A 71510-nucleotide genomic window follows, 5' to 3' on the forward strand; every position below is an offset into this window, starting at 1 on the left:
TGGCTAAAGTGAATGAATGTGATCTTTTCAAGTCTGAACTCAAGGAGCTCAGGCTTTCCATCTGCTATCAGCTTAATTATAAAGAGGAGACAGTTCATTATCTCCTGGAGTGCATGGTTCTCTTGACCTTCACTTCTGCTGAATTCCTGCTTTTCGGTGTGCAGCTGGGAGAGTTGAGAGGGCAAAGGTGGTCAGCGGTTTGAACCCAGAAGTGTTTGAATTTGAAGACCGTAGGAGAGGTGTTGTTCAATAAACGTTAAGCACAAGAATATGTACTTTAACACTTACTTGATTAATTCTTAGTCAAAAAGTCTCACCAAAATCTAACCTGTAAAGGGCCATTTGAGCCCCATGGTTCTTGGTGTACTTTGTATGTGCATGACTGGGTTAGGCTGCCGGAGGTCAGGGCCCCCAGGGTGGGTGGAAGGTGGCTTGAGAGTGGGAGACTTTAGTTGCCTGCTCAGAGAGTGGTGTCATTCGGGTCACTTTACCGTATTTATCCTATCCAACCCACCAGAGATGGTAGCAGTGGGTGGGAAAGCCATTAGGGTGAGCTGAGGTTGCTGTTAGTGTGGGTTGAAGTAAGGCATTTCTTTTGTGTAGGGACTGGATAGAAACACAAAAGGAGCAAATCAGATTGTTTTGTTTGTGACAGGGTCCACATAGATCTATCTACCTCCCTTGTGCTGTGATTAGAAGCCTTCAATATTGCGGGCTAGAGGGCCTACAAGTACCTCCTAGTCCATGTCTTAATGTAGTAAATGGGGTTCCCATCTTTGCTCACTTTTTCAAGTTTCAGAGAAAAAAAAAAAGATCCAACCCCAACCTTCCAGGAACAGGCAGGTCTTTCTTCAAACCAGTTCACCCAGTTCGTGTATTTTCTTTTAACCTGTAAGAACTGAGCAAGCTCTCTGGTTTTCCGCCAGGGCAGGATTGGGAAGCAAATCTTAAACTCCAAAGGTTCATTTCTTTGAACAAAGGACAGGAAGTGGCCCTGATTGCCATTGTTACTCAAGGCTTGTCAACCACAACCTTCCAGGAACTGGGGCTAGTCACTTCAGTGGGTGGTCGAGTCATCTGCCCCTGTCTAACCTGATTCTGAGCTTACAGCACCTAGCTTGGGTCCTGCCTGGAGGCGGGAACCCAGCTGTGAGTAGAGTATCAGATCTGTTCCTAGATCTGCGCAGTGTCGGGCTGGGTTAGGTCCCAGCTCCTGAGTGCTTAGGCGCTCTCACGTGTGAAGCGAACCGAAGTTGCCCTCTACCACCCCGTAGTTCTGGGTCCTACTGAAGTTCTGGGCGGGGCTCCGACGAGGCTCTTGGGGTGGGGGGAGTGGGGATGGGGAGGTGTTCCAAGGCAGGGGCTCCTAGCTCAAGCTCAACCTTCCAATTTGTAGCCTGCAGAGCGGACCCGAGTGGGCCGGTTTCTCGACTTCCTCCTGTATCTCCTTCCTCTTCCTCCGGTGGAGGCAGATCCCTCATTCCCTTCCTCTTCCCATGCTCCCTGCACCCCCGCGTCCCCTCCTCCAGGAAGTGCACTGCCCAGGGTCGCCCACCTCGAGCGGGCGCTGGCCGCCGCGCCCCCTCCCCGCCCGGCTACTGCAGCGGCCCCGCGGGCACACGCCTCCCCATACCTTACATGGACAAATGCGTGCAGGCAAAGTCAGGAATTCAGGCCCCTGACGTCAGCCTCCAGCGCTCAGGGCACCGCACGGGAGACCGCGGGAAGGGGGGTGGGGAGGAAGGAGGGGGAGAGCACCAACCAGCAGCCGCTCCCGGCCTGCCGAAGTTTCACTTTTTGTCTGTGGGTTCGCTCCCGGGCCCCGCTCCCAGCTTTCCCGGGATAAGTAGCGTTAGCGGCGGGAAGAGCCGGCCGCTGCAAGGTAAGGGCCAGCAGCGGGGACCGGGCACGGGGAGGGCGCGGGCCGGGCGGAGCGGGCCGCGGGCCGGGACAATGGGAGGGGGGAGTGCCCGGCACCTCCTCCTCCGCCCGAGCCTCCGCCTCCAGCCGTCGCGGCCGCCGCTGCCCCGTCCGCCTCCTCCCCCAGGTATAGTAGCGAAAGCTTCCTCCCGCAGCCTCGGCCGGCGGGCGCCGCTCGAACCCCCGATCCCCCCCTGGGGCGGGCCGCTGCGGTGGCGGGAGCGCGGGTCCGCCCTGCTCGCCGCGGAAGTGCGGGCTCCGGGGCCGGGAAGCGGGGCGCGCGGCGTGGGGGAGGGGAGGGGTTGCGCGCGTCCTCCGCGAGCGCCCCCGGCCCGGGCTTTTCTGGGTGCCCAGGGGGCGGGGCCGCGCCCGTCTGCTTCGAGCTTTCGCGGAATCCCAGTTGTGACAGCGGAAAGGGCCTAGGGACCCGGTGACTCGAGAGTCTTCCCATTTTACAGCCGGGGCTGGCGAGGCACCGAGAGGCGGGCTTTCCTGGAAGTCATTCCTGGAAGGTGGAGCCCTGGTTTAGACTCGTGGCTCAGGACCCCTGCCGCCTTTTTCTGTGAGCGCTTTTGGAGTTCCCCACTGTTTTCAAGCACTGTAGGTTACTCGAGGCCAGACTTTGCCCTCAGGGGGAGCTCACTGGGACGCAGGAGCCAAACCTGGCCCAAAGTAGGAAGGACCAAATACTGGGGGTGGGGGGGTGGGGGGGAGGACGCGAAGCTCAGTATTTTTTAGGGGGGGTTCTCGGAAAGGAGCTTCATATTTCGGTCTCCATGAAGGGATCAGCAATGGTCCTGGAGGGTGTGTTTGTGTTTGTGTGTGTGTGTGTGTCTGTGATTGACTGTTTTGAAGAATGGGGACTTTTCTCAAGTAAGAAAGGCAAGGCCTTCCTTGTCAGGGAGGCAACTGCAGACCAGAGAAAGCTAAATAAGGTTGGGGAGTGGACACTGTGTTGGTTCCTTGGGGTGGGAGTATGACGGGAGACAATACCAGGAGACTTGAGGCTTGGGTACTTGGACGGGACAGTGTAAAATGTCTCGGGCCTCTTTTCTGTTTAGGAAGGGGTCCACTGCTTCCCCTCCCCCACACGGAAGGCCTAGCAAGACCTCACCACGGATCCTTTCTGTGACTTTCTCAACAGACTCTTCATCGTTTTCTGTACTCCCTACCCATTTGCAAGCTTGCCTCTGTAATAAAACTTTCTCTCCAAGATGTTATTGACTTAATGGTTCACTGCTTCCCCCACAAGCAAGTTTTCAGAGAACCTTTAGAGGAAGAGAGGCAAAAGTGTGTAGGGCTGCTGCAGGATAAGTTAACCTCGCCCTGACCACTTTTCTCATTTTTACAAATAGGGAAACAAACCCACATCCACAGACATTGAGTGCCAGCCCTGTGGTCTCTGGTAGATAATGGTGGATTGAGGTGGTGGTGTACAGAAACCCAATAAGATTCTTACTATCCCAAGAGTCTCCTGGTGAGGCTCTTGCCAGCACCAAGGGGGCATTTAAAGAGGAAATTATGTATCTTGCATTTAATCTTTGGAAAGCAGCCTGTGGAGTCCAGAATGCTGTCTCATGAGGATTAGCTGTATGAAGGGTAGGGGGACATGCCAGGAGTCCTGAGGCCTGGACAGTGTCTTGTCTTGCTTCTCCTGACCCCCTCCCAATTCCATGTAAGTAGCTCTGGCCTGGAGTTTGGTTTAGGCAGTGGGAGGGGGAGCCTGGTTTTGAATTGATATTATGGCTGGGATTGAGGGACATTCTGACAAGGAGGACATTCCTCCGAGAGGGTAGACATTTCCAGATAGTGGTAGGTAGGAGGAGAGACTTGATTTCGAAAGACTTTAGGAATGCCAGGCCATATGACTTTTGAGGGTTTTAAGCAGGCAGGAACATGATTGAGAGATTGGCATTGAGAAGTCTTTTGCTGCCCAGTTTCAGGGAGAGAGGTGGTAATTTGGCTTAAGAAAATGATCATGGGTTGTTCCATTTGCTTGGCATGTGTTGCTGAACACTTTTATGCACCACTGTCAAATATGGAAATTGTATGGCAGGTTTTTATTTTTATTAAGCTCTCAACTATACCTTTTTATGTTTTTATACATAAAAATGTATTGTCTTTTAATCACAGATGTGCTCTAGTTGAACAGGATTTTATTCTAGAGTTGATAGTGATACACATCCTACAGTCACTGTTTTAAATTTGATAAACTTTGGTTGCCAAGTCCTTTATAAATATATATTACTTTTGTATTTCTTAAAAAATACTTCTCCATCAAATATTCTATGGGAATTTCTTGAGAAGTAAGCATGGCGACAGGCCCATCTCCATTTTAACCCGTTATCTGAGGTTCAGAGCTAATGAGAGGTGTACATAAAACTGTTAATTTCCGACTTGGGGTTCGTGGTGGGAACGTATAACATTACCCCCGCTGTGGAGTTAGTTAATTGGTGCTGGAGCAGAGGTAGGTTAGCTTTGATTTCAGAATATGTTTTATGCTGCTGGGGTGATGGGGCCAGGTAAACCAAGGACAGTATATAAACCTGTAAGGTCTGGAAATCAACTGCAGGCTAACTTGGTAAAGCAGAGGCAGGGGAAGCAGGAAGGAGACCCAGTGTGGAAAGCATGCTTGAGGCCCGTTCCCCATAGACCAGAGAGATACTGGATGGGCTGCTGGAGTCGAAGTTGAGGAGGCCATCCTTCCTGTGTTGGAGGAGCACCAGGTGTGTGTGACTGTGGGGAAGCATGGAGGGTGTGGTCGGTGTTTTTGCTGCTCAGGCTGGAAATGATCAGGACTGGGAAGTAAACCGCCATTGATGGGTACTGCATGAACTGAATGTCCAGGGCTGAGAAAGAGAAATGTAGGTTGGGGAAGGAAGGAGTGAGCCTGAGCTACTAGACAAAGGAGCCACTGTGCAGGTGCAGGGAACAGGGCGGTTTATTACGGCTGTGTTTTGAAGGGTCAGCATGTTTGTGTAGGTTAGAGAACAAGTTTGTGCAATCTGTTGGGTTCCAGAAACTCAAGCACCATGTTTGTACTGCAAGTGTCTTTGCCTACTGAGCCCTTGAAAGAGAGGACTGATTTTTTTTTTTTTTTTTTGTAAAGTATAGTTTATATTTGTCTTGCAGCTGTGGGGGCCATTAATCAATCCTATCGAGGGTTGTGATTCATAGGAGAACAAGGCTGGGCAGGGCCTCTGGAAGCTTCTGTGGGACTGAGTGTATGATGTTGAGGCAGAAGGCACAAGAACACTTTTCATAAGTGGATGAGTGAACTTGAGACTTTGACCCAGCACAGTAAGGAGGCCTCAGAGCTGGATGTGTGCATTGGTGGGTGGGGACGTTTCCTGGAATATGGCTTTGGAATGCGGTGCTTTCCCTAAACTCACTGGAGGCGAGGAAAGGGGGAGAGAAAGTGGTTGTTGCTGCTACAGTGTGAAGGTAGAACCTGGATAGAAATCTGTTGGCCTGAAAGTACATATGAAACATAGAACCTGAGGGTGAGCCGGTGAGGGGCAGCGGGAAGTTTGTTGTGGGAGTTTGCTGTAGCTGCCTCAAGGCTTGGAGTGTACCTGATAATAGGTCACAGGAGTGAGATTGGTCACTAGCTAAGGGCTAAAGGCAGTAAGGCTTAGACGACAGCCATAAAGCTGAGGCTAGAGAATGTTTATCTTCCTCTCCTTTCTAGGTAGCAATATAATTTAAAAGTTTTGAAAGCTTTTGATACACTCATGTAATTACCACATTGATTCCCTAAGATTTATGATTGCTGTGGCTTGGGTGTGGTTTGTCCCTCGAGGACTTGTGTGTTGAAGGCTTGGTTCCCAAGTATGTACAGCATTGTGGGACTTTTAGAGGTGAGGCCTATTGGGTTGTTCTTTGGATGATTAAGGGAGTGTCTCTCTTTGAAACCTAACACGAAGAAGTAGTTACGGAAAAGTGAGCCTGACTCCTGATTGGCTCTTTGTTTTCCTGTTGGGTGAAGTGAGTTTTCTCCCTTGGACACTCCCATTATTTTGGTGCCATCCTCCCGGCCATCGCCAGAGCAGAGGTGATACTGGTGATGTGCCTTCTAGGAACGCTGACTAGGTAAGCCTCCTTTCTTCCCGGTTTCAGGTTTTAGGTTATAGGGACTACCATTGGCCCAATGTGAAGACAGTCAGTCTCATTTTACAGATGAGGAAATGAGTGTGGCCAAATGAGGTTGCACAGTTGAGTGGCATGGTTAGTTCTAAGCACTTGCCCGGTCTGTGGCATCTTCACTGGATGGTATTGTCTGTGTTCACAATCAAGAAAGCTAGAGATCCATAGTGTTTTCAGTGCACTAGCACTGGGCCTTGGGTTTGTGCCCATGGATGAACCTGGACAAGTGGGCTTCTTGGTTCCTTCTCAGTCTGTTAGCACATTGCCATGCCTTGTAGCAGGCCAGATTGTGGGAAAATGGAGCCAGCAGGTTAATGCCCCTTTCAGTTAGCCTCCCCAACCCATGGCATCCTGGGTATACTCTGGTGGTACATTGTATCCTTTCTGTTGGTTCTTGGTCTTCCATAGGCTAAGATCCTTTAGAAGTAGTCCTGGTTCTTGACTGACAGGGATCAGCTATGCTGCCATCTGCAACCTTGCAGGTGCACAGTTTGTGTTTTATGACTCAGAGATAAAAAGTCCTATCTTGCTTAGATTTCCTGGAGCTGTGATAAAATATGCCATATGAGAGAAACGTAAGGAAGTGTTTGGTTGGGGATCACAGTTTGAGGATTAGGTCCATCACCGTGGTGAAGTCACCCAAAGTGACAGGAACTCGAGGCAGCTGTTTACATTGCATCCACATTCAATAAGCAGTAAGAGAGGTGAATGCCTTTGTTTGGCTGGCTTTCTCCAGTTTGTTCAGTCTTGGGTTCCGGCGCATTGAATGGTACCACCAATTTGGGTGGGTTAGTTTCCCATCTCACTTAACCTGATCAAGATAATCTCTCATAGGTGTGATCAGAGCCTCTCCTAGGTTTTCTAGAGCCTGCCAAATTGACAGTATTCCCCATCACAGTCTTATATAAGCTGTTTATTTTATGGAAACTGGCAGAATGAATAAACCTTTTTTTTTTTTCATTCTTGAGTCTTATCTTGATTCTCCCAAGTAACTGTTGAGTAAATAACCTGTTTATAATTTAATGATAGCCACTTCACACGTTATATTTACTTTTTCTACCTCCGCTCTACTTTGCCTATCTTTTTGAGACAGGGTCTCATCCCACCCAGGTTGGGATTGAACTCACTGTGTAGCTGAAGATGGTCTTGAACTCTTCTTTATCCTCCTGCGTCAACCTCTCAAGTGCTGGGATTACAGGTGTTTGCCGCTAGTCCTGCATCTTTCTTTCCCTTAGACTGTGTTCATGGCCCACTTCTGGTTCCATCCTCAGCAAAAAGGGAAGCTTCTCAAGATCTACAAGATTGTCTGCATTGTAAATGGCTGCATTCATAATGCCTGGCATGTGATGGCTGCTCTGGAAATACTTGCTGCCTGAAGAGGCGGGTGACACAAGATGCAGACTTGGGAAAGGATTAGTGTTTTGACTGTCTAGAGCCTGGGCCATGCAGAGACCTGGCATTGGATTGAGAATTGTACTTGCTACAGGCATTGCCAGTCAGATCACAGGGTGTGGACTAAGGGTTGGGAATGAGTGGGGCTTGCTGGGTGATCTATGATAAAGTATTATTGCAGGGGCATTTCTTCATAATTTTTTTCTCATGCATCTAGGTGGTCAGTTATTCAAAAGACTCAGTCTTTTGTAAATCTTATTCTCAAGATCAAAGATCAAAATTCACTTTGTGCCATGGAGACATTTCTAGATATTTTGTTGCTTACTCTGCCCTATCTACCCCAATATATGTATGACAGTTACTAGCTTATATCTTGTATTAAGTTATTAAGTTCAGTACATGTGTCCTGTATGTTTACCATGTGTTAAGCAGAAATGCTGCCTGCTGACTTATAGGTAAGATTAAGATAGTCTGTGCTTTCAAGAAGCATAGCAGGGCAGGCTAAGGCTCCAGTGAAGTGATGAGAAAGGAGTCAGAGGTAGGGCTAAGAAAGGCATGACCTGGAATCCTGGTGACTACTATGGCAGGGAAGAATGTTATGCCGGATTTTGAGGAATGAATAGGTGCTCTCATAATAGAGATGCAAAACTTGGCAGGCATGGGAATATTACATTTCTTATCATTATTATGTTTTCATTGGGGTGCATGTACACATGTGTGTGAGTGTACAGGGCAGAGGATAGAGGAACAATTTGGAGGAGCTGATTCTATGTGTCTGTCCACAAGGTTTGAACTCAGGTTTGGCAGTGGATGCTCTCACCAATTGAGCCATCTCACTGGCCCATAGGCAAAGGAATGTTGAAACATGTATCCAAGCCCTGAATGTAGGAGTGTTGGAGCAATACAAAAGTATGTTTTTATAGATCACTATGAGTGATGGAAGTGGCCAGGGAAGCTGGGCTGTTGAGTCTGTGGCAGAGGGAGTGGACGAAAGGGCTTCTGTTATAGGTGGTTGGATCTGCGCTCTACCAAACTTTGGTGGCTTAGTGGTAGTAGGTCAACACTAGACTTTGAGACCCAGTTTAGGAGGCTGCTGATATGTTCTAGGGAAGATGGGCCTTTAACTGACTAAAGAAAGAGGGAACAGCAAATTTTGCAAGCTGTTTGCTGATAGAGTACTGTCAAATCACTTAGCTCCTGCTCTTGTCTCTACTTATATGCCAGCTTCTTGTGACACTAAACCTCACAGGCAGTAGGAGAAGTCGAAGCTGGCCTTGAGGGCCTGCCTTCCAAGGAAGTGTGGGTAGGTCAGCTCTGCAGCCTCTGATGTCACAGGTGATAAAGCGTGATGTCATATGGATACAACAGGAAAGGTATAGCTTTGCTCAGTAGCAGTCTTTCCTCCAAGGTCTTTGAATACTCAGTTTGCTCGGTAGGGGTCCAGAATTTCCCTACCCCCCCCCCCCAGACTTGCAGATCATTGTGTCTCAGGTTTGAAACTTTTACTTTGTACTTGGAAACCAGTGTGATTAAGGTGGTGGTTCATTAGTCAGTGTGGCTTGGGATTTGTTTACTGCTTTTCATGCCTGGTACTGGCTGGCAAGAACCAGACTCCAGAATCTATGCTAGCTTTCACAATTCTTGAGACAGCCCTTGTCATCATCATTCCCATCATTCATCTTTATTTTATTTTATTTTAATTTTAGATAGGGTCTTATCATATAACCCTAGCTGTCCTGAAACTCCCTATGTGGACTGTCCCGGCCTCCAGCTTGCAGAGATCCTCCTGCCCTGTGTCTATCTAGTGCTGAGATTAGCGTTGTAGACCACCATTCTGGGGTACATGAACACTTTTCTTGTCTCTCTAAACTGTATACCACTACTCATCTTTCCCAGCCCATTAGTATTTCATTGCCTTCGATAGCACTTGTTACGAGGCAAATGCATTTTATAATCACTTTTATTACTTAGTTCCCAGTTGCAACTCAAGAGTTATATTGATAAGTTCTGTCTTGTCTGGCAGAGAGTGGGTAAGAAGTCATGGGGGAAGAAACCTTCCCACTGAGGCATAGGGCTTTGAGTGACAGGGTGAGAATTGGACTTATGCCCAAGACTTCTGTCTTGCTCTTTAAGTTCGTCTTGTGAACATGAGGTAATTGTTGTGAATGCCTTTGCTACAGATGCACAGGCAGGAAACTGTGACTTCACTGTGACAATGATTTCACGGCAGGCAGCATTAGCTGCTTGTGTGGGGCCTTGAAAAGTGAGGTGGAAGGTGACACTTGTGAGTGCTGGGCCCAAAGTTCTGGGATTTAGTGGGCTGTCATTTTGACAGTGCTGTCACCAGTGGCTTTTGTTAAAGGGAAAACAAGGTGTACCTTTGAGCCTCTCAAAGGTTCAGTGATCCTCAGTCAGTTCTGGAACATTCCTGAGCTTCAGTTACTTTCAAAGGGATCATGTGATATATCAGAATGCATTTGTAAAGATCATAGTGCGGGTAGTGTGTCTGTGTTGCTTACTTTGTGAGGACCTAGATCTCTCTCTGTATAGAGCCCACATAGTATGTAGGTGTGGCCACTTCAGGGTGCCCAGCACGGCTTCTGACACCTGTGGTGACTGTCTCTGATGTGAAGAGATGACAACATGACCAAGTCCTCCTAGTACCATTTAACCGGGGTGGGGGAGGGGAGAGGATGCAAGATTTTGGGACCTTCTGCTAGTAAGAGCATCACTGTTAGAAGGAACATGCTGTCTTCAAGCATTTCCAACTGTGCAGAATGTTTTGGGGACAGCTGTGCACTGTCTTTCCTTTCACCATGACTGTCCTGCTCTAGCTTGTGTTTTGTGTTTTGTTTGCATCTTTCTAGTCATAGGGTTTTCTTCTGTAGTCATTGTCTGTGATGTGGCCGCATGTCACTCCAGGATGACTACTCCATAGTTGAAATGGAAAGCTGTCATTGGAGGGTGGAACCAGGCTTTCCACAGAACCCTATTGACACATAAACTAGATGACCAGGCCAGGTCACTGAACTTTTGTGTCTCTGCACCCTTAGCAAGGACTCCTTCCTTTCTGCTGAAGCTGTTCCTTGTGTCTTTGTGGCTCAGATGGGAGGCTCCCAGTTCAGGCCATCCTGCAGAGAGCTTTGGGGCAGCGGTGGAAATGGGAGGTGCATATGAAGTGCTTCCTGAGTCGCTGATATTACAGCCTGGTGCCACCAGGCCTGGCTGAAACACTTTTTTTTTTTTTTTGTATATTAAAAGATTTGTGCCTCGATTTCCTTACATATAAAGACATCTGCAGCAAGCTGGTGAGATGAATATCACGTACAAGTACCTGCTCTGACCTCTGCATGTGTGCTGCAGCATGCCAATGTGTGTGTGTGTGTGTGTGTGTGTGTGTGTGTGCTCGTGCGCACGCGTGTACACAGCACAATTCATAAATGAGAAAATAAGTACATGTAATAGATTAAAAGCAGAGCTGCAGCAACACTGGTGGCCTCAGGGAGCAAGCAGCCATGGTTTCCGCTGTCCTGTTTCTTCTGCCTTTGCCTGTGTTCCTTTTCTTCTCAGTGGTGCTGTGATTTGGAGGATCACTTACAGGTCATCCTACCTCCACATGAAGATTGAAAGAGCCCTTTTAAGTGATGTGTGTGATGCCAGACCTAAACTAAGGACTCAGCAAGCATCTACTGTCTTGTCTGGAGTGAGGCTAGGCACCTATGGAACAAATGTGGGGTTGAATGATCTGCATTGGGAAAGGCTGAGTTTTGGAATGTTTGCAGGTGATGGATATCAAGATTGTAACCACTTAGTTCATTAATTACATGGCTAAAAGCAGCTTACCCAGACTAAGGGTAGGGCTGTGGGGGTGCAGAAGAGGCCTGTTGGGCTGGGGCGTGTGCAGGAGCCTTCTGGGAGTGCTGGAGGATAGGAAGATGCCACAGGCAGCCGAAATTGCTTTGGCTACTCAGAGTTAAGAAAGATTGATTCTCTCTTTGTGTGTTTTAGCCGGGTTCCTGGAACCGTTGTTTTCCATGCTGTGGCCCATCTTGATAATGATCTCTAACTGTAACTGTGCAAGCCCAGTGCTGTAATGAATAAAGTACCAGGAGGTCACACTGTTGTTACCCACACTTACTGTTTCTAATGAGTTTCCACTAGGTTCCGCTTTGTGTACCTTCCAGGAAGAAAACAATTTTGTTGGCACCTGGATCTTTGGTATGGAAAGGAATCACTTTCAGGGAGTATAGAGAGGCGTAGCCACCCAGAGGGCAGGGTGTTCTCTGTCTCATGGGAAAGGTAAACTCTGTGGTGACCAGGCAGGTAAGTGGCACCTTTTCTAAGACTGAGGTCAAAGGGAGGTCACCACCTAGTACTTTGTCATTTCTACCCCTAAACATTTTTTTTTTTTTTTTCCTTTCTTGTCTGGAGCTTAGCCAGTTTACTTGAAGGTATTAGTATTGGCAGTTGGACAGAACAGAACCCTAAACATTTGCCCATCAGTTTGACCCATTTGTATATTCATTCATTCAACGGCATGTGTCGACCTTACAGACAGATGACTATCTCAGTTGCTCTGTTTAGCAGGACTAAAAATAGCTTGGGGAGGAAAGGGTTTATTTGGCTTACACTTCAGATCACATTACTGAGGGAAGTCAGGGCAGGAACTTGAGGCAGGAACTGAGGCTGAAGCCACGAGGAATGGCACTTAATGGCTTGCTCAGCCTGTTTGCTTCTACAGCTCAGGACCATCTGCCAGGGTTGGCTTCCCTCCTCCCCCTTCCCGGGATGGGCCCAACAGCATCAATCACCAGTCAAGAAAATGTTCCATAGACTTGTCTACAAGCCAGTCTTACAGAGACATTTAATTTTTAAAATTAAGGTTCCTTCCCAGATATGCCTAGATTTGTGTTGGCTAAAACCAACAAGCACCTTGGGCCTGTGGCATGGCTTTGGGGATTGGAAGCCTGGGTGTTGAGTGGTCACCCACCTCTAGGTGATCTTATAAGTTTTCAAGACAGTATGTACATGGGAGGCTACAGAAGGAAGAGAGTATGAGTTCTGGGTCATCCTGGGCTGTAGCTAGAAAGACCATATCCTATTTTGAGGGAAAAAGTACAACTTTGTGCAGGTAACCTCTGCTGGCTGGGATTTGATGGTGGCTAACTCCAGGGACCTTTACATGGAGGCTATACAGCTGCAGGGATGGTTATTGGAGTGGCCACTGAGGTCAGAATGAGAATTTGATGAGCTGGGGAAGAAAGAGACTGTATAGGGGAAGTAACTTGGAAGAAAGAGGATGTATAGGGGAAGTAACTTGGAAGAGAGACTGTATAGAAGGAGGTAACTTGGAAGAGACAGAACTGTATGGAGGAAGTAACTTGGAAGAGAGAGAATGTAAAAGAGGAAGTACTTGGAAAAGAGACTTGTATAGGGGAAGTAACATGGAAGAGAGACTGTATGGGGAAGTACTTGGAAAAGAGAGAATGTATAGGGGAAGTAATTTGGAAGAGAGATTGTATAGGGGAGGTAACCTAGAAGAGAAGACTATAAGGTGGAGTAATTTGAACAGACATACTGTATAGGGGGAAATAATTTGGAAAACAAACTCTACGGGTGTAAATAACTTGGAAGAGTGAGAATATATAGGAGGAAGTAACTTAGAAAAGAGATGATAAGGGGTGGAGTAACTTGAAAGAGTGAGACTATAGGGAGAAGTAAGTTGGAAGAGAGACTTATAGGGGAAAGGAACTTGGAAGAGAGTGACTTACAGGAGGAAGTAATTTGGAAGAGATGGTGTATAGGGGGAGGTAACTTGGAAGAGAGAGAATGTATAGGGGAAGTAACTTTGGCAGAGATATTAGGTGAGTATTTGCATGACATCTTGGAAAATTGGATTTATGTGAGTGGACTCTGCAGCAGAGATGCCATGAGGATGGTGGGTGTCAGCACAGTTCTGAAGTGTCCTTGTCTTCCTCTACCTAGTGGCGTAGAATACTGTCTTAGTCACTGTTCTGTTTTGCAAGGAAACACTGTGACCCAGGAAATTTATAAAAGAAGTCATTTATTAGTGGCTTGCTTTTATTTACAGAGGGTGAGTTCAAGACCATCATGGTGGGGAGGATGGTGGCCACTGGGCAGGCCTGGAGCGGGAGCAGTAGCTCAGAATTCACATATGATCTACAGGTTTCAAAAAAAAAAAAAAAAAAAAAAAAAAAAAAGAGGGCGACACTGAGCACCCCCAGAAACACACCTCAGCCACACCTTGTAATCCTTCCCAGACAGTTCACTAACTGGGCACCAAGCATTCGAACATATATGCCATAGGGCCTTGATGGTGCACGCCTTTAATCTTGGCACTCAGGAGGCAGAGGGAGGTGGATTTGTATGAGTTCAAGGCCAGCCTGGTCTAGAGTGAGTTCCTTGACAGGCTCCAGAGAGAGAGAGAGAGAGAGAGAGAGAGAGAGAGAGAGAAAGAGAAAGAGAGAAAAGAAAAATCAAGCACATGGGGCAACGGGGACCATTCTCATCCATACCACAAATGGTGGCAAATATAAAGGTGTGGAGAGAATTATTCTGTTCTTAATTCTGTTCTTAAGGAAGATGTCAACCCTTTGCTATCCTATACAGGTTCCTGGAAACTTGTTCAGTTTGAGGACGATGAGCTCTTTGGGAGATAATGACTCTAATCACTGAAGATAATGGACCATTTAGACTGGAATATTACAGTGAAAATTCAGGCTGTTGTGTGAAGAATATTCTAGAATGTTTTTGAGTTCTCAACCCTGAGTTGTTTCTTTTCTTTTTGTTTTTAATTCTTGGGGAAATGTATTTTGAACAATCTTATTGGAGATACACTCTCCATTTATCTAAATACTGACAGAAGTCCGAAAGAGTTAAAAATGAATGTTGGGACTTTGGGAATGGTTGCTTTTGGTTCACATAGTATTGTGAATGAGCCATTTTGGTACCCGTAGATCCATAGGGATCATGGATCTCTTTGGGGCTTAGGCCAATTTGTATGGCCCTGATCAAATGGAACTCAGAAATACAATAATGATTTTTTTCTTCTCATCACCATTTTTTTTTTTTTTTTTCAACACAGGATTTTTCTGTGGCCTTGGCTGTTGTTGGAACTCATTCTATAGACACCAGGCTGGCCTTGAACTCACAGAGACCTGCATGCCTCTGCCTCCTGAGTGCTGGGATTAAAGGCATTCGCTAACATGCCTGGCTGACTGCCACATTTATCTCACATAAATAAAGCCAATAGTAAAACAGGACCAGAAAATAGACGGCCCATAATCCAAGTAGGTTGGATTAATTATGAACCCATTTGGGCATGTTTTTGGTAAATTGGAGGGACAGATGACATATTTTCCTATCAAATAAAATAGTCAATTTAGATTTAATAAGGCAGTTATCACCAGGTAATAAAAATTCAACTAACTTGCCATAACTATCTTGTTTAAAGTCAATTAAGAGCCTCATATTCCTCACTTGCTGGGTGAAATTTAATAGAACTTCAGTTAAGCATTTATTGCTTATTTAATTCAAAATTAAGTTAATCACCACAGTTAGTAACAACCACTGCGTATTTAATTAACATTCAGCAAACTATCTTATTAAGTCTAAATTAGATACAGGAAGGTCTTGTGTAGCCCTACCCATTCTCCTTGTGCCACTTCGCTCACCGCTATCCCCCAGCTGAGTTCCCATGCCTTTCCTTTTCTCATTTTCTTCTGGTTGACATTCCTTGAGTAAAGGAGGGGGTCTTTATGGGGACTTTTGGTAGACATACAGTGGAGAAAGTTCCTTTTGATACCTTCCCACTCTACTTTTCAAGGATTACTGAGTGCCTCCTGTGAGTGTTATTCTTTTAAACACTAAGGAAGAGACAGTGAAGGTCTTGACATTTCTGATTTTTCTCATCTAATTGAGGAGTTGCTTTGGTTCATTCATGAATGTAGGATTGACTGTAGTGAGAAGGGCCCCTTGGTTGGGTATGCAGGGGTATCAGACAGGGGTCCATCTTTAAGGAGCACACTCAGTCTGGAGTGGGAGATGCTGCATGGGAAGGTGACTTAGAATGCTGTAAATTTTGAAACCCTGTTTCCTTAAGTGCTAAGCTGCTCTCTGAATCCAATATGGGAAATGTCCAAGCTGAATCTTTATTACACTTGCAAGAAGATTATTTCCCAGTAAGTGCATTCTCCCCCACCCCCGCCCTTGGAATGTTTTGTAGTTTTGTAGGCTTGGTGATCTAGTTTGCTTTTGGTAAGGCTGCTTTGGATTATGGTTCCTGTCCTGATTCCCACCTCTTCTAGCCAAGGACGAGTGTGCATTCACTGCAGTTGCCAGGACGGAGAGTCACATGTGCTGCTGGGATGACCTCTGACCTCAGAAACAGTGCTGGTGCTGGTGTGAAGCTAGGTCAAATTGCCCTCATGGGGAAGGTGGGTTGTATAGATGAAGACTTTGTAGAAGTAGGGTAACTTGCTGGAGACCACATAGTCAATGAGCTGCCTGGGTGGAGATCCTAAGGCAGTGACATACCTTAGATTGGGTTTTATGGCAGCATGTATCCTGAGGGCAAGAGGCAGGAGACTGGTACCCAACTCTCTGCTTTGGGTTTTGTTGCAACTGAGCAATTGCCCTCTGCAGAAGTAATCACTGAGTCTTTGTAAGGAGGGCATTCTGATGTCTTCCTGGGGCAGAGCCTCACTCTTGAGAATCCCTGGCCTGTCTGGAAAGTCAGTTATGACTACTTGGTGGGCAGCTTCATCAACATAGGTCAGTTTTCACTTACCCTGTTATGTATCACACCTCCCATCTTTCCATCCTCAGCTTTTCTTATTCTTGTGAATCACCTATTCTTTTTCTTTCTTTGTTTTTTTTTTTTCTTCAGATTTCTATCTGCGTGATCATTTTCATTTAAGACCAACTATTCTTTCATATATCCTGTTGATACTTAAACACAAATAATTCTACAATATTCATTCTAGTAGAAACCAGCAGATGGGGAATGCTAGATGGTATGGAGATAATCTACACAGTGTGGTCCACCGGATCTCTGAAGATGTGGCCCCAGGCTGCATTCTTTCAGTCTCTGCAATACTCTCCTACTTTTCACACGTATGTGGAAACAGGTATAGGCAAAAGAGCTGGGAGACTTGTTTTTTTTTTTTTTTCCTCATTTTATTTTCTTTATCTGAGCCTGTTAACCCATCAATGAAATGTCAGTCTTAGGCTTGGTGCACTTAAGGCCCGTTTAAGTAGAAAGGGCCTATTTCAAGTAGAAACTGCTGCGTTTTAACATTTACTAAGTCAATAAGAGCTGTAGTAAACCTGCATTGTTGACCAGACAGCATTTTTGAGCGTGGCTCTATGAGGAAACTTGTAGAGTGAGCATAGCTACATGCCCGCATATAGTAGGCTGACATTCCATGAATTCCACACTGCAGTTAGGCCTCATGCCTTTCAGTCCCGCCTCCTGCCTGCCACCTGGCTTGACTTTCCTTTCTTCCTGCTCTCAGTCTGCTTCATTCATCAGCTTCTGCCCATGGAAGGTGTCTGCTTGGGAGCCTAATACAGTAAAGACCAATAGCTGCAGTTTTGGGGGAGACTGGGGCTTTAGGATCTGGCCAGGCACTAATCTTTCTGAGGCACTATCAGTTCTTGAGAACCATTATTTATTGAGCATCACTGTTCAGTGAGTGAGGTCAGGGTTGTCGCTTAAGTAGCCCACAGTGGAGATAAGATGAAAATTTCCCCTTTTCAGATTGGGCACGGTATCTTTAGGTGCTCCCATGACTCATGCGTGCCTCGTACAATCTAGTAATCCACAAAGCATGACTTCACCTTGCACACCCTGGAAGATCAAACAGAACCATGTTTGATTCCACCATCTTCTGGAACTGATACTTCAGGAGTGCAGTCCCATCATGTGGCAGGCCAGAGGCCTTACTGTAAACCGGGGCTCCAAGTTTCCTAGAACAATTTGCCTGAAAAGACAGGTTATAGGGCAAGCGCAGGGAATGTGCTTAGATGTGGAAAGGCCATTGATAATGCCGGTGAGGTTTGCTTCTACAGTAGAGATTTTCATAATTTGCAAATTTGCCTTAAGAAGCTTCTTGTCAGACGTGAACACTGTGTATCATTCTCATTTTGTTCTTTGTGATAGCCTTTTGTTAGATCTAGATAGATGAGCCACTTGAAAATTCTGGAAGTGTTTGGAAAGCATTGGTCTAAATATGTAGCATGAAAGAGCATGAGTTTCTGTGCTAACCTGCCTAGTTTGCATCTGGCTCTACACAAAAGTCTCAGCTTGTTACTGAGCCTCTTTAGGCCTCTGTTGCTTCATCCATGAAATGAGACTCTGAAAACTGTATCTCACATTGTTGGCAGCGTGAAGGAGCTCATACACGTTAGGAGCTGTTGTTATGTCTTATCCCTGTTGCTTCTCAGAACAGTGATTTGGAAAAGATGAGAGAGCACCTTGATGAGTTATTATTCTCTCAGCAAATAAATGTACAATTCTATGGCAAGAAAAGCTGTGAGCATCATGTAGTGAATTGTCACACAATTCGCCCTAGTGTTCACAGTGCTGACATGGAATGTTGCTGCTGGGTATTTGTCAGCACTAAGATGCTGACATAGATAAAATGTTATGAAGCACATTCGCTATTCACTGTGTTGATTTCACACGGGTCTCCATGGATTTCCTCTTCCCGCCAGGTGCAGTCCCAGGTACCATGTTACATGTAGTTCTCATCTCTCCCCAGTCAACAGTGGTTTTAATGCTTGCATTTTCTTTACCATTGAGAACATGTTTATGGGAGAGCCTGGTACAGCCCATGCTGTCTAATGAGTAAAGTACACTGGCTAAGGATGGAATGGAATAGGACCCATTTTTCCTCCTGCTCCTGCTTTTTCCCATGAAGAGACTCTGGGAAAGCAGTCCATGCTCTTGCTTTCAATGGGAGGAGATGCAGGCTCACAGTGTTAGGGGAAGTTGGAGCCTAGAGGAGGTGACAGAAAGGAAGGGGACATTCCTTGTGTTGAATGAAGGAATGAACACAACCCAAGAACTCCCAGAAATCTGTGTTTGGATTTAGGCTTTACCACCATCCTCATCCTTAACTTCAAAATAGGCTCTGTGACCTGCAGCGCCTTAAAAGATGGACCCTCACAGTACAACAGCTCAGAGCACAGTTGGTTCTCAAGACATGTTTGCAAAGGAAGCCCCCCAAAATAGGCACCACCCCTAGAATTTAATTCAAGAAGACTGGGAGGAAGTTGATGAAAAACCGGGAATAACTGGTCATTCATGAGGAAGTCTGTGCTGCATGGAGTGGAACCCGTGTTGGAGCTGCTGATAAGCAGGATGTACTGTCTGTTTTATTCCTGGAGGCTTTTATCATACAATACAACCTTATGTGGCAGCCTGATTTTCACACAAATTGGATCCCAAAACTCCTTACAGGAATTAAAAATACAAACTCGTGGGCTGTATGTGTTTTATAAATTACACAAAACAGAAGTGTAAAGACATGGCATAGTAAGAAGACTGGAGCCTGGGATGGGCACTAACTAGTGCCCACAGGAGTACTGCATGGATGCAGCAGCAGGGATGGAACAGGAGCCGGGAAACCTCAGTGGGCAGCAGGTGCACAGCTCTGTCCTCAGTGCCAGCGGAGTAAGAGGAAGGCCCTGGGGTGCTGAACTGCAGGGCAGTAACCCTCTGTGTGTCTTCCTTGTCTTGCTGTTGAATGGGGCCAGCTGACTTTGGGAACCTGCATACCATGCCTCTGTCATTCTCATCTGGCATGTCCTTAGTTTAAATTAGTCTTCCCTTTTCATCACCCCTTTGAACTCAAATTCATCTTCAGGGTTCAGCATGATGATACCATCTCCATAAAGGAAGCTGTGATTTCTGTACTTTTACCCTAAACAGGAAAGTTTTCTTATTTCCCACAACTATTTTTCAATTCTCCCTCTCTTCCTCCCTTCCTCCCTCCTTCCCTCCCTCCTTGCCTCCCTCCCTTTCTTCCTACCTCCCTCCCTTGCTCTCTTCCTCTCTTCCTTTCTTTCATCACCAGGCATTTTCTTTTATTGTAGTTGTTCTTTGGCCTGTCTCAGTTTTGGCTTTCAAGGTCTTTAGAATATTCATTTCTTCCTGGTGTTGGGCAGACATACAGTACACACTTGAAGGATGGCTGCATGTAGGCATGGGTAATATAAGGATTGATAGACATATGGGTAGATTTTATGTTTCTCATACTAAGATCATTTTTATAGCAATTTTTCTTCATATCTATACCTTCTAGTACCATAATAATATGTTTTTTCCTTCCCTCCCTCCCTCCCTCCCTTCCTCCCACCCTTCTATGGTAATTTTAGGTAGTAGGTCAAGAGTGGTTGGAATTAATAGTTCATAGTACTTTTGTATATTTTTATGCTTTTGAGTTTTGTCTGGGTTGTTTTATTCTTGCTTATTTTCAGATACTGTTGTGATGGCCAGGGTGGCCTTGAACTTGTTATGTAGCTAGTTGAGGGTAGCTGAATTCCTGATCTCCTGTGTCTCTCTCCCTAATGTGGGGTTTACAGGCATACACTGTTATGTCATGCTTGGATTATTTTTATTGTTTTGATATGTAGTGATCAACCAAGAAATGGTTTATTATGTCTACATATATCCCTGGTGTACAAAACAAATACTTTAATTCATCATGTGGGTTTGTATTAAAAGAGAACACTGTGTTTACAAAGACCCATTTCTTAAAATTGTAGAGTAATTCCTTATTGACTTACCCCAGGAATAAACCCCCTTATAGTTTTTGAAAAGATAGTGTCTGTGTTTAAAAGGCTGATCTTCCTTCCTCATGTTTTGATTTTTTTTTTTTTTTTTTTAATATCATGACAGACTATGTACCGCTGAGGTGGTAAATGGAATAAAGCTCCCTGGAGGAAACTGACTCTATGTCTTATGGTCCTCTGCATTAATCACAGGAGGAAGCTGTCAAACCCAATCACATGAACTGCCCAGCTGACTAAAGTTCATACCACATCAAAATCGGAGTGGAAGATTGTATGTATGTTGGTGGGGGGGTGTTAGTTGTTATGTGTGGTGCTGTTGGTGGTGGTTGTGTGTGTCTGTGTGCGCGGGGGGGGGGTGGGTTCATAATGCCAACTTTGGGCTCTCTTGAGCGATAGAGCTGGAAGGCTTGTGAGACCATGATTTGAGTCCAGTGATTCTCAGAGTAGGTGCATCAGCCACTGGTAGGTTTGCTGGGCTTTCCCATCCTCCCCTGGGGTCTCTGACATGGTAATTAGGTAGGGCTCATATATTTGGATTTCTAGCAAGCTCATGGGCACCTCCAATGCTGATGAGAACTGTTGATCTAATCCAGCTTTAGGTCCCCTCACCCTTTCTTATTAAAAATAAATAGGAGAAACTAGACCCTGAAGTTTTGTGGAAAGTATTGGCCTGTTTCTAGACCATGGCCTATGTTCACCACTGATCGTCACGGAGTGATATCAATCCTAGCTCTCTCTCAGAATCACAAATCTGTCTTATTAACATTAATTACTTAGTCAGGCTGTCTTTCTAGGGTCATCTCTTTGGTTCTCTCCAACCCAGCATTTAAATGGATTTAGCCTATATTTAATGGGCCCTGATGTGCATCTGGCTTTGGGCTTGGATTAAAAGTTATAAAGCACTAAGGTGGTCTAGCACAGGCTACAGATCAGACTGTCAGTATAAGTAGTTTCACTTATTTTTTTTTTAAATTTAAAAAAATTTTATTAATTAATTAATTTTATTTCACAACCACAACCCCCACTTCTCCCCCCCTTCCTACTTTTCTTTCTGCAATTTCTAACCTAACAGCAAGGGTAGGCTTTTGTTCCCATGGGTATAGGTGGAGGGAGGCCTATACTGGGCACCAGTCATCTCTGATATTTGGATCTACTGCCTTATGTACAGGGGATTCCTGGAAGGTACAGCAGGAGGACACAGCTAGGATACAGTGAAGTATGCTCTCAGAACTGAGAGCGCTGGGAGCAAGCTTCATTGAGAACTGAGAGCCTTGGGATCAAGCTTAGGTTTGGTCCTGGACAAGTATCCCTCTGAACTATAATGTGAAGTGGGTGGACATAGTGACTAGACAGTAGTGCAGTATGGGAGAGGCAGGATGGGAAGTGGGAAGAGGTAGTGACCTTGACCTTAGCCTTTTAATGGTGGAGCTGTCTTTCCAGCCTAAGAGGCATTACTGGATACAGAGTATCTGACTGACATGGAAGTACTGTGATGGAGAAGGATCCTGGTAGGCCTGGGCACACAAAGCTTGGCATCTGAGGGGCTGCCAGAGGTAGAGGTGGCCCTTTGACAGGTGGGTAGGTAGTCTATCCCAGAAAGAGGCTTGCCCCAAATTCAAGTGAGGAAATCTTTCCATGGCGAGGCTGCTGCTGCCAGAGAGGGAAGGCTTGAAGCGAGGTTATTCTGTGTGTAGTTTGGTGGAGGCATCTGCCATAGACTTGGACCATGAGAATCATTCCTGGTTCTGTTTCCTAGACTGCTGGTGGATAGCAGACAGTTCAGTGGTTCAGTCCTGGGCTGACTTTGGCACCTTGATTTCTGAGTGCCCGTGCTACTTAGATTTTGCCAAGTTGATATACACTAGAGACACCTAGGAAGAAGGATCCTCACTTGAAGACTTGCCTCTATCAGATTGGCCTTAGAGCATGTCTGTATGACATTTTCTTGAGTGATAATTGATAAAGGAGAGCCCAGTCTACTGTGGGTGGTGCCATCCCTGGGCAGGTAGGGCCTAGAGTATGTAAGAAAGGTAGCTGCTGGTATAAGTCAGTAAGCAATGTCCCATCATACTTTTGGCCTCCAGGTTCCTGCCTTACCTCCTGCCCCGACTTATCCCAATAACCAACTCTAACCTGTGAGATGTAGTAAACTGTTTCCTCCCCTATTGGCTTTGGTCATTGTTTTACCACAGCAGCAGAGAAGCAAAGTAGAACAGCACCTTTAGCAGTGAAGGCATTGGCCAGAAGGACTGGCCGTGAGTACTGTGTCTTTTGTGATGGATTTTGGAGCGTAGGGAGGTTCAGAAGTTGATTAGAAGTTGGGAATACCAATGAACATGAAGTTAAGGTGTTCAGAAACTTCAGCTTCCTCATGCGTTGAAGTGAGTGTGGTGCTGGTGATTATATTGATGCCATTGATTCTGTTTGGGCTGGATTGAAGAACCTTGCTGTGAGGAGGGACTTCATGTTCATAAAGTTCTAGAAAAGTACAGTGTTCCAATGACATGAATGAATCCAAGAGGAGGATTGAGAGATGAACAGAAGCTGCCCAAGGGACCCTGGAACATCTGTCTGGGAAAGTGTCACTGACTAAGGTGGGACAGTGACACTGAGATGATGCCCGTATGGCCTCTGGTGTCATAGTTTAGAGCCCATGTGATATGTGCTAAGCTCCAGTCCATTGCTACATATTTTTTCTTTCTTGTCCACATCTTTTCCTGAGAGACGCAAAAGGTGACACTCCTGGTTTATAAGCGTGAGAAGGATGAAACTGTTGTGGTCTCGCTCTAGTAGGGTGTAGGGCTGTGATGGCACTCACGGGATTCCCAGGTGCTCTTGTTACTTCATAGTGAGAACTCAGTGGCTCACCTTACTTCATAGTCAGGGGAATGATGCCACTGGGAGCCTGAGCCAACTTGAGGACAGTGTATGACTAAGGAAGTGCCCCTGAAAAACTAAAGAACATCTTCTCCTTTCTCTTTGGCAGTCCCTGTTGTCTTCCTCATACTGAAACCCTCATAGGCTGGTGGTCTGTGATCTCCACTCCTTTCTTTTCTCTATTGCCAGGAGCTGCTCCATGTACCTGCTGGTGGCTGGCCGCTTACTTTTCCAAGATGTTAGGATTTTTCTCCTCTCGGGTCAAAACTGTAGACTATACCATCTCATTCCCATAATGTTTTGTCTTCTGCCCATTCTCAATTGCCTTTCCTTGGTCTCCCTTGACGCTTGGTCACACTGTTGGCTAGTCAGAGTGAGAGGCTAAAGAGGATGTGTCTTTTGAAGATGATTAACAGTCTATTGGTGGAGCAGTAAGGACCCTTGTTGACCCTGTCCTCTTGTCATTCCAGAGATTGGGTTCAGATACATTATAATTTGTTTTGTTTTTTGCCTGGACAGGAGGGGATTGCCAGCACAGGAAGAAGACATGCAAGCAACAGTTGGGCCAGCATTGAAGTTGTGTTGTAGTTGTGTGTGTGCTGCATATGGAAGAAGTTGCCCAGTTGTTGAGAGAGTCCACTACAACTGTAGTTTGGTGGTGGTGTGGACATGTGACATATTTGGTTACGGAGAGGGAGAGGCAGAGATACTGAGATAGATGGAGATTTTCAAAACATGCATGTGGAGCCTACTTATCCAGAACCATCCCCATTTGCTAGTAAGCATAGAATCACATTGCCCCTTTGAAATTGCTCTCCCGATGGCTGAACAGGTAGGCCTCAGCAGTCACGTGATTAAGTATTGTCCTTTTAGTGTAACCTCTGTCTTTGGCTTATGTGTATACCCCTTTCTGGCAGCCATCATAGCTCAGCTTGTCCTTCTAGACCTCTGTGTTTACCTCTCCAGATCACTTTCTCCTTTTTCCCACTCCTCTGGGCCCGGAGGATTGTCTAGATCCACTTTGTCTTGGTTCCCTGAGAATCTAGAGCCCCTCCCTTCTAGGGTAGCCATATCTGGGCCACTCTTGTTTGCCTGGTACATTTTCTGCTGTTAGAGTTTCCCCTTGCTCTTACATTTCCATTTAAAGCCCTCTTGAGAGGTCTGAGTGTCTCCTGCCAGCCGCATTCCTTCTGGCTTACTGGAACCCCTCTTGGTATCCTGCTAGGAATCCAGCCATGAGTGGGCATCAGCAGACTCTCTGCAGCCTCCTGTCGCCTCCGAGACTGGGCCCTCCGGCTGTGACAAGTGGCATGGTAGCCTCATCTCACCTCTCAGAGACCAGCAGTTTCTTTGTAGCATCTTCTGTCTGCTGCCTGGAGGGGGACCTTTTCATCTTCTACTCTGCCTCATTCTGCTTTAGTTCTCCAGCTGGGCAATGACATGTGCTGGCCATGCCCTCTGTTGGGTACCTGTGCATAACAAACATAAGTTACTTGTGAAGCAACCGAGTGCCATCTATCTTTGGGAGGAAGTCAGGATTGTCTTTTAGAAATACTTGGACAATAACAAAATACTTATACTTCCAGACACACAGATATTTGTATGGCCTTGTCAGAAGATAATTAAAGAGAACCATTTGTGAATAGAAATGGATCCAGGACACTTAGTTCTCTTCTGCCCTGCCCAGCACAGGTTCTGTGGACCTCAACCCTGCTGTGATTAAAAAGCATTTCTCTTTCCACTTCCAGCTGCTGGCTTCCTGCCTTCTCCCTCACCATCTTCCTTGGCTATGGGTCGGGCACTATACTCCACACACCTTGGTCTTGTCAGCATCTGGCTTTGCCTGGTGCCCAAGATTTCCCCCTTGCCCCTGCCGCTTGTGCTCCTGCTTCACTCCCCCCCATCAACCCCCTTTCCTGAAATAGTACTGCTAGTCCCACTGGGTTGCATGCCTGTGTGTATTAGCATGTTTCCTTGTAGCCCCACGGGACTGCCCCTTCCCTCTGCCTGGCAAATGTCTGCTCCTCCCTTAAAGCACAGCACAGATGTATCCTCCTTCCTGAGTGTCATCTAACTCCCCCAGGAAAGGATGAAGGCAAAAACAAACCCAAAGAAGTTTTATTATGTGTTGTATTTTTCGGTAATAAAAGCAGTACCACATGCTCATAATAGAAAAATTAAAAAACAAAACCATATAAAGAGAAAGAAAATCACTCATAAATTCAGGTTTTAGAGGCAAGCACAGTTTATGTTTTTAATATTCTTTTGTGAGTCCTTGCTTTTTATTACTTTTTCTGCATGTATGTTGTGCTGATTTCCGTCTTACTGGATGTGTGGTTTTACGTCTCATCACCAGGCAGTAGTTTGTGAGCACCTTCTCATGGCACGAAGGAGCCTTGTGATAATTGCAGCTTTGCCATCATAAGAGAGCATGGGGATTTGTTTTCTATCACTGAACAGCACTGTGCTAAATGGCCCTGTTATTATCAGTGGTTCCTGTGTTCTAACCTAGATGATTAGGGGGTACATGTAAACACAGGAAGGGCAAGAACTGTTTTGACCCCCACTTTCAGGAGAAACTGGTAGTCATTGGAGAAAGTTAGAAACACCTGGGAATGTACACAGAGGAAAGCAAAAATCACCTATAGCTACTTCTAGTAACTAAGACGAAATTTGCTATTGAGTCTGTGTATCACCTGTTTCTTTTACCCTAGGGGTCGGAAGATACTGTCTCTTAAGGGCCAGACTGAAAATGTATTAGACTGTCTAGGAAAATATGTTGGACTCTGTAGGGTATATTAATTCTCTTCCTCCCTCACCCCCTCCCTCCCTCACCCCCTCTCTCCTTCCCTCCCTTCCCCCCTCTCTCCCTCACCCTCTCTCTCCCTCCCTCCCTTCCTCCCTCTCTCCCTCACCCCTTCTCTCCTTCCCTCACCCCCTCCCTCCCTCACCCCTCCCTCCCTCCCTCCTTCCCTCCTTCCCTTGCCTCAGACTCTCAGAGATCTTCCTGCCTCTGCCTCCTCAGTCTTCCATTTCTACACCACCACACCTGCCCCCTCCTTTTTCTTTGATTCCCCCCCCCTTTTTTTAAATGTACTAACTATTCTTGGGGGAGTAGAGCTATATTTACTGTTTGTGGATCTCGTTCTTAAACTTGGGGCTGTTAGCAGTGCTGTGAATGGGGGCTGGGGACACGGTTCCCTCCTGTGGCATCTTCAGGTTTTCTTTTTAGAGAACACTCAGGTGAAGTCAGGATTTTTGCTTGACTGTGCAGTACAAGAGAATTTCAGGATGAGTCACCATGAAGTAGAGTTTGATTTCATTAAGAGATTTTTGACATGAATTCAAGCATGGGTGTTAGAACACACCCAAGTGTGGGTGTGTGCTTCTCAAGGCAGCCATTTAAGTGTCTCAGGAATAGCTGTACTATGACTACTAATTTCTAGGAGACCCCCTTTCTATCCTTCATCTTCTTCCTCTTTTTATTTTTATTTACTTTTGGGAAATGAGATCACACGGGGTGGGGGGCTGGGCCTTGGGTAGGATTACTACCTGAAACTATGGGTTACAAAGGTTGCATAAGGGGATTGAGATTAAGGCTTGTCTTTTACTGAAAATGGAGTTAATAGTCACACTTGGTTCCTGGAAAATGAAAGGTTTACAGCTGTGAAAAGAGAAAGGCCAAACTTGGCTGTAAACACTTAGGCCATAAGCATGGCTGACTGCTATTTTAATATCCCGGAGGCAGCTCTATAGATAGGAAGGTTGTCTCTATATTGTCAACACCACAACAGACTTTGCTAACTGTGCTGGAATTCTTGACTTTGAACTGACTGACCAGAGGTTTCAACAGACTTCTGAGTGATGAGCTCTTGTCTCTGTCTTTCTCTCTTGCCTCAGGACCATTCTGTACTTGTTGTTTTGTAATTGTCCTCTTTTGCAATTTAACTACGTCACCATTGTTCCTTATGGTTTTGTTTCATGCTGGCCAAATGTAATGAATAGCTTCCTACTGGGATGGCAACAGTGCTTTGACCTCTAATACCGACTTTAAAACATCTTTATTGTGGGTATTTTCTGAGATGTCTCTTGTGTCTTAAGTATCTCTGGATTTCCAGCCGGTATACTCCCTGAGTGACACTTAGATTCTCAGCCAATCTGTGTTGGAAGGTTGCTTTAGAATTCAAGTTTACCTCTGCCAAATGCTTCTGTTCAAAACTTTGCTGTCAAGATCTGATTTCTGGGCTAGTGGATCAGCATCATCTTGGGCCTGTTAGAAATGCAGCCCCATATCAGAATCTGCAACTTAACAAGTGCCTCAAGTGCTTCATTTGCATCTGTTCTTTCAAAGAAGCATCCTGGGCCTCACCTCCTTTCTGTTGGGCATTTACTTATTTACAGGTATCCATACCCCATTCTTCCCAAAGCTAGGACCCTCCAGTGAATGAATTGTCTATTTTCACTAATTCAGGAATCCATCTGGGAAATCCTCACAGTTAGTTGCACAAGTGGTACCATCTGTCATCTTGTCTAGTGGAATTGTTTGGTGACTACTGCTTTCGTCAAGGTGGTGGTAGTGAAGTTGGTGATGGTGGTGGTGGTGGTGAAGATGGTGGTGATGGTGGTGGTAGTGGTGGTGGTGGTGGTGGTGGTGAAGGTGGTGGTGGTGGTGGTGGTGGTGGTGGTGAAGATGGTGGTGATGGTGGTGGTAGTGGTGGTGAAGATGGTGGTGGTGATGGAGAAGATGCTGTGGTGGTGATGGTGGATGAAGCAGTCACTTAACTTAGGGGATGTAGGGATCTGTCAGGCTTATAATTCTTAAGCAACAGAATTAGAGAAATCTAATTAAGCTCCAACCCTGGTCTTGATTCAGAATCTCTGAGAAACAGGTATGGCTTTTAGAAGTGTGCCTTAGCATTTATGCTGAGCTGGCTAAAGGACTCAGTCTTAGTATCACACAAGTATGTGGCACAAGTAAGGAAAGTGAGGCCTGAAGAGGTCATTGGCATCCCAAATGTCACAAGGATTTTAATATCAAGGCCAGAACTAGACCATGTGCTATTGGGTCTGGGTGCAGGTTAGAACACCTGAACTAGCTAACCTGCTCATTGGTTTGGAAGAAGAGCCCTTGCCTTTATTCCAAGCCTGATTTATGTGAAAACTGTAAGTGACCCGGGTCATGGCGAGAGAGGTTGCAGAGGCTTGAGCAATGTTGACTCAGGTGACTCAGGTACCTGCTATAGTGTTTCAGTCCTCCTTCCTCTTTGTGCATTGGTGAACAGCATCCTGAAAGGCAAGGACAGGAGAAGCTGTGTTCTCCTGTAGTCTGTCTGTGGCTCCCCTTGCCCCTGTGTCCAAGATTTTAATGGGAACCCAGACAACTTTTTGTTTCTGGTCTGTCATGTCTAGTCAGTAGCAAAGCAAATGGGATGTTGGCTGAGGCTTTGCAAAGACATCCCATGGAAGGGCTTAAGGACTTCACAGAAAGCAAGGGTGTGATTAGCACTTTGATTGTGTGGCATGCCGGAATGGGAAACAGGAATAGAACTAATTACCATGATAGCTGCCATTTATTGAGTGCTCATTCTGCCAGGCAGTCTGCCTGCATCATTTCCCTTAATCCTGTAATAGCCATGAGGGAGGGCATGGGTAGCCAGTATCCTCCTCGGTGGTAAACTGGGAGGTGAACTCAGTTCTGCTTGATATCAAAGTCATGATACCCTGCTTCTCCAGCTGCACTCATAGCATCTCAGCTGCCACTTTCAGGATTAACCAGAAAACCCCGTAGAGATCGATTGAACTCAAAGCATAATGATGTGGTCAGAGATGTCAGGAAATGCAGTGAAGTAATAAATGGATGCTGTTCATTGGGGGTGTTTAAGCTCAACCATGGTGGGAACTCTGGTACATCGTGTGTCTGATTGAACATTTGTCATTTTATTGGACAGCCCATTCATGGGGCTATATTAGGTAAAAATTGTATAGGCTGGATGTGGATGAAGCATGAAAGGATTTTGTGTTGATGACCCTGAGAGCTATGCTGTTGACAGTTCCTGGGTACCTGTGATGTACCATGAACCTTTGGGGTCCTCGTGTTCCAGATGTTAGAGCTTTAGCACATAGAGCCTCCTGGTCAGGAAGTCATGGAGAACATTGTCTCAATGGAAGATGATAAACTATCCAGTGCCAGAGAGTATCAGGAAAATGCAGGTTTACAGGAGTGTGCGTGTGTGCGTGCGTGCGTGCGAGAGTGTAGCTAAGTTCAATGAACATGGAGTTTATTGTCATTGTTTTTAGCATTGCACATGACTTGGACTTTGAAGGTTGTGTAGCACTAGTTGAGGTTGTTAGATGATGTCATTGATATACTTAGCTGGCCCATGTGAAGACCCTTGGTGAATGAATTTCCCATTTCCTCCCTGAGTTAAGAGGATGCTGTTCAACCGTTCTTGCTGATGGTGTGTGTGTGTGTGTGTGTGTGTGTGTGTGTGTGTGTGTGTGTGTGAGTGAGAGAGAGAGAGAGAGAGAGAGAGAGAGAGAGCGAGCAGGCAGGCTTATCCCTTTGAATTCATCAAGTATTTGCCTTGTGGTTACTGTGGCTGGAGCCACGGGGGCTGACCTCCATGCTTGAAGGAGAGCTTGGGCAGGGCCTTCTGGCAGGGGGACCATGTAGGAAGCTGAATACATCCCCATCTTGAAGAGCTTTAAGGTGGACTTCAAGATGGACATGCTCAGCTGTTGGGTGACCCCAGGTACACATGGGTATGGATTTTTGGAATTGCTACAAGGGAAGTTTGTGAGAATGATGCTCTGAGTTTTGAGGAGAGGTTTGCCCATGGCCACTGCCTTCCCTTCTCGCTGTTTTTGAGGGATGTCTTCCCTTTCCATTGGTTTTGGTTGCTGAGGGGAAAAACACTTGTGTGTTTAAGTCAGAGAGGCTTGCTTTGAAATTTGTCAATATTTCACAGTCTTGGCCTTGAGAATGAGGAATCTGTTCTCTGTATTATAAAAAGAGGGTACCTGTTCACACCATCTAGGACATGGGCTGCAGAGATGGGGGAAAGCATGCATCAGAAATCATGTTGAGGACTCTGAAGTAGCTCATATGGTCAGATGTTTGCTGTGCAAATGTGGCAACCTGGGTTCTATTTCCAGAACCTTGACAAGTGAAAAACTCATGTGATCTTGCACTGGGGAGGCAAGGACACTTGGCTCTCTGGACCATGCCACAGATAGCATGGCCTGTTTGCTGAGTTTCAGGCTAGTGAAAGACCTTGTCTCATACATGAATGCCAACTAAGAAAGACTCCTGAGGTGACCCACTGGCCTCTATGTGCATACGCACACATACACATATATACTCCGTGTGCATCTGTACACACATGACAAGGCATGCATGTAAAGAATCCATGAGGAGCGGGGAGTGGTAGCACACATGGACTAGAACTGGGAAGCTGAGGTGTGACTCTGGGACACAAGCATTCTTCTCTACCTGCTTTCATTGTAACCATGCTGGTAACTCGTTTTCTCCGTCCCTCACATGTTGCTGGTTTTGTGTCTCAATAACTTCTGATTATAGCAAGCCATCTTTTCCTTGTAGGCTCAGACCTTTCCTGTTGGTTCAGGTCAAGCCTCTGGATGTTTCTGGGGTGCTCTCAGGTGCTCTAGCGGGCAGTGGTTTCCTCTCATCCTGTCATGGACTGGATCACCTTTTCCTTGTAGCCATCTCACCTGCAAGCTGCTGGAGGTCAGAGTTCAGGTCTGGCCCACTAATAGTTGCCCTATAGCACTGAGCACATCACTGGGCACACAGTAAGTCCCTTGCAGATGGCACTGATGGGACTGCAAAAGCAAGAGGGTGAGCTGATGGCTGGCGTTCACTTCCTTGGCTTCAGAGACCTGGGAGGAGAAGTAAAGATGGTTTAGGAATGGATGTCAGGCCTGCGGGTACCATTTCCTCATCCAGGGTGCAGGCTGTGAGTGCCTGGAGCTGCACATCCTTGAGACTTACCACCTCAGGCCTAAATCTGCCTCCTTTAATTACCTCCTTTCCAGGGAACAGGAGTCCTTGTTGTCTGCCCTGAAGTTGCTAAATATAGCTCCAACCTCGAGGCCTTGTGTGCTTCTGGGCCACAGCTGTACAGTCTGTGCTTGCTGTTGATTCTTGGCTTTCCTCAGGGATTTTTTTACATTTTAAAGTTTTCATTGGGGACACCTTTGTGTTTTCAGCCAGCCAAGAGAGTTGAAGGGCAAAGAGTGTTTAAAATTGTATAGGAAGATGGCAAGTTTATGGAGAATAGAGGAAGGGGAAAGTTTTAAATGAAGGCCAAGGGACATGTGTGGACCCCCGTTGTCACTGAGTGATCTTAAAAGATTGACATTTTGTTAGCATTTTCCTGGAAAAGCTACTTTATTTTTCTTTCATTTTTTTTTTTCTGAACTCTAAGCCATAGTATTTTAAAACATTATTAAATATATTGAGTATAAATATTAAACGCATACAAACACCAAGTATTTTTAAGGCTTTTAATTCTTTAGCGTGTGTGTGTGTGTGTGTGTGTGTGTGTGTGTGTGTGTGTGTGTGTGTGTGTATGAGGTGAGGGAGTCATTCCTCTCCTACTGTGTGTGTTCTGGGAATTTAACTCAGGCCAGCAGCAGTCTTGGTGGCGGTGCCTGACCCTCTTGAGCCTTCTTGCCAGCCCATGCAATTTCTTTTCACCTTGAGATATGTCTGTCTCTTTGTCGTTTGTTTTTCCAGACAGAGTGTCTCTACATAGCCCTGGCTGTCCTGGAATTCACTGTGCAGTCCAAGCTGACCTCAGACTCACAGAGATCCTCCTGCTTCTGCTTCCTGAGTGCTGGAATTAAAGACACATGCCATCAATCCTGGCTCATCTTTGTCTTTAATGCCCATAATTTAAAATAGAAACACAGTCCAGAAGTGTTTATAATAAAATAAAGATTTCTTCTTTTTTTTTCTTCCCAACACAATCCCAGTCCCAATAATCAACCACTTGTACCCAGTTTTGTTTAATCCTTCTTGTGTTTACTGTCATGTCTGGAAAAAAACATGTTCCCATCTTTATTTCTTGAGTTTTGGTTTAAAATATGCCTATTGACTTTGTTCTAGGATAGACAAAGATTAGCTTATTTATAGCCTGTTCACATGCAATTCCCTTAGTCCTCTGCTGTTAGCATTGTCTGTTTTTAACTATTTGTTTTCCTAACCAGTTTATGTCATCTGCATTATGGAGATTGCTGAATCAGCTGTTTTAGTGTCTTCACATAGCCTTTTTGGCATTTCCTTCCATCCTTTAGTTTACCCTTTGGTACTTTAAAGGGTTGTAATGGATTGTGTGTGTACCTATGTGTACTTTGCAGCAACCTCTGAGGCTTCTGTGCTCTGTCTGTGGTTTGCACTAAGTTGAAAACAGTGTACATTATGATCTAGGGGACCTTGCTGCATATGGGGTAACTCATGTGCTGATGCCCCATCTCCCTTAGGGTTCTGAGGTCATGACCTTGAAGCCACTCTCAGGTAACTAAAATTTTTCTTACATCAAAATCTAACTTTCCTCTAGTTCTTCAAGATCACCCCAGATTTTGGTTTTAATTCTACAATGAACCACTTGGGTATTTTGATGTATTTATTTTCCTAGAGTTTGAGGTTTGTTTCTCTTGCTGGGGAAAGGAAATGAACCATGTTGTACCACATCCTTTATGTCTTTTGTCTGTCTCATGATTTATTCTTCTGTTCTACCCACCTTGGACTACTTTTGCATACTTGGGCATGCTTACTTATGGATTCAGAATTCCTCCCCTGGAGATTCCTGTTACAAATGTCCATTCACTTCAGTAGGCACTGATGACAGACCAGAGATAATTTCATCCAAATGGAGATTGGTGAAACATTGTGTTTCTTGGGGTTTCTCACAGAGACTGAAAGGTGACTGTTTCACTGTCTTCCCATCATGGGAAAGCTCACAAGAGCTCATCTCTGAAGTCTCCTGCCCAGCTGGCGGGCACCTCTACCAGAGAGTCTGCTGTTCCCAAGGGATTGTTCACTGTGGGTATAACCTTGCCTGCGGCCTCCTGAGTCTGCTAACAGTCTCTGAGATTCCAGAGCCTTGTAAGTTTCCTGGAACCCTGTGAGTCCTTAGTCTTCCTGAGTTTTAAGAGCTTCCCTATTCCTGCCAGGAGGGAATGTTTCAGTTCCAAGGAAGTAGCCTATTACATGTTTTTCTCAAGGAAAAGACCAGATGTGCTTTACAATGTGAGGGTATTGTCCACACCATAGCATCTCCTTTTATGTGAATTCCAGTCTTATTGTAGATTCATATTTCTAGACAGTCATCTTGGGCTTTTGTGTTGTGTCATTATTTTTTAAGAGATAATATACTAAAATAACGTTCTCTGACTTTTTCTTAATCTTGTTTTTACTAAGCAGTGTCATCTGTCCCTCACTCCTCCTGTAATGCTCAGAACTTACAGTTCTCAGGTATTTATAGCAGCCATTCACCTGCTGTGCTGAGTGGATGGATGTGGATGGATGGATGTGGATGGTTTGTTATGTATTGTTGAATAAGGGTTGTTGATCATCGATCACACTGCTATGGACATCTCTGTATGGAGAGCCTGTCTTTGCCTTATTTCAGGTGGTTACCGTCACCATCGTGTTTGTGTACCACACTCCTTCATAGTGCATGGGATGTGTTTTTCACGTGGCTACCATTGCCATCGTGTTTGTGTACCACACTCCTTCATAGTGCATGGGATGTGTTTTTCACGTGGGTACCATTGCCATCGTGTTTGTGTACCGCTCTCACTCATAGTGCATGGGATGTGTTTTTCACGTGGCTACCATTGCCATCGTGTTTGTGTACCGCTCTCACTCATAGTGCATGGGATGTGTTTTTCACGTGGCTACCATTGCCATCGTGTTTGTGTACCGCTCTCACTCATAGTGCATGCGTTGGGTTTTAGTGGATTATATGACATTTCTCATTTAAGAATTTTGGTTTTGAGAGGAGCAGTAGGATCTGGGAGAAGAGTAGCATCTCTTGGTGGCCTCAGGAAAATACATTATGACTTATATTGGTCTGGGTGCTGCCTGGGTCTTCATGAACCAGGAATTAGAACCAGAATTATTTTTTCACCCTCAGTTTTGTGGTCAGCCGTATTACAACACTGACAGCTCCAACTGGATCACCACCCATAATGACTGGAATTCTTTCCCAGTGACCTCTGGAAAGACGGGAGTCTTTCTTAAAAAGCAAAGAAGAATTCTCATCAGAACATTGTACATGGTTTACAAATGCTTATGCACTTGGTATAGCATGGAAGAAACTTACAGGCCGGCTGGTATTAGAATAAACAGACTGCCGTTAAGAAAGCTATCGTCCTGGGAAGCATATGTTTTCTTGTGTGAAGGAAGCTTAATGTTCTGTTGCCTTATGAAACTTCGTCAGGAGACTTTGACAGCTTGGTTACCAAAGAAGTCTGAATGACATAATTGTAGAAAAATGAGACTGTGTTAACTCATTGATGAACCCTGAACACACACCGAAGGACATGGGGGAAAGCCTCTGAGCTTAGTGACTCACAATCTAGGTATTTTAGAAAATGAGTGGTAATGTTGTCTTGGAGGTGATGATGAGACACACAGAGCTGAAGTATAATAGCTTAGAGTGGGTGTGGTCCAACCTGAGGAACAGAGCCAGGATGGGAGATAGACTTCAGTTCACAGAGGGTTAGTAGTGAGTAGCAGAGCTAGCACTAGACTTCATGCTTTTCAGCCTCCATTGCTTTCCTGCTACACCACCTCTTATGATTTTGAAATGTGTGCAGCTTAATTTCTCTGTGTGAACTGTACTTTATGAAGATAGAAATGAGAACTTTGTCATCTAGGAAGATGTGGCACATTAATAAACGTATGCCTGGGATGGCCTAGGGAAGACTTTCATCTTAGACATAAGGAATAATTTCTGAGATGAGGGAAAGTAGAAGAAAGAACTCTTTCTTAATTGGTATTGTTTGTAATGTTTGGGAAATTTCGGGTTTACCAAGATGCCTATGTTCTCTATATCACACACTCGATGACTACAAAATAGGAGGATGACATTTGGTAGGCTGGTAGTGACTCCTCTGCTCTGATTCATCCCTTCCTCCCTCCCTCTCTCCCTCCCTCCCTCATTCCTTCCCTCCCTTCTTTTCTTTAACTTTGTGGTTCTGCATTAGGTTCCATGTCCAAGATAACTTGGAGGTAAAAAGCAAGCAAAAAAAGACCTTGCTGAATCATTTGCAGCATCACCTGCCTTCGTCTGGGTAGGAAGTAGGTCAGAGCCTGGCAGACAGAAGAGTGTGGTTAGCTAGTGCTGTGAGCTCTGGCCTTTGTAGACACCTGCCACAGAAAGGTAGGAAGGAATGACAGTGGGGAGCGCAGAAGGGCAGACTTGTGGCTTGGTGATTGACAGAAGGAGCCCTTTGAGAATGCTGGGGGCCTGGTAGAGAAAAGGAGAGGCAGATCTATCTCTTGTGTGGACTGAGGGTTCATGCACTTTTCTCTATAGCAGTGGGATCCTGGGTGTTAATGAGAATGAGGTCTTGAGTCATGGACAGATCTGGTTATTTGTGGTTCTGTGACTTGTCATGGAGGCGGGACATGATGTTGGCTTGATACAAGTGTGCCCTGTGCTCTTCTATGTTCTGGGGAGAATGCGGGGAGGTGGAGCCCAGCACTTCACAGTACTTCAATTTATGGGGAAAAAAAAAAAGAAACCAGGTGAAGAAATACATATTTCAGAGAGAGTGAACATACTAAGCAAGAGAATGCAGCAGTTTCAGGAGCAAGGCATGCTATGTTTTCACTTTCTACTCTGCCTGAGCAAGCCAAAGAACACAGTGCTGAGAATTTTGGGATTACAATTTTTCCTGAATGTACAAACTGTATGGCTAGAGCAAGTCATCTCCCTGTCTCAGCGGCATCACTATATGATGGAGGTGAAGTGGTTTCAGTATCCACCTAAAAAAATAACTTTTAGATACTGTGTACAGGAACTTTTTTTTTTTTTAAACATATTTGGTTACTTTTCAGAGGGAGATTTTTATATTTCTTTATTGCCTTCTGTGTGCTTGGAGGAAACAACTGCTTCCGTTTGTTGTTTTCTTATTCCTGGAATGAGGGCAAGAATGAGGATTCTTGTTGACTGTCTTGAGAGAGTTTGGATTTGATTAGTGATGACAGAAGACCTTTGGAAGTGTTAAGCAGGGATCTGGCTTTCTGGTTGTAGCTTTGAAAGGAGGTGAGGATAGGCTAGAGGGCCCCTGGTCCAGGAGGTGGACTGAGTAACTGAAAGAGGCTGGAGTCAAACAGGGTCTGATGTCACAGTTGTATATGGGGCAGTTGGTGAGTACATCTTCTTGCAGGCTTATGATGTGCCAGGCTGTTGCTGAGCAAGGAGGACAGGGCCTCCTGAGTCAGCTTAGCATCAGGGCCCAGTGAACTCTGGGAGTTATGCACTCTGTGTCCGAAGGAGCATTCCTGCACAGTGATAGCATACTTTGGTAGATGTGTTGTCTACACACACAGAGATGGTACTGAATGCCTATTGTACCCTGTACTGAGTATTACCAGTTCTGCCTAGGGAACCTTCTTCCTGGTGTGTGGAAGCTCAAGGGAAGGGACTGGGAAAGTTAGGTTGGTGTTAGCATACTTTGTAGTCTCCAGATAGAAGGTTTTTCTTTTCTTCTTTTAGCCAAGGTGTAAGGAAATGTGCTCATATTTTAGTAGCAAGTGTTGCCATGTGCCTATGCCCTGTTTTACTTCATTCTTGTTTTTCTCTTTCTTGGTGTTATCAGTGTGGTAATTGATATAGCCCTGAGGCAGGAGGAGGAGATGGTTGTGAAGGTTTCATGGAGTTAGTGATGCTTAAGTTGGGTTTTGTAATAAGAATAGGAGCTTGGTAAATCCTAAAGAAGAGAGACCAGTCAAGAAACAAGAGAACTGTGGTTAAGCTGATCTTTTTGGGGTTTGGAGCTTGGGCAATTATGACTGAGGTAGTACTCCCTGAGAGAAAAGTGAAGAAATTAAAGTACGGAATCCATTTCATCCTTTGCAGAGACTAGAGAAAAGAGAGGGCTGTTGGGGTGGTGCTTTTTTTTTTTTTAAATTACTTTTATTTTAAATAATATACACTGTACATCAGGTGTCAGGCAGTTTGTAAGTGTTCCAGTCTTGCAATAGCCCATGCGATAGGAATTTTCATCATTCATCTTGCAGGTTAGGAACTCAGAACTTGGACCAAGTCACACAAAGGCAGACAACAGTACTTGAATTCAGGTTTGTTGACTGTGGAGCCTGACTATTCTACACCAATAAGACCACATTGCCTCCTTGCCCCATCCTTTGCCTCCTTACCCCACATCCATTTGTATGACATTCATGAGAAACAAGTTTTTTCCTTGCACAAAAGTATATGTGCTAAGAGGAACCAGAGATGTCATTGCCATTTCCTAAAAAATGGGGTCGTAAGTTCTCACCTCCAATGCTGGCAGTGCTCAGGGAGAAGGAAACCTTACATCCGGGGCTTGTCAAGGTTTTCTTCAGGGCTGCTCTTGAGAGTGCGGATGGTTTAGTTTGTCTGTCTTCTCTGGCCCTGAGACTTGACTTTCATTCCCCTGATACAGCATCCTGATGATGACAGAGGGAATGTGCTGATCATATGGATGGTGGGCGTTTCTGGTTAATAACAGGACTTTTTTGGCATTCATCAATGGCATGGTTCCTGGCAAAGATTCTGCCTCTCCTATAACTTTACTATAGGGAGAGGATGCTGATTGTGTGTGGTCCTGGTCCTGTACACTCCTCATTTCTTGCTGTACCTTAGTAGCTGGGTGTTCTCCTATGCTCCCACCCACAACAATAAAAACAAGAAAGGCAACATAGCACTATGGTAAAGAACTCAGAGTCACACAGTCTGCCACTGTCTGTTGCTGTGTCTACTTTCGCTTCAGTTTCCTCACCTGTGGAGTGGGATCAACGATAAAGGTAGCTGATTCGCAGGGTTGTGGGGATGGTGAAATGAACTACTGCTTCTGAAGTGTGTAGGAAACTGCCTGGCATATACCAGACGCCATGTATGTGTTAAACAATGAAGTTTCATGGACAGACCCTGCTCTCTATTGCAAAGATGGATGGGGAGTCATTTGTGTCCATCACCTTAAATTATCAGGCCAAAGCCTTGCATTCTAGTGATAGAATATTGAAGGGTTTTGATCAAGGCTGTTGCTGGTGACTCTGGTCAGTATAATTAGCATGCCAATCATCTTACCTTTGTCTTCACTTGGTGAATCTGCCTTTAGGAATTTCTCATTTCAGTGTGACACCTTTTCTAGCCCCAACACTGCATTAGTGTGTCATGCATAGTATGAAATAAAATGGAAGTAGTGATAAGTGGGTGTATGTGCACCACTGGCATGCAGGTGCCCGTGGGTGCCAGAAGAGGGCATTGCATCTCTGGAACTGGAGTTACTGGCAGATGGGAGCTGCCATGTGCTGGGAAGTGAAGCAGAATCCTTTGCAAGTGCCGTGACCACTCTTAAGTGTTGAGTCACATCTGCAATCTCCTGTGGTGTGTATTTGTGATAGGGAGATACTCCTGGCTTCTGTGCTAGCTCTCTGTAGCACTTTGATATTTTCACTTCTCACATAAGCTTTACAGTGAGCCTGCATGACACGCTGAGTTGGAGTTTTATAGAAACTATCGTAAGGAAGATTGAGACTCCAAGAAGTAAAGTCACCTGCCTGAGGTCTGTGAGAATAGTAGTTCCTCTGACTAGTATGTGACAAAGTTATGGTACTGCCTCTCTGCTTCCCTAAAGAGATTGACAACATTTGCCATTTTTAAAAGAAAAAGGGATGGAAATTATGCTGCTAATATTAACATTAAGCTATATCAAGGCTTTATTCTTAATATAGCCTAAGATTCCTAAAGTATAGTTGATTGAGGGAAGAAATGTGGACTTTCTCAATGAAATGACAGTGTAGCTCATCTATCCATTCTTCTCATCTGTCTGTCTGTCTACTCACTTCGTCATATTTCTTTAAAATGTAGTGTGCCAGGTGTGATGCTCATCCCCACTTCATCCCCATTAAAATTGAATGATGTGTGGCAGTGGAGGTTTTAAAATGTGGATATCTCATATTGACATGTGCTGTCAATGCAAAATTCTCATCGGGTTTCAAAAACTTAATACAAAAATGATATGAAATATCTTTTTAATATATTTTATTATTTTGGTTCCTTTAAAAAATGGTATTTGGATATGTGTATTAAATGGAATATGCCCTTGAAATTGATTTGTTTCTGTTCACAAATGGGACTGCCAGGGGTTACACAATGATGTGTATGTTGCACACTGTTTCTTAAGGACTCTCTGAACTTGGGCCCACCCTCCTCTTTCCTTATCTTTACATGTGTGTGTACACCCTTCTTTCTTTTTGCCATACCATTTCAGTCCAGTGAGCGGTGTTCCACTCTGGTGTGTGATGTCTACTGTACTTTTCTGCTCTGTTCTTCCTGTGGTAGCGATAACTTTACTAGTTAGTATCCTTGGTATCCCTTACCTCTCTGGCCTTTCTTCAAGATTCCCTTGCTGGTTTCTATCCCTCTCATATGCCATAGATGTAGGGCTTACACAACTTGGTTTTGAATTGTCTTTGTATGTTTGTGTTCCTGCCATGGTGCTTCTGGCTTTCTGGTTTGGGCCTCCTGAGCTGTAGACTCATGTGTATAAAGAGACCTGACACCCATCTGTCTGCTGAGTCACCGGAGCCTGAAAAAGGGGCTCAGGATGCTTATTCCCCTTCCTGGTCTCCAGACTGTGTTATATCAGTTAGCTGTGGTGGCAGCCACTCCACATGCCTTCCTCTAGGCCTCCAGTCCAGGCTTTCCTGTACCCAGGATTCTCTGCTGGCCTTCTTTTCCTGTTCCCAGCCTTTTTGATTGTATTCTCTGCCCTTCTAGAGCATGTCTGTTTTTCAGTCCCCATTTTCTTCACCCAGGGTAGAATCCCACATCTTTTGCATCTATGAAAGGGGAGGGTGGCAGGAGGCAGCTGTGTGTTCAGGTGTACACCGGGTTCTCCTGAACCTCTGTTGACACTTCTTTCTTCCTAAGGGCCTGTGTGACTTCCAGGACTTCTCTCGTACCACTTTTGACCTGCTTATCTTGACTTCCTCCCTTTTTTGACTGTTTGTTGAACTTGGCTGCCTGTCTTTGAGGGAAAGGGCCATTCTTTTCATTTCTCTATCTTTATGTTCAAAATAGGTGTACAGTAGATACTTGTTGGACAACTAAATGCTCAAGGATAAAGGGTGGAGGTGTGGTGTTGTAGAGTTACTGGGAAAGCTAGCCAGGTAGGGGTGTAACTGGGGAGGAGTCCTAGGAGTCTGGGGTGAAAGGGTAGAGTGGAGAGTCTAGTGACCATCTTGTCATCTGGTCTACTGTGTTATGTCAGACACAAAGGTATTGCAGAGGCCTGTCTTCTTGCCAACACTGTCCTCTTAGTGAGCTAAAGATGATCACCTTAGGTGTCTGTTTGGGCGAGTGCCTGCTCTTTGTCTGTTAGCTGGGTTATACAACTCAGGAGAGCTTTCTCAGCACACAGCTGGCATAGCAGGCGGCCTCTTCAGACCTTGCTGTGAGCTGCCTTGGAGGAAGGGAAGCTGGGATGGCTGCTTGCATTTGTCCCTAGTTCTCCCATGGAGCTATGTTTTTGGATAGCAGAGAGGTGACCTCAGCAGCCAGAGACAGGAAATAGCCTAGTGAATCATTACAGGCCCTAATGAGGTGCACAAGGGACCCCTTCCTGAGAGCGAGGGTCAGGTGAGGTCGTGCTTTGCCCCGGGGTGAGTTTTGCCTTGGGGCTCCAGTTGGCATTGGAGCAGAGCTGAGCTAATTTTACCCACAGGAGCTGACTGTGCTGAAAGACAGGGTTCCTGACATTGGCCTTCTCATCTTGCTATGCCCAGAGGTACAGCCCTGCTATGTCTGGACTGCTCTCCCCTTTCCAGTTAGATACATTTTTCATTAAATGTGCTTGTCGGGAAGCCGAATGGGAAGTGCTTTAGATTTGGTAGAATGCTGGGGAGATGGACCTTGATCCTGTCCCTTTACCTTGAACAACATGCACCTGGTTTTGAACAAGTTTTACAATGGAATGCGTCTCAGTTTCTTCATTAAGTCCTTCTTAAGATAGGACTTAAATCTATGTCCTCAGATTGTTCCTACATTTGCGCACTTGGGGACATTAGTAAGTGATGCTGTGTGTAGTACTGCCATAGCTACTTCATTGGTATTGGTCCTGTGAGGGAAGTATCATTTCTGTCTCTGTTCTACATATAAGGAAACATGTGCCCAGGCCACTAGCAAGTCTGGATGGAGCTGGGAATTGAACCTAAGCCAGAGATTCCAGGTGTACACTTCTAGCCACTGGAGCCTGTGGTCTTCAAGTGCTAGGAGCTTCTGCTTCACATTTAGCTAGGACTTAGTGTTTTTCACCTGTGTGCCATGTCTGAGACCTTAGGTTCCATGCTGAGCTGCATAGTACTAAGGCAACCTTGCTGTTTTGCTTACATGATCCCACTAGCAGGGACAGAGTGTGGTGGCAGCCCGCAGCTACTGAGGTGGCTATTTTAGTGTCTGAGATTTAGGGTGCTGGGGTGCTTTCCTCTGTCATTCCCTTAGTTCATCTTCATAAGCCCTTCAGCAGTTAGCATTTCTAATCATGCTCACCCATCTTACAGATGTGAAAATAGGATTGGAGAAGCCATATTGCTCAGTACACTTTCAAGGTAGATGGAGTGTTGGCCAAGGCTACTTGGTCTGTGTCTGTTTATCTTTATTTCCTCCATTAACTCTGCTGTGTCCCAGACTTGCTGAGACAGATAGAGCTCGATTCTGACCACGAGGAGGGACTAGTGTCCTTAGACACTATCATCAGTGAAGCAAGGCAGGTCTCAATGGTCAGAGCAAGGACCAGATAAAGTGAAAAGAACAGGCAGGGCTTTGTTCTGTGGAGTCTTGCTGTATAACAAATTAGCTTTAAACTTAGGTCTGATGGGCTTTCTAGGTCAATAATTTGGGTGGGGCAAAGGAGGAGGGGACAATTTTCTACATGGCTTCAGCCTTTATGGCTGGAGGCCTGTGGCCTTGGTTGGAACACTGAAAGGCTAGACACTAGAGGCATGCCTGTTGACAAGTCACAGATAGGGATGTCTGTATATATTTTTTCCACTTTAGAATGTCTTCACAGCACATGCTTGGTTTAAAGGCCCTGAAAGGAGAGATGGGGGTTGTAGGATAGGAGGAAAGGAACCGGGGATGGGGGGGGGGGAGAGGAACAACCCTGACTACCCATGGTGGCAAGGCAGCAGGTGCTAATCAGAAGCCGTGTCACTCCTCTTCTTTGGTTGTCCAGTCCCAGACTCACCCGAGTTTCAGGGAGGGGATTACAAATCTTGGTGCTGTGGCAAAACTCTGTAAGAGCTGGGTGCAGTGTGCTAGCTTCCTTTTAGCCAAGAAAGGAGTAAGTGTCTGTCAAGCCCTGGGCTGTGGGGCTGTGCATGGCCAAATGGTCCAGGAGCGCAGTAAGCAACCTGTGAGGGCGAATCTGGAAAATAGTCCAAGCCAGGAGCTTTTAGGAAAAGGTCAATAATTATGCCTTCAGAATGCTTTGTTTTGTGGGACTTGGTATTTATACTGACTGTAAGCTTGTTTGAGTAATTGTGATTACATTATTATTATTATTGTTATGCCTCTTATGTGAATTTGGGTGTTCTAGATCTGTTGGCTTGTCTCAATAAAGTGAGGAATTTTGACTTCTACAGAGGAAATGTCTCAAGACAGCGTGGGACAGGTGAGAAATAGGAATGGATGGTCCAATCAAGTAACCAATTCTTTCTCTTTTCCCTTCCTGACCTATTAGAAGTAACACTGGAAGAAGCATTCTGTATAGTATAAGTGGAAAGGAATTCAGAGCCAGAGGTGCTAACAGAATTGTTGAAAGATGTGAACAGTGGGAATCAGAAGGTGGCATCTCCAGCTGTTGGGTTTCCAAACTGATTACATTGTCACGACCTAGGGACAGTGAAAGTGGGACTAGGAAGCCACTATGGAGGTGTGTGAAACGTGGCTGTACCGTTGCCCCCTTGGCTGGTGACTGGTCATGATGTTGCCTGTGCAGAGTCTGTGCGACTTTTGGATTGCACATTGCCATTTGGGAGTAGAGAGAGCAACAGGAAGATTTGACTTCACTGTCTCCATCACACAGGTACACCTCAGCGATGGAACCTTATTTCCTAGCTTCAGGAGTGGGGGGACATGTCGTTTGGAGCAGAATGCTTCTGTAGTTCAAGGGACCTCAGGGCAGGGACATGGACTCTTAGCCAATTGAGAGAATATATGTGCCCCAACACATTCCTTTACAATTCCCAGGAGTTATTATCCTGAATTATTTAATGCTTGTAATTCATCTTAATATTATAGTAATATAATTAAATATAATATCTACTATTTAAGTTTATTTATATAAAATTAATATGTTTAATATCCCAAAGGAGCAGGCTATTTACCTACATTCAGTTTCTTAATTGCATTTTCCTTAGTTTTGACAAGAGTGGTTTATTTCCAGTTCATTTTAATCTCTTCCTAGGCTCTGTGTTCTTTTTTACATTATTTGTTTTCAGGCTTTTATGAAACACTACAAACCTGCCCACGAGCCTTACTTGGCAGTGTGGAGAGAGATCAAGCCTGAATTCTTCTTTTGGGAGCCCATACTGGGAAGAGTAAGTCAAATGCATAGTGAGAACAGTAGAAGAAAGAATGTGGTGGATTTTCTACTTAGACTAGCAAATCCAGGGCAGAGCATCACAACAGGGCTGGCTGTGAGGGCTTTTACAGACCAGTGATGCAGAACTGGAACCAGTGCCATCTTTTTAAGGGAATCAGAAAAGACATGGGTGTTCTGTTGTCTTAGTCCCCAGAGGCCAGGTCACCCTTGGTATTTAGAGGGTACTAGATGTCCCTGAGTACAGAACACAGAAAGGATAAATAATTTATCTTCTCCCAAGGCAATCCAGCTCCTGCTGGGAATTACTAGTATTCTCTGAGGGATGTGTGGAGTATGCATCTTGGGTTGAAAGCTGTGGCAATCTGAGGGACTTCACTCTAAATAATGTATGTTGTCTGGATGGTGGTGGTGCATGCCTTTAATCCCAGTACTTGAGAGGGAGGGGCAGGTGGACCTCCATGAGTTCAAGGCCAGCCTGGTCTACAGAGTGAGTTCCAGGACAACCAGGGTTACACAGAAAACTTGTCTTGAATAACCAAAAGTATTAGAAGAAAAAATAAAAGAATGTGTGTTGGATGGTGGTAGGGTATATTTGCCATGGCAACAGAAGATTGAGATTGGGTTCTAGAGACACTGGAGCTATTAAGTAAAGCCCCGGGACTCTGTTGCCATTAGGAACCACACCACATAAGATATTAGAGCAGGGTGCATGAGAGCACAGACTTGCCCCTCACTTACCATGTGCTTCATGGAAACATCAGCAAGTTTTTTTTTTTTTTTCCCCCTCAGTGAGTGCCCCAGACATATGGTTTCCAGGATTTGGCTGAGATGACATCTGGCTTTTACCAGGTCTAGGATCTTGTAGTTTGGGGAGAGCATTAGTAGTTGGGGGTCAACATTAGTTTTTATAGAATGGGAAATACTGGCCCCCATGTCAATATCGTCTCTGTAGCTAAACAAGAATGAGGTGGCTGGGTGGCAGCAGTAGGTGTCTATGCTAACTGGAGAAGCAGATCTTCCAAGAGGCCCCTAGGAAAGGGTAGTTTCTTTTCTCTTCGTCGTAGACCATCTAGGGCCCAGACTTTAGGCCATGAAGCATGCCAGGTGCCTACTGTGCCCGTCATGTTAATGCTCTTGCTTCTTGAATTGATTGTTAATTGCTACTCAAACCAGCAATCTTCTGACAGTGCATACACTGTGACTATGCAGTTGTTCTTGGGGAGTGGTCTGTGTGACGATGGCAGCTGCACGGTGTTCCCCATGCTGTTTTCTTCCATTTCTGACAGCTTTCAGGGTGACATGGAATGGAAAGGACATGCGGATGTGTGGGGTGACTTGATAAATCTCATTTTATCAATAAAGAAACTGTGGTTCAAAGAGTGAAAGTGACTTGCCTAGGGTCCTTGGTGAACTGGCCTTGAGTCCCCACTGCCCCCTTAGTGCAGAACTTGAATTGCACCCTTGCTGTGGAAGAGAGTTCAGTGCACACACTGCAGAGCCCAAGAGTGGCATGTGACTTCTGGCTCATATGCTTCCTAGAAGATATGTGAGATGGGCAACATGGTTTTATCTGCCAAGAAACGTTAAAAAACTGTCACTGCGAAGAATTACAGAAATATTCCTGTCATGATTTGGATGTTTGTGGACTGGTAATTGGGAACAGCTTTATCGAAAGGGTGGGTTAGGGAAAATACCCCTGTTCATATACTTCAGTCACAGAACATTCCCAAGGGGTCACATGTGCTTTGTACAGGGAGGAGATCAAATACCTGTGACTCCTGTGTTCTGTATCGCATGGCAATGGTGTGTGTGTAGATTGTTCTCACCCCATCTGTACACGCCAGGCACCAGGACAGCTGGTACTTCTCAGGCCAATGAGCTGTCGTCTGGATGATGCTGGTGTCCATATTTGAGGACTAATTCTTTCCCTTGTTCCCATGTCTGAAACAGTGGTTTTTCTTTCTGCATTCTTGACCATTTTGGTTGTTGTCAGGATGCTAAGACCCCAAATTTCAAAGATCTGAAGACAAACTTAAAGATGTTAGGAAATAAGTTGTTCAGAGATTTTGGGATTCAGAGTGTGTTTCTCAAACTGAATTTTATTCATGTATACAATGAAATGTATACATTCTAGTCCATTTACCCCCCCCCCCCCATGTCACTCCCTATATCCCCCCCCCCCCGTACCTCACTCCCTCTGAAAATTCACTAAATTCAATCAGTGACACATTATAGATGGGTGTAGGGCCATACACTGGAGCATTGGAAATCTCCCAGTGGCCACACCCTTCAGCTCTTACATCCTTCTTTCTTACTCATTCTTTACTACTGCCAGCGCGTTTGTGTTGAATATGTCCACAAGTATACAAAGGCATGTGGTTATCTGCTTTTCCATTTATGGACCAAGATAAAATTAATTGATAATCATACTACAGCCTATATTGTGGCATTCTGTTAACTTATTAGGCAGATTCATTGTCATAAAGGCCATTTGGGGTGAATATTTCCTCTTTTACAGGCGAGAAAACTGAGGTTTGGGGAAATGAAAGAATTCTTTAAAACTGTGTTTTTATTTGAAGTAGAATACATCATCCCCCTCTTTGCTCCTTTAGTGTCCTTCCCTGGCACCCTCTCCAATACCTCATTCCCCCTCCAAGTGGACACTCGCTTTTGCTTTGATTAGTATTGTTACATATGCTTACACACATATGTGTGCATACTCTCTCTCTCTGCTAGGTCTGTTTTGGTTGGTGATGTGTATCTGGTTTCAGGGTTAACAATATTAATGGACTGCTAATGTCCATTTAAGTATTTCACAGGGTCCCATCCCTAGACAAAGAATCACAGGCAACTTCTAACTGCTTGGAGAACATAGGGTTATTTTTTGGAGGGCAGTATATTTTTGAGAGAAGGTTTCTCTGTGTAGCTCTGGCTGTCTTGGATGGAACTCACTCTGTAGCCTGGACTCTGAGATTCACTTCCAGGAACTAAAGGTGTGTGCCTCTATGGCCACTGAACATAGGATTCTTCCTCAGGTTTTCTGTTTGGGAGTTCTTTTTCCTGTACCGTGCCACATCCACACTATATATGCCTCTTATACAGGTAAAACTGTAAGCATTTTGACCGCTTGGATGGGATGGACAGGGATTCTGGCATTCGGGAGCCAAGGAGTACCACACCATAGCCCTGTTTCAGGGAAAGGCTTCCCCATTGTATTAGCTCTGCTCCATCAGGAGAGGGTTTCCCTCCAAAGTTGTTAAAGTTCTTAAAGATTTCGACTCGAGTCCCCCAGTCCCCGGAGAGTGGAGGGTAACAACTGCTTTGATTGCTTTGCCAAGGGAAGGTTTCCCTGGTGAAAAGTGTTGCAGCCCTTCTCTGCTCAGGGTCATCTCTGCTTCAGGGTCATTTCTGCATCTCTGCTCTGGTGAAAGAAGGTAAAGAAGGTTTCACCCAAACCTCATTCAAGAGATTTATTGTGAGGGAAGAATCCAGGAGAGTCACAGCCTAGCTGTGTAGGCTCCTGTGTGGTCTCAGAGTTGGGTGCCCACAAAGTGAGAAATGGAGGGAGGTTCTTGAAGCCTGCTGGCAGCTCTGATTTCTGTTACTTTAAAAATGGAACATTTCATAGCATTCACTTAAAGGAAGAATGGTGCTGAGAGGTGGAAGGTTGAAAATCACCTTGGTAGCTGAACAACTCTTTATGAAGGCAAAATTTCTCCTAGCTGTGCTGGTCCCAGGGCGGAGACACCCTGACACCTAGTTGAAAGCTGCTCTTTGAACTCACATTCCCATCTTGGTGGGATGTGACTGTTTTCCTTTTTCAAGGAAGTATTTGATCTGCCGAGCTCCCTCTGTGGCCTTGGGAACAACAGCTGGAGGTTCAGGGTCATTTGACCCTAAACAGCTGCAGAGCCCTCAGGCTGCCTGGTGCACAGTGCCCTTGAACTGTGTCCCTCACCCAGGCTAGGTGTTCTCTTGTGACCCTGGCAGTCTTGGCTTTGAACTGGTTTGGTTTCTGTCTAGGAAAAAGTGAAAGATTATGGCCTATATTGTATTACTTTCCCGACCCAACCTTGTAAGGGCAGTGCCTGTCTGAACACACACATTGAGTGCCACTGTTATTGTCAACTACTCTTGGAGGCATATGTTACATATGATTATTATTCATTTAATTATAGGGAGCGTATTTTATCTCACAGAAATGATGTGGTTAGAGGTGGGCAATGACAGAGAAGAGGGACATAAGACACTTATGGAATTGCAAGGGGTCCAGTTTGTACTGTGAACATGTTAGTATTGGCCTCTTGCATTTACCATATCTGTGGTTTACACGTTATCTTTAATATTTATTTCCTCTATAATATGGGAAGAGAGTGCCTAGCTTGTACTGTTATTACTGCTATTAAATAATGCACCAAACACAAATCTATGTATACGTAAAACTGCAGTATAATTGCTAACAGAGAGTAAATATCACATCATAGTCATTGCTGTTAGTACTTCTCAGTGGGTAGCAAAAGAGATTATTTTTTAAAATCTTTCCAGTGGTATGATCAGAGCTTTACTCTATAACAAAAACAAACAAAGCAAAACCCCTTTCTTTTATCTCAAAACAGTTGGTTTTATTCCACACTCTGTGTTGCCTCTGTTCATATCCATCTGTCTGGACAACCCTCACCAGTGACCTGCGTATCCATCTGATAGACAGATTCTAGTTGGAATCTTTCTTTTTATATACTATCTCATGATTGTTTTATTACCTAGCCCTAAGTATGACCTAGCCACTGGGAGGGAATCAAGGAACCATAGCCTGCCCTCCAGAGTATCTTCTTTCTCACAGGGGGAGAGAGCATTGAACTGTTTTCTCACCAGTCTCAGGGTGAATTTCTGGGCAATATGTGGTCCCTCCAGAAATGACAGTGAGTATTTGATTCTTTGTAGGAACGAAGAGAATAGGACAACTAGGGTGTTGGAAGAGGCCAGAAAAGCCAGACAGGAGACTTGGCTCTCTGAGCTGCTTGAGACCCCTCTTCAGGGTGGTCTCCAGCAGGAAGGCTGGTATGTAAAGGATGGATGTATGGGCTGACCCTGCTGCTGGTTGGGTGCAGCCTCAGGGATGGGGACAGGGTAGAGGCAGGTTTGTGGGAGCTGGTGTCAGGCTCCAGGTGGAGCTTCTATGAGCTGGAAGGGTTAACTGATTGGAGATCCTTACCCTTTTGGTGTCTGCAACTTGAATTGTCTTGTGCCCTTGATTAATTCATGCTTGGATGCTTCCTCAGTGCTCCTTGGTAAATAGCTCCTTACTGTATATTTATTTCCCCATGGGCTTACCACAGTGAGACTGGAGCCTGTGTTTCTAACAACTACTCCAAGGAAAACATCAAAGGACACATTTCCGGGACTGAGACTCTCAGGGGTCTTCTAGACGTCCATCTCTATTACCTCCTTCTTGCCTGGCTTTTGCTTTTAGCTGAAAAGGGAGGTTTTGTCTTGAGTTGCCTTGTAGACGTGTGACTTGGAATTTGAGACCCTGACAGCTGCTGCTGAGCTTTGAGCTCCAAGTGTGAGCAGATAGAGCCATAACTTGTACTACATGGAATCATTCTCCCTTGACTCCCAGAGCCTAGTGTTCCTTTGTCTTGTGAATGACCTCACTGCCTTTTCTATTTGTAATGGAATGCACAGTCATTTGCAAGTAATCACACAGTAATCCCTCACACTTGGAGAATGCCTTCCTCTTTTCCAGAGGGCTTTCACTCTCATTATCTCATTTGATCCTTATAACTGCTCCAAGAGGGAGGCAGAATTACTGCTTTAATCTCCGATTTTCAGGTGTAGGAACCCAGGCTTAGAAGAGTTAAATGGTAAGCCATGGTCACACAGTGAGTATAGGACAGCGTCAGGCCTAGAGTCTCAAGTCTGCAGCTTCCTTTGCCTGACTGCTTCCTGTTGCTGTGGCCTGGGGAGTACAAGTGATGGCTCTGAGCTTCTGTCTTCCTTTTGGCACATTGGGTATTGTGGCCTCAAAGGCAGTTGTGAGAGTCAGTGAGGCTGCCTGGGGAGGCATTTGCTTATGGTGAAGCACACTAGTGATCTGAAGCACCACTGTTTTGACTACATGAACCTTGACTTCAAGTAGTATAGCTGAACTGTAGATGAAGAGAACACTTGGTCCTCCCACCCCACTGAACATCTCTGAGGTACTCAAACCTTGGGATGAGCAAGTTGACTTTGCTGCCCTGTGTTGTTATGAGAAGTGTGCTGACCCTCCTTGCCTACAGAAAGCAACTGTAATGTTCGTTGGAAGAGCCTTATAGGGTGCATTTTTGGGGTCTGGCAGGACTAGTTTCTAATTCTGAAGAATAGGGACTGCATTTTAGACTTCATCAGTCAAGGCTGGGTGTGGCAAGGCTGGTGGAATAGAGATGATGGAGAGCTAGTCTTGAAGGTAGTTTTAAGTTTCACAATGAAATAAAGAAGTACATTCGCTGTACTTGGTACTGCAGGCATGTAAGCCAGGGTACTACAGAGGCTACAGCAGGTGGATTTCTCTTTTAAGGTCTACCTGGGGATAGAAGTAACCACAAGATCATCCTGAACCAATTAGTGATGCTCTGTTTCAAAATAAAAAGTAAAGAGTGGAAAGAAGACTGGATTTTCAATTCAGTGGTAGAGCACTTGCCTAGCTTTTCTGTCTCCCTCCCTTACACACACACACACACACACACACACACACACACACACACACACACACACACACAGTGGTAGGGGAAGGACAGGAGAGACTGAATTTTGTAGGGTACTTGCAAGTTCACAGGATTGCAGTGTACAGTTTCGAATGTGTTACTTAGCATTAACACATTGGAAAACACTCCAGAGAATGGATTTAATTTTGGTACAGTTGCGTGAATAGTCACCAATATGATGTGGTCATGAGAAGGGCAGGGTTGACTGTGAACTGAGGTTTGGATAGCTTTGTTACTGTATACACAGTTACCTACAAAAATTCCACACCGGTGAGATAAGCATTGACATATGGTCCTAAGAAGCAGATCAGGGCAGGAGGTTGAAGGCCAGGGAGTCAGACTTTGGTTCCATATAAGGAAGAACTTTCTTGTGTGAAGATGGAATCAACAGCTGTAGGAAATATGATCTCTGTCTCATGGGAGACAGTGGGGATGCTCAGGGAGATTAATGAGCAGTCAGGCATATTGGGTCAGAGGTGCTTGATGGTCGGGAGGAAGAAAGAACATACATGAAGAAAATGAAATGTCTCTTGATCGATAAGGAGATGAACCTCTAAAAGTTACCAAAGTAGAGGATGAATGTGGGTTTTTTTTGTTCTGATTTTCATGTTCATCTAGATGCCTTACTGCTTGGAACTTGTTTATGGAAGTTTGAAGCACTTCCTTTGGTAGTATTTACAGTGGAGCATCTTATTTCTCTGCTCAAATGCTTCCACCCATACACCAACAGCAACTGGGCCCTGGACACAGTTGGGCCACCCCTTTCCTCTCTGTCCCTTTGCTAGACCCTGGGAGTCCTGCAGTGTGGGTACTGAGTACTGAGTTCTGGTTTTGGTGTTATGTGGCCAGTGCTTTGGTCCAGTTGTCCTACCTACTTTCAGGGTCACTTATGTTTGTGTTCACATGCTTATTAAAATATCAAGGTATCAAAGTAGGTGTGGAGGGAATGTTTGGGCTGAAGAACTAGAAACTGCTCCTCTGTACAGAGCCGGATAATTTGGGGCTAGCTGTTCAATTTTTGGATAAGGAAATATGAGCCACCAGAGCCGAACTGACGTGCATAGCTTTGTACAATCGTGACCGGCTGTAGAACAGCACCCACCTGCACCAATCTCATGTCTGCCTTTCATTCTTTCTCCCTTGATTTAGCCTTGAATCACTTAGACCAGATTCACTCTTGATTAGCTTTACGGCTCCAACTTAGTCATCAAAGATTTCACAGAGGCTTGGGGTTAGAATTAATATTACAGATTTTACTATCTGATTTGCCTTCCCCTCCCCTAGCACTCATGTTCTGACAATAGACCAGCCTGACTGTTTACAGGGATCCTGATGTCTGTCTCATGATAAGAACTCATACTAAACCAAGTGCCTTGGAAGCTCCCTAGCCCGAAGATCTCAGGAGACTTGTGTCAGTGTCTGTGTAACGTTGGCTGCCGAAAATGCCATATATTGTGACCTTAAAAAATGATTGTGTCTAAAGGTATAGTTTTTATTTTTTTTTAAACTCAGTTTAACTGAAAAGTGTTCCTGTTCTATAATCATTGCACACAGTGCTGGGTTGTGTTTGGACACTTCGAGACAATTATGCTGTACATTCTCTTCCCACTCCAGCCTTTCCTTCCTCCCCATTGCTGCCTGGATTATATGCTGTCCCCCTAGACAGGCTTTCTCTTCTGCTGTCATGTCTCATATACTTACATGATTTTGTGTCTCTGTGAAGTCTAGGGACAAATGAGAAAAAACACCCTACATGTCCCTGAGACTGGCATAATTCTCTTTCTGTGACTACCGCCAGTTGCATCTGTCCTGAAGACTGTATAACTTTATTCCTTTTTATGAATGCCAAAAAAGCCCTGTCATGCATATATGCCACATTTTCTTTATCCATGCCTGTGTGTTCCGTTTCTTGTTGTTGTGAATATTGCTGTAATCCACATGGATGTTGGAGCAGTTCTCTAACTTGTTGTCTGGAAGCCTTGTTTTGGTGAGTACCCAGGAGGAGGAGAGTTGGATCATACGGTAGTTGTAAGTTTAGCTTTCTGAGGGACCTCTATCCTGATTTTCACAATGGCTGGACCAGTTTTTCATTCCATCAAAGTGTTTACATGTTCTTTTTTTGTTGCCATACGTGTAGCGATCATTGATAGAGGGACATACTAACGAGTGAGATGGAATCTCAATGTAGTTTTCATTTGCGTCCCTCTGATGGCTAGTGTTGAACATCTTATGCTTATTGGCCATTGTATTTCATCTTATAAAAGCTGTTTCTTCAGCCTATTCGTTATTTGGTTTTTAAATTTTGTATTTCTTACTTTGTTGAGTTCTTCACTTATTCTAGACATTGATCTTCTCTCAGATGAATAGCTATGGAAGGTTTTTCTCCCTTTCTGTAGGCAGGCTCTTGTGGCATTTTGGACAGCCCAATTCCTGAGGTAGACTTTAAACTTTCAAACCAGCCATTTCCTTTGCTGGGTTGGGAGGCTGTTTTCCTGGAACTGGGTGGTGTGTGTGGTGTGTCTGAGTAGTAGTAGTAGTAGTAGTAGTAGTTACAGCAGCAGCAGCAGCAGACACTCCATGTCTGTCTGGAGTGTGTGGTAGTAGTAGCTGAGAGTCCATATCCATGGGGTTAATGATTTACTCAGGGCATGAAGAGCTGCCTTGTGTGGGGCATGTTCTTGAAGTGCTGGAGAGAAGGGTGATTTTTCTGACATCCTCCAGCCTTCTTCTCCATATATGGAAATGTTTACCCACCACACTCATCTGTTGGAAGGGAAGGAGGAGACTCAGGGTTAGGAGAAGCAGGATTTGAATTCTTGTTTCCAGAAACCAAGTGAAACACCCCCTCTGCCCTTCCCCCTCCATGCCTCTGCCCCCTGTTCTGGAGGCTGAGGAGAGAGTGCCTCAGTTCAGTTCTCCTCAGGCTTCTGGACCACATCCCTGCTGTGTGTTCTGTCCTGGACCTGGCTTTGTGAGAGGGAGTAGGGGCAGCGAAGGTCCCATTGTGCTGTCTAGCTGTCTGCGGTGGTGACCTCCTCGCGTGAGTACATCATTATTGCCAATGGCATTTCTGCCAGCAGACCTGGGATGCTTGCTTGCATGGGGATGGTGGTGGGAAATTCTGTGAGGAATGTTTGGAGTGGGGACAGCTGCTTTCCCAGGGGGGTAATTCTCATGGATAGATTTAGAAATGGAGTCAGCCAGAGGAAAACTTCTAATTTGTACCTAAAACCAACCAACCAGAAGACAAACTGTACAGATATTCGCTTCCATCTGATGCCCAGCTTCAGTTGGGTAGAAAGATAATTTGGGGGTGTTGTCTGATCACCAGGGGGAAAGCACAAGCCAAAAGGGATGTGTGTGGGAACTTGGGGAGGGGCAATCTTACCGTGCAGAGCAGAGCTGTGGTTGGACTTGAAGTGTGACACACAGAGTCTGGAATAAATACTTTGCATGTAGGACCTTACGTAGATATGATGGGTTTGGTTGTCCATGTTTCGAGAGCCAGCTGTTAGGGAGTCCATCTGTCCTATGTCAAAGCATTCTGTGATACATGAGGCCTTGAGAGTGTGCTTGCCCTGAGTTAAGAGATGGCTGATAGGGTTAGAAGAACCTGGACTTCTCTCAGTCACTTCCTCCAACTATACACTTTGTGCTGTCCTTCAAGTAAGGCAGAAGAGGCCATTGTAATGAATGGCTCTGCTCAGCTTGCAGGAGGAGGAAGAGGGTACACGAGGGAGCATTTGACTGACCCCTGCTCATCTGTGTTTTGCTTGGGGAGCACATTGCTGTTCTCCGAGTCTTGCTCTGAAAGTATGTTACTGATGACAGACCAGTCTGTGGCTGATCTGTAATTTCCCCATGTTCTTAGGTCCATGTTCTCCTTCTGATTTTCCTGCAAGAAAAGCAAGGCCCAAGGAATCACGAGAAGCTTCCTAGGTCCCTTATTAGCCCTTGTGTATAGACTTAGTGATCTGGCTTAGAACTTTGGGTCTGTTTGACTTCAAGGGACAGGGGTTAGCCCAAGGCTTAGCTCATTTTCCATGGACTGATCAGACAGGCTTCTTCTGTGTCATGCATCTGTCTAATCTTAATAACTCGTGTGTGTGTGTGTGTGTGTGTGTGTGTGTGTGTGTGTCATAGGTACTGTCTCTTTTTCTTTTCTTTTTCTTTTTAATTTAAAAAACAGAACCTCTTATTTGCCTAGTACTCACAGAAATAAGCAAGGTTGGCTGGTCAGCAGTTGCCAGGGACCTGCCTGTCTACCTCTCAAGTATTTGGATTGCAAATGTGTGACACCATGCTTGCCTTTTTTAAACCTGGGTTCTAGGGCTTGGACTCAGTACTTTACTGACTGAGTCATCTCTTTGGTCTCCTAACTTTATTGATCATCCAGTCTCTACTACTATGCACTGTTCTGTTGTGGCCAGTATCCCAGGCCAGGGTATAGACTGCATAATTAAATGTGCCAAACAGCAAAGGTATGCTGGGGAGGAGATAAGAAATAAACATGGGAATTAGGGGGAGTGATCAATAATCCAGAGTTAGAATCACCCAGGGTGCAGGGTCCCTTCTGACTGAATCAAAGTGACTAGGGCCAGCCATGTAAGGGGACAGAGGAAAGGGCTGTGCGTGCAAGTGTAGGCAGTGGGCAGCTGGTACTGAGTGGACGGAGCTCATGTCTCTTGAACACAGGGGCACTCTGTGCCACCAGATAGTGACGGGCTGCAAAAGCAGTGGAGCTGTGGTAGGGGTGGAGATTGATGGGTGCGAATAAACCATGGTGCCTGAGTTTGCTTCCAAGTCTCAAGTTCAAGCTTGTAGCCGCCTGGGTTACATTTTACAAATGTCTTCCTGGCAGCTGTGTGAGGGGCCCTTTGAAAGGTGAGGGCAATAGTAGAAGCACAAAACGTAGAGACTTCTGGCACATTCTAGGGGTGTGTGTGTGTGTGTGTGTGGGTGGGTGCTGCCTTGGAGCAGTGCTATTATAGTGGTGGGGTGGAGGAGGGGAAAGTTCAGGATTTGTTCATGTGCTTTCAATAGGATGTCAGAGTGTGATTTCCTTTAGAGAAATGTCAGGCTGAGTGGAACCAGAGCTTTGTAAAGACACAGCAATGTTATTCTGTGGAGCAGCTACCAGAATTCCAGATCCCAGACTATGCACTTTTAATTGGAATCTCCAGCTTCTAGCCAAGCAGTTGAGGGTGCAGCAACTTCTGGCTTCTGACTTCTGGCTCAGAGGGTTAGAACGCCTCAATACAAGACCTTCAGAATGTGAAGCTGCCTTTGCTCTCTCTGGAGGTTTTTTTATTTCCTACCAAGAATGTGAAGCTTTCTGAGTGATGATATTTAACATGTTATCTTTTTGTTTGTGCACATGCTAAGATTATGTCCTACCATTGAGCTATGTTTCCAATCCATTTTCAGTGTGTTTCCTATTTATGAAGAGATTCTGTCTCTTGTTCTGGACCTTTCACAACCCACCCATGTAAGATGGGCCAGCAAAGATCCTAGAGAAGCTGCTGCTTCAAAACCCCTGGTGGCTCGAGTCTTCGACAAGGAGGCCCATCTTCCTGTCTTTCTTCACTTGTGTTTAGCTTACTATTACCCGGTTCTCCCCTGCTTCCTTTAAGTGAAGGGCTTTCCAGAAGATACCCCTGTTTTTTTTTTAGCTTGTAGAGAAAAAGTCTCCAGTGGTTAGGCAGTTTAGTCAAAGGCCAACAACAATAGTGTCAGAATGAGGTTGAGAAGTCACCAAGCTAAATGACCTTGAGTGGGTCCCATGCCTCTGGGTATTCCTTGGCCAGTTGTACTACAATTGTCTATGTCTGGACATTGAACAAAAATCCCAAACTAAGACAGTGGGTAGTTATCCCTGAGGCTTGTTGACATGGCCCTCTTCCAGTAGTTTAGTCTCAAGTTACCAAGTTTTCTTAAAAGAAGAAGAAGAAGAAGAAGAAGAAAAAAAAAAAAAAAAAAAAAAAAAGGAACCAGTTTAACACCATCTCTTACATAAAACCAGTGCTTTCTTTGTTTGCACTCGCTCGTTTCTTTCAAAATTTCTTTCATATTACCCATTCAGTCAACAAACATTTATTGAGTTCTTACTGTATGCCAGGCATTGTGCTAGGTGCTGGGGATTGATTCAAAGATAATTTGGAGGCGTATGGAAAGGGAGTGGATAATTACAGCACAGTGAGATCAGTGCTATAATAGAGGGATATATAAAGAACTAGGAATAGCACTATGAATAACATCTCTGAACAAATTGCGTCTTTTTTCCTTCTGGATTATTCCCTGATGTATATTGCCCAAAGTGGGATTACTGGGTCATTTAAAAGATGAAAACAATTTGGCACAAAAAGATGTAATGGCTTTGCCTGGGGAATACAGCTCAATTTTCAGCAGGAGAAAAAAACTGTTGACAACTCCAGATTTAGACCACTTCTCCAGGAGGACAGGGTAGTTTTCATGCTAACTATCAACATGGAGCCTTCTGGGGGGAGGGGGTGTGCTAAACATGCCAGCTTACATGTAGAAACACACGTCCTCACCTCAGCCTTACAGACTAGTTGCTCTCACTGTAACGTGGCTCTCGGAGTATCATTTTAATCTAACTGTGCCATGTTAAAAGAAAGTGACTTGCAAAAGATTGCAGTTAAAAACTGGGGAAACCAAGGAGTAGAGTATATATTTTTAAAATTCTAATTCCCACTCCACTCCCCATGCTGTGTTCAGAAAGCCTGGGCATTTACGCTCCAGCTAGTGCCTTTTCTCAAGGTCAGGATGTTCCTGCCCCTAATGTCAAAGCTGCATACAGCATCCTTTTCTACGTTGGCCCAAAGAAACCCAAAGGCCCATTTGGTTTCCTGGCCCAGATCCTGAAAGACTATTTGGCTGTCCCCAGCTTTGTAACATGAAATCCCAAGGAAAGCTGAAACTGTGCCACAGATCTCTTTGAAATGGGTGGTTTTTCTAGTAGTCACAGTTTGAAGCAAAACACTTGTCCCTAGTATTGGGCACTTCTCCTAGTCAGAATCAGGTATGTGTCCACCAGACTCCAGCGATACCCCTGCCCTCTCAGCCCATTCTCTGCCTCTCCCCTCCTATCCTGCATTTGCCTACCTCCGTGTTATGCTCTCGCTGTTCCTTTAGAAGTGGGATGGCCTCACTTCCGTCTATCTGTAGAACTCCTGTTGTCCTATAGAGGAGTTAGTCTCAGTCACCATCTGCTACCCAGCACCAGCTCCTTTGTCCTAGAAAAGATGCTGTTGTGTAAAACTGCACCAGGGAGCTGCCACTGTGAGTGTAAGTGTGAGTGTACCTGTTCACACTTAGAAGCACGAGATCCACGCCTGGCTCCTGGCTGGGGTACTTCCTCTCTGTGAGCTGGAAAGTGTGGGAAACACATGACTCAATTGCTTTTTCATTAGAAGGTGTAAGTGAATGATCATCCCATGTCATAGTGTGTTCGGTGACTTGTCCCTCGGTTTGTGCTTCTTCCTCACTTTACTTCCTCTCCCTTTACTTCGTTTGTCACACCCCTTCTTTTATATGGAGTTTTGTAAGGCCAGAGAGTATGTCATCTTCCTGGGTCTGTGGACATATGGAATGGCTGCCGGGGAGCCTTTAAAGAAAAGAGTAATTCCATACATCCTGATTGAGCTCATCTGACTAGGGCATTGTTAACTGAAGATTCCACCTTGTTGTGCTGGGCTGGCCAGGGAGGAGCTTTCTATTGTGGGGTCCTCAGCACACACAGAGGGATGGTTCTGATGAAATCCTGCTTCCTAAGAGATAGTGACGAGTCTAAGGTAAAAGAAGTTCTTAATTGATCTAGACAATAAAAGGATGGAGTCAGATATAGAGGGAAATGCTGAGGGATCTGAGAGAAGGAGCACACCTTACCTTAAGTGTTTCAGCAGAGAAGAGAGCGATTTCCTGTTTCTCCCTGCTTATATCCTACATCACTTCCTGTCTGTCTGTACAGACCTCCAGACTTCTATGGTTAGCTAGTGGCAAACTCCATTCTCTCACCCCCAGGCAGGCTTTATTTGTGCAAGAAAGATATCACCACAGTGTAGAGCTCAAGGCCTGTGGGAGCTCAGTGCTGGCTGTCCCTTGTGGCAGACTGAGGGTCTTGCTTGGGGCATGACCTAGTTAGTTTCTTTCCTGTAAGAGTTGCAGAGTTAGAAGGGAGGGAGGGAGAATGGTGCTGTGGATTAGAGTCCACTTAGAAGCCATTCTCTGTGAAAATCCCTTACATGCTTGTATCCTGCTGTTATTGAAGGCTGACTAAGGAAGGGAATCCTTTATTAAAATGATGGTTCAGCTGTTTAGCTTTTTCTCCTATCATTCCCTCAAATGCAGTACCCACCACGAGTCTTTCAATGTAATTACTTTAGGCCAAGATTCAAGTCATCCATGTTCTGGCTGTAAGTCCTTCTCCAGTTTCATGTCCATCATGTCCCTTTAGCTCTGTGCTGCTGACCTTACTAGGGTCTGTGAGAGTACCTTGGGCTTGTCAAGGTCTGTGCACATTGGTTCTCTGTGCCCACTCTCTTCCTTGTGTGCAGAAGTCCTCTTGGTTTCCAGGTTTCCTTGAGACATCACAGCCTCCTCAGCCTCTGCAGAGACTTTCCAGACCCTTTGCAGAACGTGGCAGGGACTTGGTTTTGCAGTCTTCTCACCCAGTCTTGTGCGTTCCAGGACCCAGCATTCCCACAGGGAGACTGTGAATTCTTTGGAGAATCTAGACACAGTTTGTTATCTATGACTGCTAGGTCTACACTGCTTTATCAAAGCTGGCTACAGGTGAGCATCTGTTTTCCGTATGCTGACTGTGGGGAATATGGCATCATGTCAGCTAACAGCCATCCCTGGGGGCCCTCAGAAGTCAATACCAGGAGTACTCAGGATTTGTTTGATCAAGACACAGCCATTTGAAATCTCTTTTCAAAATGATCAGATGGTATTTTCTGACTATTCTTTCTCAGGCCTTTCCTGGACACCTATAGCTATTTGATTAATGGCAAGCCTCTGAGCTTTTCCTTAAGAACTTACAACAAAGTAGAATAGACAACAGATTTTCAGGTTTCTTACATGAACATTTTTTTTAATGCAACCATTATTTTTATACCAATGCAATTTGAAGTGTGAAAATGGCAGTTTTTTTTAAAAGATATATTTCTGCCCTGAGAAGAATAAATGTCTGTATTTTATTTGTGACTATAATTAATAAAACTTTTGTCATAGAGCTTGGTCTTTGAAGACTTTGGTTTAAGACTCATGCTGTTGACCCCCAAACCGTTGATGTATATTCCAATCTTTAGGTTCCTCTGTGTATATAAGTAGGAACTCTTTCTCAGTGTTGATTGAGTTTAAATACGATTGGATGTCAAGCTCATTAATGTATGCTTAAAAATTAGGTTTGAGCCAGTCAGTAGTGGCACATGACTTTAAATACAGTACTCAGGAGGCAGAGGCAGGCAGATCTCTGTGAGTTCAAGGCCAGCATGGTCTACAGAGTGATTTTTCAGGACAGGCTCCAAAGCTACATGGAGAAACCCTGTCTCAGGAAACAAAAACAACAGCAGCAACAACAACAACAAATTATGTTTGGAAATATTTTTTAAAGTAGCATGTAGAATGTTCATGAGTATTTTATTTTTGAAATTGATAACATAAGTGAATTTACTTTGAGGGAACCTCACATCTTAGAGAACACAAATGATTTATATTAAGTTTTTAGTCTAAATAATTTGTATCTGTAGATCCATAGTCGTTGAGATATTATAGAAACATTGGAAAGAGGTGAACAGGCCTTAATGCACAGTATGTGGTCTCTGTAGTGTATACGCTGGATGCAGAACCCCAGGAAATGGTCTTCCGCATCCCAAAGGGCAGGTGGCATGGGCCCTGTTTTGCTGACAGGAAACTTGACAAGGCCAGGATTTGGAACTGTGCTCCTGATGGCTTTTAGAAACCTTTCTATTTACACACGTGCCATGTGGCCTGCCTGGCTGTGTTTATTTACTCTGTGTTCTTTCACTGCGAAGTAGCTGCTTTAGGGCCAGATAAAGCCATGGCAGTCTGCAGTCTTGAAGCCCCTTCAACTGTGAGGCATCCTTGGCTTTTGCTGCCACCAGGAATGTTCTTTCTCCCTGCTTCTTTGTGCCATTCTTTACTATTTAATTCTCTTCCTCCCTTTTGGGGGAGACATTTGCCATTTCCACTTTGAAGCCAGGAGACTATGTGAAGAGGGTTCCATATTTTCTTTTAAAACACTTAAGGTGGCAAATCAAATTCACTAGTATTTCTTACCATCTTTGGGAACTTATGGACCCCATGTGAAAAAGATGGCTGGAAATTGGGAGCTGTGAGTTCTCCCTTGAGTTTATCACTCTCCAGGGAGAGGATTTCAGACCAGCACCTCCTTTCATTCCCAAGGCCTTAGTGTATTCATCTGTGGGCACTGTTGGTGATTTCTAAGGTTTTAAAATTCTGCATTTTTTTGAAGTCTCCAAGCCATCAGTTTCTGCTGAGCTGCATATTCCTGCTGCTGTTTCTCTGATACTTTTCAATCTTTGCATTTAATCTCTTCAACAATGTATAATTTTTTAAAGGGAAGCTCTTATAGACACTTCTGAAATATAAGGGTGGAGGGAATAAAAGGATGTTAAAAAATAGAAAACAACCAATTAAATAGTATATAGCATATAATTCTCCTTGGAAACTTACTGCGAAATTGAGGAGCACTTTAACAACTGGTAATTTAAATTGCATTTGAACTCTGCTAATGGTTTGTTTGCATGGGAACTTCAATCATTTCACAGCAGTTCTTTAGCAAAGCTGCTTGTTCTCTTTATGGCAAAGAAGAAGGAAATTATTAAAAGAGAGGTTGACTATGGAAGAGGGAGGCCCCTTACACTGGCACATAGAAAGGGCTGGAGAGTGGCTGTGCCTCTCCTACAGCCAAGGGTAGATAGAGAGCTGTGCGTTCTATTGAGACTTAGAAATGTGGGGACTCAGAAGCCCTTTGCCTCTCATAGAAACTTTTATGTTTCTCTACCCCATCCTCTGCTCTGCATTGGGTACTTTGGTTTTATTGGGTTTTAGGTTGGGGGTATCTTTTTCTTCTATCAGCAGGCACTGTCAGTGGCTCTAAAGTTGATCTCTTACCAATCAGTGTCTCAGCAAATTTTGAAGTCATACCTCTGGTAAAAAATTACTTTTGACATTAATGATATTCTGAAGACCTCAAACTCTCAGGAATGAATGCTTCGGGGGGCTCATTTCAAGGGGACTCCATTTTCCTTATGGAATTTCTTTCTGTTGTTGAGGTGTGCTTGAGTGTATAAGAATGTAAGGCCCTGCTCTAGTTAGTTTGTGTTAAAAATGGACAGTAACTAGATGTATTGGATCAAGCCCCAAGTCCCTTGTCACTCACTAATGATGGTTTCTTGGATGGTCACTTCCCTACCCTGGTGCCAGGCTCTCTTGTTGTGGAAGAATTGAGGAAGTCACTTTAAGTTTTTTTCCCCTCAACTCTAATCTTATACACAGATGGGAAGACAGACATCAGGGACTTGGAGCATTTATATGATTCAAAGATGCGATGAGAATGAGGGTAGACTTTTTCTTGTCTGTGTGTTTCAATTCCATCTACCATGAACAAGTTTTATAATAGCCCACTGCCCTAGAATATACATGGTATAATCCCAAGAAAAGAGTCATACTTCTCAATGATGTAAGTCTGTATTGAGGACTCACTAGGAAGCACTAAGACTTTGCAGCTCTCTTCGGATCACTAGTTCTCATTTTACAGGGAAGGAAATTGAAATTCACAGGCCCACTAGGTCATATTTTCTTTTCTTCCTTAGTTGCATCCTTCTGTCATTTAGATGAGTCTGTTTTCCAGGAATGTTGAGGATGAGATTATTCTCTTCCCTCTCTCTGTGAGACAAATTTACCACACAAGAGTACCTGGCACCAACTGGAGGGTTGAGGGGTCTAGAAGTCAGCCAGACACTATTCCCTATGGTCTGACATTGCCCACCTAGGAAGTTCTGGAGCTGGTTGGAGCTGAGAGACTCAAACATTCCTCTCTGTGTTTTCCACAGGTGGGAACTCAAGGACAGAAGCAGAGTTAACGAGTCAGCTGGTTCTGCATTTGTCATCGTTCGCTATTCCCTCTTTGGAGGGGTGGTATTTTTCCTTATTTGGTGAGTCCTACACAGAAATATGCTTCTTTTTTTTTTTAATAGCAATATATATGCTGTAATTAGCTTAAAAAAATAATGGGTGCTGGAAACCAGAATTGAGAACCGGAGAAGTCTAATATGTTCACGTATTATTATTATTTTGAATTGGTTTCATGGCAACAGACTAGACATAACAATGTCAATAGAATATGTGGCAAAGCAAAGGTAGGCTTCACCTCTGGGAAGGTGACATGCAGAGTGATGCCATCTTCCCAGTAATTGTGCGGCTCCCTTCTTTTTCCTTTAGCAAGAAGTGGAGTGTCATCGAAATTGAGAGACTGACATGAAGATGACTGGGAACAATCAAATGGTTCTTGTATACGCCTGTGTAATGTGCCTTTTTCTTTTTACAACTTCACTTTCTTTCCCATCAACATTTGGAGGTGGCGAGGGCTAACTTAGCCTTGGCAGAGAATGGGGGCCTTTGTTTTAATGACCCTGCTAGTGCCGAGTGACAATTGAGTGTGGATTCTGTTGCTGTGTGTTGGGTTTGTGGTACAGGGATTCTCTGTTTTACAGGTTGATAGGTACAACGGATATGGCACAAAGAATCATCTGTATGGTGTGGCCTGGTGGTGCCTTGGTGGCAAGCTGAGGGAAAGGAGCTGGGGATTCTTGCTTCCACTGATTCTAGTTCTGTGGTCTCCATGATGAGTTCCAGTCCTACGTACTACAAGGATTGGCATTAAACTACAGAAATACATTCCTTGCCCTGAGTGTTGTGGAGTGTTTCAAAACACAGTGAATGCTGTTGTGATTGTAACTGACTTCATCCTGGTGTTTTGTCATTCTGTTTTCTTAATTGTTGTTCTACTACTTTGGCTGGATGGTTGGTCTCCATAGCATAGGTAACCCGTGCTTTTTGGCTTTGACTTTGGTGTATTTATTGAAATCTCAAACGTGGACTTGAATACAACCTCCACCCCCCCCCCCACACACATACATTATGGTTATAGCAATAGTGGGAAGCTTTGTTACTGCTTTAGCTTTTGAGTTTCTCAGTGTGTAAAATCAAATTGTGGCAGCCTTGAACTTGGCTTTAACGAACTCTGTTTTGTAATGGCAGAACAGGAAAGACTGCCTTAATGAGTCAGCTCAGAAGTTTCTGTTATCCTTCGATGTTGGGATACAGTGGTGACTCTTGCTTCTGCAGCACAGACATGGCCAGGGCATATGCTATTTGGAATGAGGTGGAAGGGTGACCTTGCAGTCTCAGAAGACCTGGTTCAGAGAGAGGTGACTTTGGGCTCAACTTGAGCAGGATGCCTGCTTTGATGCTCTGTAGTGTTCTTTGTTATGTCCCCTTTTGGCGCTGGCTTTATCATCCTCAAGATGCCTGCCCTATGGTTAGGAGAGAGCTGCCCAGTGACCAGGCTGAAGACAGCTGCTTTCCTGTTGGGAGGAGCCTTGCTGCCACGTTCACAAAGGCTTTAGTTACTAACCTGTCACCGATGGGACTGTACTACTTGGAATATACACACCAGAGACTGTTCCACTCGAACCTCATGGCACACACACAGCACAGATGAAGTGGCTCCTCAGAGCAATTTACTGTTGGGGAGAAAGGACTAGAAACCGTGCTCTCAGCCCTCAGGAGAGTATCACGCTTCAATGCTTGAGTCATCTTCTGGAAGGGATGTTAGCCAGCTGGACTCTACAAAGATACTGAGAGAACCAAAACAATGTGCCATCCAGAGCCACTTATAAGAGTGAGATTGGAAAAGGCAGGATGCTGGGTCATATACAATCTTGACCTTCAAGAATATAATACTCATGGGGCTGGAGTGATGGTTCAGCAGTTAAGAGCACTGACTGCTCTTCTGGAGCACCCAGGTTCAATTCCCAGCACCCACATGGCTGCTCACAACTATTTGTAACTCCCAGGATCTGACACCGTCACCCAGATATACACGCAGGCAGAATACCAATGCACATAAAATAAAAAATAATCTTTAAAAAATATAATACATAGTCAGAAGAAGGACAGTGTCTGCCTGTGTCCCATAGTCTAGTGGGGTGTCTGGTGCATAAAAGGCACATGACACAGCTTCATGCATAGAAGAATAAATCTGAAAGTGTGAGTGCCTTGTTTCCTAAGGCTGCTCCACCAGGCTGATTGAATCTGCTGGGGTTGTATAACAGATAGAAATAGGCATTTTGAGAGCAGTGTGGCTTCAGACATTTACTTGAATGCCTGCAAAGGTAGAGAGTATGGCAGAATGGGCTAGCAGAATGTCTGCCAAATGTTAGTCGCCTTTCTTTGCCTTTATTTTCCTTGTCTCAGATTTTTTTTAGGTCACATTGAATGTCTTGCCGGCCTCTTATATTATTTTGTGCAAGTCTGTTGGTAGTATCAAGCGTGGTCCCTTCATAGGTTATTGTAATTGTTTTCTCAATCATGATTCAAAATGAGTTAAAGGGGAAGTAAGATACTGTGAAGGTTGAATCTAGCACTATGCCCAGGACATAGTACTTAGGCTTGGCAGTCATTCTTCTCTAGTCCCAGACCCTGCCCTTGCCAAGACTAGATGAGCAGTAACTCGCTCTGAGTCTTGGAAAGAAAGTGGATGTGGGACTTAACAAAACAAAACAATAAACGGTGAAATCTAAAGCATGAAGAGGTGCCAGGAGGTGGATACAGAGACCTGGGAAGTGTGGAGGCCTTGAGAGACCCAGAGACTGTAGTCTAGCCTGTGGGATTGTTGCTTTGCTTGTTCACAGAGTCACACCTTCTGCCCCGACCATGCCTGGCCCAGTGGGAGTCAGGAAGGAAATGGTTTCCCTCTTTGGATATGAACATGCAATTGTTGTAGCCAAGGACTTTGAGTTTTAATATTTCCGTTTGTGTCTTAAGAGCTACCAGGTATTACTGTCTTCCGGAAGCAAAACAGTGGTCATTTCTGTTAGAGGTGTATGACTTGGCTCCCTGCAGTTACTTGGCCAGGTGGCTTCTGAGCATTTGTCACCATCTGTTGAGCCAGGTTTCAGTTTTACTTACTTGTTTCACAAATTGCAAGGGGACTTACTGAGTGTGAACCGAGGCCCATGTTGTCTCCCAGTGTCTGTGGGTCTTCATGTAATGTAGGGCCACCTTATAGGAGATAAGATTGCTGTCCATTGAAGAAAAGTGGAGGGATCACATTCAACCTTTCTCCTGGTCCCACAGTATTATTTCTTGGATTTTGGTGCAGTGGGGATGCCTCTTTCTTTCCTTGCCATGAACTTAGGACATCAGGGTTGTTTTTAAGAGTTCTTTCTCTTTGGGTTACTTTGTGGTAGAAGGTGTCTGCCTTCTACCTGCAAGGGTGAGTGGAAGATTCTTTGTGCTGTTGCCACACTACTGCTTCTTGTTATAGTATATGTAGTTGTTTTCTTCCCTGAGTCTAGTATTTGTGAAGGTTTTTTTCCCTTCCTGCAATGGAGTCTTGGAGATTGAACCCATGCTTTGTATATGAGAAGCAACCTCTCTGGCATTGAGTTAACATGTGTGGCCTGGTCTTAGACTCCTTAGGATATTATGGTGTTAGGTACACTCCCTGATCTTTAGAAGCTTGTAACTTTGAGAAAATATGCATAGAGAAGAAAGTCACACACAATGGGAAGACATGCATAGAGAAGATAATTACATACAATGAGAAAAGATGCACAGAGAAGAGTCACACAATGGGAAGATGATTGCTGACAGTATTTTTATTTGTCAAACCTTACGATATTGGGATGAGGTAAGTAAATCACCACCTCAGATTTCCCCGGGCCTGGACAAAGCGTGTGGAGAGTGGAGAGGATTGGGATCATGGGGACAATTTCCAAGGGGAGGATTTATCTCTAAGGGAAGCCCAGATGGATGGTATGGTGAACCTGTGACCATAGTTTGGGCTGCAGTGGCCAGTCAGTATCTGAGAACGGAAGTGAATAGTATCAAAATTTGACTGGCGAGGTTGGAATTTCCTGTGTACTCCTGTCTCCAGCTCATCTCTAACCCTAAGCTGAAAGTGCTGTGCTGACTTTATATACCAGTGTATATTCACACTTATGTGTGTGACCAGGGTGTGCTTGGGGCTGTGACTTAGAGCTAGAAAGTATCTATTAAAGCCCGGTGGTGATGACATCCACCTTTAATCCCAGCACTCAAGAGGCAGAGGAAGGTTGGATCTCTTGAGTTTGAGGCCTGTTGTACTGAGTGAGGTTCAGGACAGCCAAGGTTACAGAGAAACCCTGTCTTGAAAAAAAAAAAAAAAAAAAAAAAAAAAAAAAAAAAAAACACCTATTCATCCATAGTTCATACAGGACAGAGATCTGCACCTTAGGTGGGTCTCCCAGCACTTCCCATGAGGTTGCAGGAGAGTTTTCCAATCCCTGTAGGATCTCCAGAAAGCCCTATGGTGTACCTAACTTCCCTCAGGTTGGTCAGAGGGTTCCCACTCTTACTGTGCCGATCTGTCCAGGGGGCAAGCTTCTAGAAAGGCAGTTGGCTTCTCTGAATATCAAACGTTTTCCATGTTATAAGCCACGATCTTTGTTTTTAAAAATTTAATTTTTAATTACCAACACTGGAAATGATACACTATTCTCTGTGTTAGATGTGTTTTGCATGGGGAACGAGAGGGAAATGACATAACTCCCAGGATGTGAGCTTTATAGGACTCTCTGAGGAATTGTTGGTCACAGATTCCCAGGCTACAGAGGATATGCTGAGAGTTAGGGCTTACCTGAAGCTACCGAATAAACTCAGTATCTGTGCAGATCAGTTTGCCTTGGAAACTTTTTGGAGAAAAATTCCATTAAAATTCAAAATGAAGACATTGATACACAACAGCATGGAATGAAAACTTTGCCTGTGTTTCCGGAGGAGAATCACAAGCTCGCAGCTCATGCAGTCCTATCCCAGTCTGCATTTTTGGCTTTCCTCAGCAGTCAGAGCAGCTTTGCTGGAAATGACTGGAATTCTTGCTTGAGCCCTTAGCTGTACAGGTGAGACGCCAAGAGCTGGGGAGGGGACAGACCTGCCTCAGTGTGTCCTGCAGGGAGAATTCAGGAAATTCCTCTCTCTCTATCCATCTATCTATCTGTCTGTCCGTCCGTCCATCCATCCATCCATCCATCTATATTTATATTTCTATTTTCCACCTGGCCACCTTGGCTCTTTGTAATGAGCCCATGTAACCTTTAGGCATGTTTGCATTTCTTTTTCTAACCTCTTTTCTTTTCCAGAAATGGGTTAGGTAAATGTAGATTAAAATCGGCTCATTGAGCCTCCATCTTGTCCCTTTCATTATATTTCAGGGATGTGCTGCCTCTGTTGGGTCACACTGTGTCCTGAGAAGTTGAATAAATCAGTATTTCTTGGCGCAGACAGTGTGTCTCTGTAGTTATGAATAACATTTGCATTAGGAACAGAGAGCTGATGCACAACAGTGCTGTGGGGATGACGGGACCAGACAGGAAGCCTCAGCCAATACCTTCTGTCTGGCAGAGAGTTTCTTTCCAGGGCATCCATCTCTTTTCCCGACCCAAATAGTCTTCTCATAAAAAACAGGCTCAGCAGGTCATCATATAGATGGTGTCACATTCTCATGGTGTTCATCTTAATCGCTTCTCTCAAAGTTCATGGAAATGAGAGATTTAAAATCAGGGTCAAGGTTATTAGTAGCCTGGGAGCCCAAGACAGAGGAGTGTACAGCTGTGGTCATTAAAATGCTACTGGCCAAATAGTCGCTACTCCCTGCTTGATGGTCTCTTTTTAGTATTCTCTCAGCGCCTTCCAAGTGTTTCATACCCATGATTCATTTGTATTGAAAACACACAGGATGGCATAGATAAGAGTTCTGTGGCAGGAGACAACACAAAGAAGGCTGAGTTTAGATGCAGAATCTTACTTAAGTGTTTTGATTGTTGGGCATGAGGTGGCATGCTCACACATCTCTGTGCTCTTAAGAGTGTTGTGAACATGCAGTGCTTGTTGAGTGTGGTATTCACTATGTAGTGGGCATAGCAGTGGTTTTCTCTCTTTTTTTAAGATTTATTTGCTTTCATTTTACGTGAGTGTTTTTCTGTGTGCATGCGTGTTTGTGCACTATGTGTGCAGTGCCCTCAGAGGCCAAAAGAGGGCACCCCATTTCCTGGACTTGCAGTTAAAGGCAGTTGTGAGACACTCTAAGCCCTGGGAGCTGAACCTGGGTCCTCTTTGAGACCAGTCAGTGCTTTTAACTGCTGAGCCATCTCTCCAGCCCCAGATTTCTCTTTTCTCGGGGCATGCGTGATTCTTTGCTCGGTGTTTTTCACTTTGCAGTGTCCTTATGGTAGGGAACTCTTCAATGCTGGCAGATTTCAAGTTTTCCTGAATAACCGAAATTCTCACTGTTGTTTATTTACCCCAGTGGTTTCAGGGACATATATTCAAACACCCCACGATGTTCCTCTATTGTGGGATTGGGAAGTAGTGGTTCTGAGGGAAATGTCCCTGAACTCTTTGGTGAGGGATGCTTTTGGGGGCAGCAATGGTGTGTGTGTGTGTGTGTGTGTGTGTGTGTGTGTGTGTGTGAGAGAGAGAGAGAGAGAGAGAGAGAGAGAGAGAGAGAGAGAGAGAGAGAGTGAGAGAGTGTGTGTGAGTGTGAGTGGTGTTTTTCCGATAGAAGGGTGAACGGACCTCATGCAGGTGCTGGCGGTCACCTCTGCATCTGTGAATGGTGTTGTTTAGACATGCCCAGTGCTGACCCCTCCTTGCTTCCTCCTTGGGCCTGTTTAGCAGAAAATTACCTCACTGCCTCAATGGTAACTGACTTGAATTATATTGCTTATTAAAAATGATCTAATATTTTCCTTTTAAATCATTGGGCCTGGCTCATGCTCTGATTTAAGCTAGTGATTTATTTGTAATAAGGTATGAGATGGCTGTAGCCACTCTATGATGTAACCTAAGGAATGACATGAAAATAAAATAGGTTTCTACATAATGAAAATATTCCTGTAATACAGTTTACATTGAGAATGAAGATAGGCTTTGATGTTCCCATGTACTTCATTCTTAGCTTTCCTTCCTGTTTTGAGTTTTCATGCCATTAAGCTAACTTCACCAGGACCATGTAAAACTGCCCAAAGCCTGCTTTATTCTTCTATCCTTGTCTTGGCCAGTCCCCGCGTCCCTGTGGCTGCTGTCCTCTGTGGCTTTTGTTGCCTTTGCCACCATGCTTCTCCCTGCAGCAACCCTCAGGTTTCCCATGCCAGTGAACCCTGCTCCTGAGTTGTCATCTGCTGGACAGAGCTGTTCTGCACAGGAACACGTGTGCAGTACAGGCTAGTGGGCATCTTTGTCTTCCAGCCCTGCAGAACTTTTGCCCCTTGTTGGACACCTTTGACACGGACATCTCATAGCTTAACACAGTAGCAAAGAATAGCCATGGATTATCAGACTTAGTGGAGGAAATGGTCTTGCTTCTTCTAGATAGGCTCTTCTCCTGGAATTTATCCAGGTCGTGGTCTGCCCATGGGCCTCATCTTTCCTGATCTGAGGAATGGGTGTGTTGCATTTAATTTTCCATGGTCCGTTGCTATATTGGCAGGGTGTCCTGGAGGGGTTGGGATGGAAAGGATCCCAGGGCTGCATGCTGTTTAACCGAGGCCAGTTTAGTGAATCTTCTGTGGTTATGGCAGAGAAGTGAGAGTGAAGGCATGCAGGAAGTTGCTCGGCTGTTGGCACTAGGCAGTTTGAAGCTTCTCCTGGGCATAGGAAGAGGACTCAGCCAGGTACTTGCTGTGTAAGCCTGAGGACCTGAGTTTGACTTTCAGAACCCATGTTTAAAGAAAAAGCAAAAACTGGTGTGGTGGTGTCCACCAGTAATCCCTATGCTGGGGAGGTAGAGAGACTGCTTGGTGAGCCCTAGGCCAATGACAGACCCTGCTTCAAAATACAAGGCGGATGATGGTGAGAAAGAAGGACACTGGAAGTTGTCTTCTAGCCTTTGCACACTTGCCATCAGATAGTATGTAAACAAAGAAAAATGAAGTTCTCTTTTTTTCTTGCTTTCTGTGATTCTTTGGTTTGTTGACTTTTACATGTCCCTTTCAAGGCCACATAGCAAAATTGTAGCACTAAACTCAATTCTCAGTTACAGAGAAGGTTAAAAGCTCCAGACTCTAATGTTGTGTTTATCTGTATATGCTGGTCCAAAGTTGAGAAACTGGGACAAGGAGTAGAAGGTTCCTCACTTACAGGCGTGCGTTGTAAGTCTTCTTAAGTTCTGTGTCTCTACAAGTGCCCTCACTCCTAGTGCTAGGAGCTACTTTGTCCTTTTTGTTTGTTTGTTTGTTTCCAAGGGGTTAGAATTTTCACTATGTCCTAATTTATGTCAAAGATGTCACATGACTTTCCAGGTCCTAAAAGCAATTGATGTCACCAGAGTCTTTCTTGGACTGACCTTGCTCCTGGACACCATTAGATTGTGTGTCCCTACTTCCTCTCCCAGGCACAGTTTTTAGCTCTCACCAAAGAGCCCAACTC

At 44.9% G+C, this 71510-nt stretch overlaps 1 protein-coding gene across 1 annotated transcript; it reads left to right on the forward strand.

Annotated features, from left to right (window-relative positions):
- The first annotated feature begins 1335 nt into the window (after window positions 1-1335).
- Window positions 1336-57670, forward strand: LOC127227230 (uncharacterized). The gene is made up of 3 exons (XM_051191566.1): window positions 1336-1882; window positions 48946-49062; window positions 57489-57670. The coding sequence occupies exons 1-3, from the start codon at window positions 1339-1341 to the stop codon at window positions 57668-57670; spliced, it is 843 nt and encodes a 280-aa protein (XP_051047523.1). The 5' UTR covers window positions 1336-1338.
- The last annotated feature ends 13840 nt before the right edge of the window (window positions 57671-71510 follow it).

The sequence above is a fragment of the Phodopus roborovskii genome, unplaced genomic scaffold (genome assembly GCF_943737965.1).
Source record: "Phodopus roborovskii unplaced genomic scaffold, PHOROB, whole genome shotgun sequence".
In the NCBI taxonomy this organism is placed as follows: domain Eukaryota; kingdom Metazoa; phylum Chordata; class Mammalia; order Rodentia; family Cricetidae; genus Phodopus; species Phodopus roborovskii.

Bases quoted from the DNA above. Each gene is read 5' to 3' on its own strand.
- LOC127227230 (XM_051191566.1), top strand. From the start codon at position 1,339: ATGGGGAGGTGTTCCAAGGCAGGGGCTCCTAGCTCAAGCTCAACCTTC. The intron at 1,883-48,945 runs GTAAGGGCCAGC...GATTCTTTGTAG, and splicing joins GAAGAGCCGGCCGCTGCAAG to GAACGAAGAGAATAGGACAA. The intron at 49,063-57,488 runs GTATGTAAAGGA...TGCTGTGTTCAG, and splicing joins GGTCTCCAGCAGGAAGGCTG to AAAGCCTGGGCATTTACGCT.